Here is a 72,089-nt window from a genome sequence, read left to right on the forward strand (position 1 = left end):
ACACATAAATGGTTTCAGGATGCTTTACAGTTGGTATGAGACAAGACTGGTGGTAGCGCTTACCTCTTCTTCTCCGAATAAGCTGTTTTCCAGATGTCCCAAACAATCGAAAAGGGGATTCATCAGAGAAAATGACTTTGCCCCAGTCCTCAGCAGTCCACTCCCTGTACCTTTTGCAGAATATCAGTCGGTCCCTGATGTTTTTTCTGGAGAGAAGTGGCTTCTTTGCTGCCCTCCTTGAAACCAGACCTTGCTCAAAGAGTCTCCGCCTCACAGTGCGTGCAGAAGCACTCACACCAGCCTGCTGCCATTCCTGAGCAAGCTCGGCACTGCTGGTAGTCCGATCCCGCAGCTGAAACCGTTTTAAGATACGGTCCTGGCGCTTGCTGGTCTTTCTTGGACGCCCTGGAGCCTTTTTGACAACAATGGAAGCTCTCTCCTTGAAGTTCTTGATGATGCGATAGATTGTTGACTGAGGTGCAATCTTTGTAGCTGCGATACTCTTCCCTGTTAGGCCATTTTTGTGCAGTGTAATGATGGCTGCACGTGTTTCTTTAGAGATAACCATGGTTAACTGAAGAGAAACAATGATACCAAGAACCAGCCTCCTTTTAAAGTGTCCAGTGATGTCATTCTTACTTAATCATGACTGATTGATCGCCAGCCTTGTCCTCATCAACACCCACACCTGTGTTAATGGATCAATCACTAAAACAATGTTAGCTGCTCCTTTTAAGGCAGGACTGCAATGATGTTGAAATGTGTTTTGGGGGTTAAAGTTCATTTTCTGGGCAAATATTGACTTTGCAAGTACAGTAATTGCTGTTAAGCTGATCACTCTTTGACATTCAGGAGTATATGCAAATTGCCATTACAAAAAATGAAGCAGTAAACTTTGGAAAAATTACTATTTGTCTCATTCTCAATACTTTTGGCCATGACTGTACAGTGGCAAAAAAAAAGATAAATCAAAAGGCAGAGAAGACATAATCACCCTGCGGGCCAGTGTTTGACATGTCCGCTTTAGACATTCCCTTCTGTGGTGACCTCACTTTCATGAACTGTTTGGATGAAGTCTTTACAGGTCCATAGTGATATGCCATCACTGGAGGCTAGGACAGAGACCAGGACGACACCAAGGAAGCAGTAGCAATGAACTGGCAGGCATTGGTAAAGGGAGTACTACTAAAGTGTTTTTTTTTTGTTTATATCAAGTAATGTGCAAAGATTTTAGGCAGGTATCGAACAAATGCTGCAAAGTAAGAATAGAAGTGTTAGTAGTTTATTTTTATCAAAATACCAAAATGCAAAGTGAATAAAGGGAAACTCAAATCAATATTTGGTGTGACTGCCCTTTTCCTTCAAAACAGCATCAATTCTTCTGGGTACACCTGCAGTTTTTTTTAAAGCCCTCAGCAGAGAGATTACTCCAAACATCTTGGAGAACTAACCACAGATCTTCTGTAGATGTAAGCTTGTACAAATCATTGTCTCTTCTTGTAATCCCTAAAAGATTCAATATAGTGATCGAGACAGAGTCATCGCTTACAGATGCCTCCCTAATATCGCATGATGGATAAGTATCTGCCTGTATTTCTCAGCATTGAGGATACCTTTAACCTTCACCAAATACCTAACTGAGATGGTGGAAATGCAGCCCCAAACATGCAAGGAACCACCACCATGCTTCACTGTTACCTGCAAACAATCATTATTGTACTGCTTTCTACTCCTTCAGCAAACAAACTGCCTTCTGTTACAGTCAAATATTTCAAATTTGAACTTAGGCTACTTTCACATTAGCGTTTCGATACGCTGCGTATCATGCCATCGAATGCTTACGCATGCCAAAACACACGCTTACGCAGCGGTTTATCCGCATCAGCGTACGCATGACAGCAAAAAACGCAGCGCATGCATGCGTCCAATATTTCCAGGATTGTTTTCTTGAATTTTCCCGACAAGCCACGCCCATTGGGTGTGTTTTAAGTGAAATCTATACATAGACCCTGCACAGAGGAAATCCTCTTTTGCTGCTGTATCCAGATGCAAGATGGATCTCGACATGCAAAGCTACTATCGTAACCTGGATTTATCGTTGAAAATGGCATTTTCCTTTGCTGTGGCATGTGAAGAAGAAAGGAGAAGAGCAAGACAGAGATCCAGTGTCTTGGACTTCCTTTTCTCCACACATTTATACAGCTGGTATTTGGGATGGATTTGAGAGGGCCTGAAAATCGCTTCCTGGGCATGCTCAGTGTGACATCCGCATCAAACGCAGCCATGCGCAAGCCATTGCGCACCAATGGTTATCCATAGACAATCATGCGCTGTTTCTACGCACGCGTGCGCAGGGCTGCGCATTTTCCAAGCATCAAAAAAATGCAACATGTTGCGTTCGCCGGGCACCGCGAAACCACGCACCGGGCCGCATACGCAGGCATACTGACGCCAACGCTTGTCTCTGCGTACACCATATTAAAGATAGGTGCGCAATACGCTTGCGAATTTTAGAAAATAAGTACTCAGCCCACGCTGCACTCAAAAACGCTAATGTGAAACCGGCCTTAGTCCAGAACACCTTCTCCCCAGTTCCTGTTTGTCTGCAAGGTTGAGTTGTTTAGCCTTGTACAAAAAGGTCGAAGGTATGGCTTTTTGGCCACAATTCTTCCACTTCTGGGCAGATTCTCTAAAACAGTAAATAGGTTGAGCTGGCTCCCACTTGTTGCTGCCAGATCACAGCTGATGACACTGCTGGGCATCTACCGACTTAGAGGGGAAATGAGCATGATGTTTCTCATCTGCAGCACTAAGTTTTCTTGGTTGACCACTGTGTCTATGGTCCTCAATGTTGTCCATTTCTTGGTGCTTCTTCAAAAGAGCTAGAGCAGCACATCTTGAATCCCCTTTCTGCTTTGAAACATTTGTTAAAGAATGGGTGGTCCTAATGAGTTCCATTTTAAATGTAATATAGTAATAGGAGGTCACCAATGTAATGTCAGGTCATGAAATTTCTTCCTTTCTAAATATTCTATGATCAATTTTGAGTCGCATTATTGACCAAAGGTACCTCAGCCACAATGTAGCAGATCACATAAAATGACGTAGGGAGAGTTGGGGGAGCTCACCAAGTGCAGAGGGGCATAGGGCTTAAATGTCACCAACACTTTGCTGACTCAATAACTGCAGCAGGGTTACAAAACTCCTGTTATCAACACAAAAACAGTTAGTCATTGCATGGGCTTCCATGGCCAACTAGCTGCATACAAGCTTAGATCACCAAGCACAATGCCAAGTGTAGAATGGAGTGGACTTTGGAGCTGTCGAAACGTGTTCTATGCTGTGAAAAATTACACTCATCTTTCAGGAGAAGATTACCTGCTTGTCTGCATTGTGCCAACTGTAAAGTTTGGTAGAGGAATAAAGCTGTGTGTTTGTTTTGTTTAGGTGCTGGCCTGGGCCCTGTAGGATCGGTGAAGGAAAATCTTAATGCCACAGCATACCAAATCCTTTTGGACAATAGTATGTTGCAGACTATGTGGGAATAGTTTGGAGACTGCTCTTTTCTGTTCCAGCATGACTGTACCCCACTGCACAAAGCAAGCTGTATAAGTGCATGGTTAGGCGAGTGTGCTGTAGAACTTGAAAGGGGTTATCCACTACTAAAGACACCACTTCTCATTCATGGTTCACCCCATTAAAATAAAACACCTGTATTCCCCTCCTGTGGCATTACAGCAGTGTCGGCGCTCACGTTTCAGGGCTCAATGAGATTGCTACGTCACATCAGCCCTGTGCCCAACCAGCGCCGGCTTCACTGTCTCCTTCGGACAAATAGAGTGTCAAAAGAAAGTGAAAGAGCACCCACAGCCCTGACTTGATGTTGATAATAAATCTTTATTTTTATATAGCGCCAACATATTCCGCAGCGCTTTACATACATTATCATCGCTGTCCCCAATTGGGCTCACAATCTAAATTCCTTATCAGTAGGTCTTTAGAGTGTGGGAGGAAACCTGAGAACCCGGAGTGTTCGATTTGTTCAAAGGCAGGGACAGTGAAGCTGGCATTGGTTGGGCGTAGGGCTCGCGTCACACAACAACCTCATGTGAGCCCCGAGAACGCGAGTGCAGACACTACTGGAGCGGAGCTGGCACGAAAGGAGAGTATGTGTTTTTATTTTAATGCAGGCAAACATTCAGATTGAGAAGGGGTTGCCCTAGTAGTGGACAATCCCTTTAACTGGTCCACGCAGAGCTCTGACCTCAACCCCCTCAAACACATATGGTATTAACTAAATCAGATAAGAAAGGCTCTCTCCAGCAATCCACTAGTAAATGTGAAAATGGTGTAGTGTGTCAATGAAGGTGCTCATGACTATGGATCTTAATGAATTTGTGGCAACCTTTTGGAGAACACTAGTAGTGAAAAACATTTTTCCCAAACCCCATTCGTTCACATTCCAAAGAAAAAAACAAAAACTGTAGGGTCATTATTTTCCAGATCTCTATTTAGTTAAAATTCCTTTTCCCTCCTCCCCCATCCCACTCCCAAACAGTAAGTAATAAAGTATACCCAGTAATGCCTGATAACATCCAAATTACAGGAAACTGTAATCTTCAATTAATGGAAGGAACAAACGAAAACTAAAAATGTTCCTGTGGTGGAAGAAGAATCAGTGTGGACGATTACTCAATTTTCAAGTAACAGCAGAAAAATATTAAAGTACTGCCTGTAATTCAGGGAAACCGTTATAATCCGGAGACCAAAATAAAAGAGATACCAAAGGTTTCATCTTTTGTTTGTGAAATTTTATTTTCATTTTTTTTCTAAATTTTCATTTTTTTTTTTGAACAACCAACAAGAAACAATGATATTAAATAAACACTTGAAATATTCTACACATTTTCTCATTTGCACCTACTAAGACAAACTTAAATTATACACAGTATTTGGAATTCAAATATTCTGCTTGTGATACTCTCAGGAGTGCTGAAAGCAAAAAATTGCCAACATAAAACAAAAGCTTTAACTGTGTGCTTCAGGGAAGTTTTTTATTTTTACCTCCATAAAGCAAATGTACGAGAAGTGCAAAATATCACGGTTATTCCTAGAAAACATAAAAAACACCCTCGAAGTCTGTCCAGCCTTCATTCTGTATATACACTGCATACACTAATAAATTTCCAGATCGTACAGTGTATGGGTTGGGCTTAGCAGCGTAATGGATGGCATCAACCAAACTTCAGAAACATTTTAAAAAAAAAGTACAAAATATATAACAAAAAATAATGAAACATTTCATGAACAGCTCATGTGGGTCACAACTAGACTGGCTTTGCAATGTGCTGTGTCATCAGGGAATCACATCCCTGATTCATGTAAAGAAAGCGAACATGCAACAAAAGCCTCACCCCACCTAATAAAAAGTGATGCCCTTCAAACCAAAAATTATGATGTCATAAGGCAAAAGATTAAGCTGGCTAGAATGGTCTTGGCGAAAGACTATTTTTTAGAAATACAAACATTTGGGCAAATATATACTATATAATATATATAGGTCCAATAAGGGAAAGGCAAGTGTCCAGATAAAATATTAGGAAAGGTAATTATTGCTTTTATAAATGGGCATGTTCCTTCAGATATACTGTACTTAGATGTAATAAAAAGGCGAAAGGTAGCAAGAACAAGACCGTTTCACTAGCCAGTGTATTGATAACATGGAGTGAGATGGGGGTGACATAAGACATATGTACGTATATTATAGGCTTATGCATTTCCAGTTCACTTCTTTTGAGAGCATATACAGAACCAATATATGCCCAGTTCACCACAGCTATACAGGAGAGATCAGACATAACAGCTGGAAACACCAAGTACAAACAGTAGCAAGAAATATACAGCATGCATTTACATCTATTCACAGTGTTACAAAAGCGTAGCTTAAAAAAAATTCCAACTGTATAAAGCAGGCAACCCAGCAGTAGACATGTTTGATAACTAATAAATTAAGACTCATCGGTTACAGCAAATCCATCCTCACTTTTTTTGTACACATTTAAATATATATATTTACAATATTTACTGAGATTTTCATTTTGAATATTATACATGCATTAAAAAGATACTAAATACAGGTCACAAAATGACTTTTTTAGCAATTTTATGTGGAGTAAGAAAATAGTTTAAATGTGTGAACTACTAAACTGCATTTCATTGTATGTATAAAGAGAAACGAGCAAAACAGATCAGAAACGATAAAAAAAGAGGATTAAAAGAAAAGCTCAAAGCAACAAAGAAAAAAAAAAAGTAGTCCCCTCACCAGGAGGAAGTTTGGCTTTAAAGGCGCTAAGGCTAGTTACAGCATTGAGATTAGCAAAGGTTCCCAAATGGGAAAAATATTTAGTAATGGCCTTTAAGAGCATGGTGAGCCATATGGAGTAATCAAACAGTCTACTTTTGGTTAAGTGCAGTACCAGCTAGGAAGACAATCCAACTTCTCTTAAGGATGGGAACACACTGGAATTGTGGTGTTGTTTTGGGAGGGACAAGGTGTAGACGCCCAAAATAGAAGTATAAAAGGTAGACTTAAAAAGGAGTTATCCGGCGCCTTCCAGAGAATCGGAAGTGAGTGGTGCCGATGACATTACGACCCACATACCTGCAAAAACGAGGGTACAACGAGCAGACGTCTTGCACCAAGCCTGATCATTAGAATAGGACAGGTGCCCAATGTCTGCCAATCTTGTACACGTCGTATCATCAGCATCTCTAACCTCTGATGTGGAAGTGAGCAACTGTGGACGGCGCCGGATAATCCCGATTCCTTCCACTTTTCCAGCAGTTAAGATTCACGCCGCAGTCCCAGTGTGTGATGCCAGCTTTACATTTCTAGACCTGTACAATGTATTCATCTATCAATCACAGTGTAAACAATCACTCTGTAATCAACGTCAATAGTTAGGAGAATGCAACCATCCAACCGTAGGGAAGTTAGGAGATAATCGATCATGAAGTGACTGATTCCCATTGATTTTGCATCATATATACTCAAAAAAAATGGTAGACTCCAATTGATTTCTGCTTTTTAGGTTATTCCTTCTGCTGGTTTTAGAATGGCTGTAATAGGAAGAAGTAGCCCAATAATTTGTCCAGTAACTTAGCCATGTTTCATATCAGGAGGATTGATTTGGCGCGTGGTGGTTTTGTACCTTTGAAGATATTCTTAGCATAGGGACTGTCATTTCTACCGTTTCTTGAAGAGGAAGCAAAATTTAAAAATACAAAATGTCTTTGTTTGTCCCAACATACGGAAAAGAAACCAGTCACTTTCTGCCTTCTAAGCAGTTTACTGTAAAGCACTTGGATTCAGTTTTGATTCTCCCCAAAAAAGACATGTTGCCCCTATATGGCCCAGATTATAAACATCTCATCTTCACAGATACAAGTGCCATGCAAAATAAATTAAGGATCAGATAGCAAAACGTACATGTAAAAACTATTCAAAAAGGTAGTATTTCTTTAAAAGCATTCGTATAAACATAAGTTATAATACTTTTTTTTTTTTGCTTTTCTTTTTTTTTTTGTTTTATATACAATTAAAGGTCCAAAACTATACATCTAGGATTTCTTCTGCAGTGCCTCCACACCGTAATCTATATTTTCCGGTCCTCCAGCTGATGGTAGGATCCCACAGGGCAGATAAAAAGATGTATATCGTCATAGACTCTCTGATGAACCATGCGACTGCATAGTCCAGTTTTGAAAAAGGAAGAGACCCTCCCTGATAAAGACAAAAAACAAAACACATTATAACTCGAGTAAGGGCAAGGTCACTTTCCAAACCATTATTAATTCATGCTTCACGTAAACAATAATGCAAGGTAACATCTGATAACCGTAAGGAATACTGGAACCTTGAGGGATGAGTAATATGAAGTACTCACTTCCTGACACCTCATCTGTCTGCCATACTAACTAAAACATGATCAATGTGCAACATGGCAAAAAAGCTAAAAATCAGACACACCATAAAGACATGGCTATAATGGAGCTGTAATGCAGATTAAATCGATACCTTTTAGAAGAAATCAGTGATCACCCATTGAAGTTATAAAGTTATATGCTAATGAGGCGCAAGAACAGCAGGGCTTGACACGACACTTGGCCTTCTGCAGCAGGTCTGGGTACTCGCCGGTCCCTCCGGTCTCACAGGTGACTGATTTTTCAGTGACATGTGTCCTCTGGCCAAAATGTCATGCAAGCACTGTCAGTGCCATGGGTGGCGATTGCACAGATCGAATTCTCAACTCAAATACATCATGTAACGCAATGGACTTAAAGCATAACTGTTGGTTTAATTTTTATTAAATAATGTAGAGCAAGTGATTTTAAGAATCTTTTAAATATACTTTATAAATTAAATCTGAAAGAAAACCTTTCAAAACCTGTCTCCCTATGCAGTTTCTGAAGCAAATCTGTATTCCTCTCAACAGATACTGAATACTGCTTTCTTAGGGTGGGGGCAGAGCCTACACAGCGTGCACCCTCCTGGCTGATTCCCATGCACTGTAAGTCAGTGCAGCGGCAGGTTACTTCAGTCACACAGTGCACAAGCTCTGTCAGCCTTAGTTGTCCGCACACAGCTTCTCTGCCTGCCAGCAGGTTCCTGTGTGCTCAGTGACATCAGCACTTCCTCTCCATGTTTAGCACACTGCTCCTCCTGCCCAATCAGCTGATTCCAATGTACTCAGTGACATCGGCACTTCTCAGAATATAGCACAGACACACAAGACAATCAGCTGACAGAAGCAGCTCAGTATAGCAATAGCAATTCCCCTCAGTGTTTATCACACTTCTGCCCTGTCAGCTGGTTCCTGTGTGTCTGTGCTATACATTGAGGAAAGCTGCCACATCACTGAACACACAGGAACCTGATGAGGGGAGGAGCTGTGTGCCCACAATTATCAGCTGACAGAGCTTGTACACTGTGTGACTGAGGTAACCTGCCGCTGCACTGACATGCAGTGCAAGGAATTCAGCCAGGAGAGTGCGTGCTGTGTAAGCTCCGTCTCCATCCCTAAAGGGGTTTTCCCACGAATGAAAGTTAAAGGGGTATTCCCATCTCCAAGATCCTATCCCAATATGTAGTAGGTGTAGTAATAATAATATTACCAAATACTTCCAATTAGAAATGAAGTATAGTTTTTATGATTTGCTATGTCTCTTTCCTCATGTGCATGCATTGCAGGACCTAAGGTATCAATGGTTATGGCCACTAGCAGCTAGCTAACCAAGTGTCACTATATCAGTGGTCGTAACCATGGATACGTAAGGTTCTGCACTTGAGGAAAGAGACATAGTGAATCTGAAAAACTATACTACATTTCTAATTGGAGGTATTTGCTAATATTATTACTACACTTCCTACATATTGGGATAGGATCTTGGAGATGGTAATACCCTTTAATTTTAATCAATAGATCTTGGAATAATAATTTTCACAATTTGATGCATTTAAATAAAATGTCCCTGTACTGAGATAATCATATAAATGTACACCAGAGAAGGAGATGGATATTATTGGTATGAAATAACTCCTAATGGACAAATGTCTCACAGGAATTTAGCACTGAGCTCTTAGTAATGAGTCTTCAGCAATTTCATTCATACTGACTCTTGATTTTATATAACCAGTACATAAGGTTAGTAATATAAGTAATCTGATCAGATAATACCTGGCTTCCCCTATTTTGTGGCTCACTCCGATTATAGTATCACAAAGCACTCAGTAATTGGTGTGGCAGTGGACTAAAACCTCATTGATTAGTATGGACCAACTCTCAAACATTGCCTCCCCAACTAGTTTCGCCATCACTGGCTTCATCAGGGGGTTGAGGCTACAAATTACTGAGTGCAGAGTGAGCCACAAAAAAGGGGAAGCCAGTTGTTAACTGATCAGATTAATAACCTTATGTACAGTTATAGAAGATCAAAAGTCAGTATGAATGAGATTGATGCTGAAGGAGAGATTCATTACTAGAAAGAGCTCAGTGTTAAATTCCTGTGAGACATTTGTCCATTAGGAGTTATTTCATACCAATAATATCCATCTTCTCTGGTCGAGAGTTTCTCCAATTGATCGGTTAATAGTAGTATTAACTAAAAGTTTTCTCCCACTATTTGAAAATTGCTTCAAGGAAGGACCAATACAAACTTGTGTTTTTAAACTGCACAAACTGATAAGGTGATAAATAGATAATACAGATTACCTTTTTAGTAATCACAGAACCTTTAGTTAGGGCTTATTTGCCTTATGGCAATTTGTAAATAAATATACAGACATTACAGCAGGGGATCACAGTTGATTCTTTTTGTGAGGTAAAACATTTCCCTGCCTGTTTTTAAACAATGTTTTACCTCAAAGAAAGAATGAGCTGTGATCCGGTGCGGTCCTGTCTGTATACTCTTTTGCGTCCTCCCCTGCCCAGGAGATGTGGTATGTTCAGATTATGTTCCGGTCACAGCCATTACACAGTACACAGCAGGGACACATTGATAAGATTATCTCAGCACAGGAACATTTTATTTAAACACATCCAATCGTGGAAATTATTATTATTCCAACATCTATTGATTAAAAATGAACTTTTGTTCGTGGGAAAACCCCTTTAAAGCCGTAGTCCGTATCTGGAGCTGAATATGGATTTGCTTCAGAAACAGAGGGGACATCTAGAAACTTTTTGAAATGTTTCCTTTGGATTTCATTAATAAGGCATATTTGAAAGATTATTAAAATTACATGCCCTACATTATTAAATAAAGTGTAACTGTCTGTTTCATTTTTAAGTCTACCTTCAACCTTAAAAACTATGAAACCAGGTGGAAATTACATTCTTCGGCAATGAACATGCATGTGAGCGATTTAGGCAGGCGCTGTGAATGTGGAGGGAGGCGCATGTGCAGTAACTTCCACATGACGTAACTGAGCACTGAAACTGACTGCGCATGAGCCGCTCGCAGCATTGATGGCGCCTGTGAGATTTTGGTCAAAGGAGCAAGTCACTGAAAAAGCAATTATCTTTCAGTCAGAAACCAGAGGAAGGCGGAGAGGCCAGTGGATAACTATACTGGCAGAAGAAGACCAAGTGCAGCATCGAGCCCCGATGCACTTATGCCTCATTAACAGATAACTTTAACGGGTGATTACTGAACTATTAGGACATGGATTTCCTCCAAAAAAGGTTCTATTACGGCCATGTTTTAACTTCACAATCCAAAATAATTCTAACAAGTCCTCTTTAAAAGGGTATTCTCAAGTTTGAAAAGTTATTCCCTAGCTGAGGGGTAGGGGATAACTTCCTGATCACTAGGGGGTAGCAACCGCTAGGATCCCCAAGCAAACCCAAGAACCAGGGCTCTTCCCATGTGAATGGAGCGATGGTCGATCATGTGCACCGCCCCTCCATTCATTCTTACAGGGGTACTGAAGGACCAAGTGAGTGCAGCACTTGGCAATCTCCAGCAGTCCTATCAGAAATTAAAGGAGAGGCAGTGCGATTTACCACTGATCCATTCAAATGGGGATCTTCACAGTCCAGGTTCTCCGGATCATTGGGAGTCCGAGTAGTCAAACCCCAATAATTGAGAAGTTATCCTCTAGGATAGGGGATTACTTTCAAACTTGAGAATACACCTTTAAAAAAGGTCAAAAGATATGACACATATTGATGTAATATTTATTACAGCAAGTTAAAAACTCACTGAAAAAAATGTAACAAAATAAAATAATAGGACATACCTGAACACCCCGGAGCTGAATATAATCAAATATAAACCAAGCTAAACAGTGGCACATAAAAAACACCATGATATCCCATCGGAAGATGTGGTGTGCAGCCCAGCCGATTATTAAACTGGAAACAAAACATTCAGAGATGGGTTCACACACAATCGTGGCAGGTACCATATTGATCCTGAGCTTAGTCCATCTGCAAGGCATAAAAAAAAACAATAAATTGCCTTTTGATTTTTTATTTTTTTATTTATTTTTTTTTTTTTTACTTTGGATCATAGAAAAAGTGCTGTGATATATTGCTTGGGAGAATGCAGCCACCAAGTATGGCCAATATATTGAAAAACAAAAATCTGCAACTACCGCCTTCAAAACGTTTGCAAGAAGACTTACCTGATCATCCTAGACTGAAACTGAGATATGGAGTAACAGCCAGAATTTTGCATTGCAACTTGTGTAGCCATAGAAAATTTCCAGCCCCTAAACAAAAGGGATAAGAAAATACACTATTAATGTGCATCAGTAAGGTATGTTAAAAAGGGGTCGTCTGCTTTGGACATGCTTTAGAGAACTATCAGCTAGCCCTTTGCTTGTGACCCCCTATATTAGCTAAGGCTACATTTTGAGTCCAAGGGTCAGCGGACCAGAGAATGCACATTCACTTCAACCATCATTGTAGAATGAGCATTGTAGAATGAGCAGTGCAGCAGTCCACAGAGGAGGCTGAATTCACACGTCATCTAAAGGGCACAGTCAGCGTATATGCCAAGTAAATTGCCCAAATGCGTGCCAACATGTCCTAGAAGCTTAAAATGCTCAAAAGTGTCATTTCGGCATATTTCAACATTTTTTGAATATGCATAGACTCCACAGTGATCTCTTAGGCCAGGGGTCGACAAAGTTGTTCAGAATCTAGGAGCCAGCCAAAAAATTTAGGAGCCAGAATTTTTTTTGTTGACAAACTGTACATATAGACCCCCTCACACACGGCGTCTCCCCGGGGAGCACGGCCTTTGTATGTACTTACACAGGTAGCGGGAGATGAGAACGGGCCCCCGGCCACAGCGATCCTTCCCCCCAGGGCCGGCTCCAGGTTTTTCTGGGCCCCAGACGAAAGAGTCTCAGTGGGCCCTTTTAACACATACATGATTCATGATGCACAGATACGGCGGAGAAATATATATATATTTTATTTATTACACATGGCCCAGCCTGCCCCCTCATCCTTCACATACGCAGACATATGCGCGCGCACACACGGTACGCAGACATATGCGCGCGCACACACGGTACGCAGACATATGCGCGCGCACACACGGTACGCAGACATATGCGCGCGCACACACACAGACATACACATAGATAAAACAGACAAATATATATACACAGTCATATACACTGACATTCACATACATGCACTCACACAGACCCATTACTAATATTTTTAATATGGGGATTGGGGAAGCCTTACTCACCTGTCCCCGGTCCAGTGTCCTGTCCAGCAGCTCCTCGGGTATGGGGCAGTGCAGGGCCCCCGGCGTGTCACAGACTTCATGGCCCTGGAACATCAGAGGGGCCCACTTGCGGTCGGGTCCGGGCCCCTCCCGCCCATCTGTGCAGGACCTCCGCTCCGACGGTGTTTGATTGCCGGCACTCCCCCAGACATGGCCGCGCGCTGTGCGGCTGTGTCTGCTAGTAATGACGCGGCAGGAGCGACACACAAGCACAATTAAAGGTGCAGTGCCGTCGACCCTGCCGTGTCATTACTAGCAGACACAGCCGGACAGCGCGCGGCCATGTCTGGGGGAAGTGCCGGCAATCAAGCAGCGCCTGCGTCCCTGAACAGGTGCCGAGGAAGCGGCCAGGGCCCCAACAGTGAGTGGGTGGGTGGGTGTGTGGGCCCGGGCCCCGACAGTGAGTGGGCGGGTGGGCCCGGGCCCCGACAGTGAGTGGGCCCCTCTGCACTTGCCCGGGTACGCCGGGTGCTGACGCCGGCCCTGCTTCCCCCGTAACCCAACTCTCCCTGTCCAGTCCCGGAGCATAAGGGGGGCGGAGCAAAGTGGAGAAGGCGGCCTGAGCGATACTGTCCCTGCTTCCTCCGATTGGATGACTCCGTGCAGGAGGTGGGATTGGATTGAGAGTATTTTTTTTTCTTCTCAACTCCTCAAGCACCAGGCAACATTTTGTAGGCGCCAGACAACATTTTCTAGGCGCCACTGGCGACCAGGCGCCTGGGTTTGTCGAGCCCTGTCTTAGGCAATCCTATCTTCATACTTTTATCTTAGTCTCCTAAATTAAGAAGTTTACGACGTGTTGCTTACACAGGGTATAAGTATTATACAATTCTAAGTATTAGGATTATCCTACAAACTGCACATTTCACACCTTGGACTTTGATATTTAGCAAAAATATTCAGTAATACTGGTAAAAATCATTTATTCCCGAGATAAGCACACTGCAAGAAAAACCTACACATATGCCTATTTTTTCTTTTTTAATTAAAAAATTCAAGGCCTAAAAATAAATGGTAGAAAAGTAAAATAAATTACTTTATCTACTCCTTTTCTTCGATCATAACCAATCTCATGTTTGTTAAAATTGTGAGATTTAAAAAAAAAAATTCAGCAGTTTCAGGAGGCCAAACATTTCCCCCTCGCACAACCCTGTCAGAGACTAACAGATGATGGCAAGAGTTACTAAGAAAGATTGTTTGTTCCCAGTCACTCATTTATACAACGGGACAGAATAATTTATACGGCCACATAAAAGATACGATTGACAAATGAGCATTTTCTAGTATGCTGCTTGATCGTACGGAAAAGTTCAGGCATGAGTGATCGTTCTACCAATTATTGCCATCATTGTGAACCCTGTAGAATTTCTGCAAGACCATACAATTCAGGAACATGTAGAAAATGCTGTTGACTGATCAGCAGTGTGTCCGCAGTTAAGTTAATGCAAGTTTACGGTGCCTTTAAAATTTAAATTGCCCAACCACTGCACACGGCTTACCGGTCTGCTATTGCCTTGGCCATAAAATAATCTTCAGCTATGTACTGTGCAAATGCAATAAGTCCACCAGCCTGGTCCAGAATCTCTTTTCTCATCAGACATGACATCCCCGTTACACACTTGAAGCCAGTAACATTGGCAGAAATGTATGATCTTGGATGGGAAGTCCCAAAATAGACCTAAACCATAAAAAAGGGGAGACAATACATACATTAGAAAGCGGCAATTGTAGAGCTGTCATGATTAATAACAAATCTTACAATCTACCCAAACTGCATTGCATACAATTTACTATTTATGTTTAGTGAACGTTGGTTTAAGCAGGTCTACAGTCTGTTCCCTATAACCAGCCATAAAAAGTCAGAAAAATGGACTTCTAAACATTGTATGCAGATTATCTGTGACGGGGGGTTTCTGAGGCTGTAAGACACAGTATAACCGTGCATGTGCGTGTGTCACACAACATAACGTAGGATCCGATCCTCAGCCAGGTGGCGCGTGTCACACAAAGTAAGGAGGGATAAGATCGTCAGCCAGGTTACATTACATATGTGTGTATATGGTGTGTCACACAAAGTAAGGAGGGATCAGACCCTCAGCCAGGTTACATTTCACAATTCTTACAAAACAGATAAAAATAATACTTTTATATCACACTCAGGTGAAACCAATAAAACTAACTATATATTTTCTAAAAGTGGTTACTCAACATCCATTAAATAGAAAATGGATTTATATGTATACTTTTAAGTGAAATTACGCTTTTACAGTTTGGAGTAATTCAGTAAAAAGTATGCAAAGAATCCACTGATATTAATGTTAGACGCTATAAAGAAAAGTTGTGGAAACTTTCAGTATCCCAAGCTTTTTGCATTCTTTATTCAAAGTATTGCTTCTGGATGTAAGAGGGGCACATTCATTAAAGTGGTTGTCCACTACTTTTAAAGATGTAGAAAATGGATCCACGATTGTAGACGCCGCACTGTGTCATAACACTATTAAACTGCAGATTAATCCTATATCAGCAAGTTAATTTTACATGACAGGTTCCCTTGAACTCTAAATCCATGAAACACTAAAAGAAAAAAATTCACTTGCAAGGTAAAGATGACAAATGTAACATGAGACAAATGTGGTTAGACAGGCTATGGTCAGGTCACCACAAAGGTATTTTTTTTAAAAAAATGCTTCCTGTAGTACTAGGTTACCAAGCCTTCTGCACAAAGTTGTACATCCAGGAGCAAGACTGTTCAGCTGGATTCCAGGGTGCCTGACAACTTAGGAGCTCTGCACAGAATGAGTGTCGAATCAAAGCACGAGCAGATCGTTTTTACTCGGCTTGTCCCAGTATAAATATATATCAAAACCGCTTTGTACCAAATATGTGGCCAGCCGGTGACCGTGCCCGATCAGGCATGGTCACTCACATTATGTAAATGAGCTTGACCATATTATGCATTTCTTTCATTTTTATTCAGCACTTTAACAGGGCCCTTAAATGGAGTATATCAGTACTAAATAACTGTTCAAACCAAGCACCGGCGCCGAATGCACCCTCGGTTGGGCCAAACCATTGCAATGATGTAATGTATGCAAACATGGCTATGTGTTGGCATTAAGAAATTTCTATAAATCCGTGACTATATTAGAAACGGATTTTTCTTACCATTTTATTGAGTACATCCCTAGTATTGATTCAGCTCTATTATATATAGAAATGTTCAGGTGTAGCAAAGTCCCTCTTAGGGGGGACGTTCAGACGAGTGTATTATATGGATGTGTGCTGTCCAAGTAATGATCAAAAAGGAAAAGTGATCAATGTAACTCAATAGGGTTGTCCAGATGACTGTCCGTATAAGACAAAAAAACCACATGTACTATCTTCTTCCAAGTATCAGAAGAGAATCACCTATATAAAAGTCTATGAGTGTTCAAAAAAATAAATTAATAACAGGATCCCTTATGGATCATCTGTTTAGCATCCGATTTTTAAGGTTGCATTGCCATTATGAACCTGGGAATCTGTATTTGATCATGTACTTTGGAAAATGTTGAAGTATAAAACTTTTCTGGATGAAATTTGGTACTATTTATTTGCTCATCTGACTCTGGCCTTAACGAGTTTGTCATCACAAAATTTATGTTCAAACCAAGCCCCCTCTGACATGGCTGAGTAGTTCAGCGCATTTTATTTTACTCACTTATATAGAGCCATTAATTCCAGACATTATCGGCACTGTCCCCATTGGGGCTCACAATCTAGATTCCCTATCAGTATGTCTTTGGAGTGTGAGAGGAAATCGGAGAACCCGGAGGAAACTCATGCAAACATGGGGAGAACATACAAACTCCTTGCAGATGTTGTCCTTGGTGGGATTTGAACCCAGAACCCCGCGCTGCAAGGCTGCAGTGCTAACCACTGAGCCACTATGCTGCCCACCTACTTGTCTTTCTATCTCTGCCATTCTCTTCCCTGATTAACAGCTCTGGCTTTACAGAAAAAGGCAGAGAGATGGAAAAACAAGTGGGAAGATGCATGGGATTGCACTGACTGCCATGCCAAGAGGAGCCTGGTTTGAACAGTCGTTTTGTGAAGACACTCCCAATATGAGGGACCGCCATGGACTTTGTGTCTGCATCCTGAAGTGTCTATATACTGTACAGCTGAATCAATATGAAGATTTTGTCACCAATATGGTAAGAAAAATCAGTTTCTGAGATAACAAGCCACAGATAAATAGAAGCTTCTTACTGACAGCACATAGCCATGTTTGCATATATTACATAATTGTTTAAAGAAAAGGAAAAAAAATCCTTGTCTGCCATGGAATGTGACACACACCCACATATGGCAGCTACCTCACATAACTCGTTCTGCGCCCCGCCTCGGTCAACTTTAGCCCAGTGATCATCATATGCAGCTTACCTGTTCTAGCGTAGCAGCAAACCCTTGCCTGTCCGCCACATAAGGAAGCCCATGGACTAGGCCAACTTTTTCTGTCATTTGATTGGCCATGTCTGTGAGGGTGTCTGGTTTCACTGAAATAATGAAGAAAAAGAAAAAAATTAAAAACAATGCTAGTAGGAAAAGCTTTGACAACAGGAGAATTAAAGGGGGGAGTCCCAAGAACAAAAGTTCTTTTTAATCAACAGATCTTGGAATAATAATAAGTACCACAATTGGACGTGTTTAAATAAAATGTTCCTGTGCTGAGATAATCTTATAAATGTGCCCCTGCTGTGTACTGTATGTGACCGGAACATAGTCTGATCAATACCACATCTCCTGGGCAGGAGAGGATGCAAAAGAGTATACAGACAGGACCGCACCGGATCACAGCTGATTCTTTCTTTGAAGTAAAACATTGATTAAAAACAGGCAGGGAAATGTTTTACCCGCCTGTTTTTAATCAATGTTTTACTTCAAAGAAAGAATCAGCTGTGACCCCCTGCTGTCTTGTCTATATACTCTTTTGCGTCCTCCCCTGCCCAGGAGATGTGGTATGATCAGACCATGTCCCTGTACGGTCAGACACAGCCATTACACAGTACATAGCAGGGGCACATTTATAAGATTATCTCAGCACAGGAACATTTTATTTAATCACATCCAATTGTGGAATTTATTATTCTAAAATATCTATTGATTAAAATGTACTTTTGTTTGTGGGAAACCCCCTTTAAGCGAATTAGCATATCAGAAAAATGGCAGCCCTGACAGCTACCTACCACATACAACTGAGCACCAAGGTTTCCATTTCCAGGAGCAGCTACATTCTTTGGATGTCTTACTGCGTCTTTAAAATATATTACCAGCTCTGTCCGAAAAGGTTTTACAAACATAAAGCTAGGAAGAGGAGTTACATTGCCGGCCAAGAATTACACAGCCTACTAACTTCCTTGACAGAAGATCGCCTTGAAGTCTATGAAGTAAAAGGCTTACAATTCTACATGCAAGAACAAAAGGAAGTAGAACAACCAAGTCTGTTATCTGATAGGGAAGTGGAAAGGGAGAGGGTACCATAAAACATGTCTTGGGACTTTTTGTAGGCAAATTTCCCACAAAAGTCAAACAAAAGTTCTGTGGCTTGGAATACACAGAAATGTACAAGCGACGGTCCTAAAATCAAATAAAAACAAAACAAGTGCCAACCCATAATGTGTTCTTTATGGGGAGAAAAAAAAAAGTGTCAACTGGTGTCCAAAAGAGGGTGAAGGTTGCAGTTTTCCCATATGAAATGAGGGGCTTGCTTTGCATTTTTAATACAACTATTGCGCACGGGTGTTATTGGTAGCCCTCTTATTTCTCGCAGCGTTTCGTCCATTCTAACAAGCCCCCGACTGTTGAGGTCGTTGTTTGACACAGACGTGCGGCTGGGATTGTAGTTTTGCTTTCACAGAGGAAAACAAGAGAAACATTATGCACTAGGAGGATATGGAAGGATAAACAGATCTTATCAAGTCCCGCTGGTCTAATAAAGCTCATGAAAGCAAAGTAGAGCCAGAATTTGTTCTACAGGGACCTCCAGTGAATACATAAAAATAGAAAGATAAGCAGTACTGGCAGCTACTGCAGCCATTCTGGGCCCCCTCTGGAGAAAGCGCATATTCTGAGACCTGGAGATTGCCCAGACATTAATGAAGTGATCATTCCACACAAATAAATAAAGGGAATCCCTGGAAATTATAGGATTCCTACAAAACATTTTCCAACATACCTTTAATCCCACTGTCGCAAATCCAGATCAGATCATACTTGGCAAGTTCATATCCAGGCATTAGATTGTTTATTTTTGGGTTAATGCCAACCTTTTTACCACCTAGACAAACAAACAAACAAACAAACAAAAAAAAAAAAAAAAAATTAAAAATCAGACTTTCTTCACCCCCAACATCCTGGTAAATTTATGGAAATTTAAAGGGTCCGTGCATGTCAGTTAACTTTTAGCCAAATGCTAGTATTGCAGAGCCATCTCAATCAATCACCCAATATATATTGCATACTCAGTTTGGCATATGATCTGTACATGGAGAGCAGAGAAAATGCCCTCTTTTTCAGTCATTTGAACCTGTTAATATGAGCCAACAGTAATGTGTATGGGGGCCTCCTGAATCTCGCCGACAGATGAGGTCAGGGAAGAGGAGGATCTGAACTGCTTAACTTCTACAGCCCATCCTTTTGTTCCACCTGAAGATAACCTGCAGACCTCCCCCATACACAGGAATGCTCAGTTGGGAAACAGATGTCGGCTGAAAGATCACTTGGACGACAGCTATCTAAGATGTATGGGAGGCCGAAGATGTTCCAACACCTCTCTGTGGCACTTTTATATCTCCAGGAAGGACACAGATTCACAATGTTGATTATTCTCTCCCCAACACTATCTCTCGGGGATGAATGGAGGGAAGAGGCGCCCCATACACACTGAATGGTCAAATGGTCTTGCCAAAAAAAAAAAAAATGGCAAGTTCCGACAATTGTGCTCCAAAATACACATAACTAGAGTCTACATTTTGACAAAATATACGGTCTGCAGAAAAAAAAAAAAAAGAGTAACTTCATTAGCTTAGTTCTAGGTTAGTTTAGATTTTACAGATAACGTTTTCCTCCCATAGCACCAAATTAAGAACAGCACATATGGGTCCGTACATTCATTTTACAAACCTAATTTGCAACAGTGAAATATTTTTGCATGTCTCAGTCCGTTTATATCAAGAAGACTGACAGGAAATAATGGCAGAGTGCAGCGGGTGCTATTAAATATTCATTGCTGGCAGGAAAAGGCAGGCGGATTCAGGCTAAGCAGTTTTTTTTTTTAGAGCTCAGCTGTTAGTGTGAGTCTTATAAGTCAGATTTCCTGTGAACGCAGACACTGCTGTGGGATACGACGAGAAGGACCAGGGAGTTTTGCTGTCATCAGCAACACCTTCCGGGGGTTAATAGCAGCTAAGAAAGGTGGGGGTAAAGTTTATGAGAACACACACACACACACACACACACACACACACACACACACACACACACACACGGCAGCTGTTAACCCTGGGAAGTAATAGCGATATTTTCTTGCAAAAGGTAATTTTTTCAGAATAAACATAAATTTGCAAATTCACCAGATGAGTCATCCCTGGATTCATAGTTGAAATGCACACCCCGAGGTGGGGCTCCTGGAAAGCCAGATAAGGAGATCCTGGAATACAGATATTGTGCACTAACAGCATTGCAGCAATTGCTATTATAGTGCTGCAGCTTCTTGTGGATTCGATTACAGGACACAGGAGAGTGATTTATGAACAAAGCTCCTCTGTTACACATCCTGCCCATTCCGGCTTAGAAGTATAGAATATCTGGAGAAGAGGCTTCTTCTTGCCGCTGTCAATGAGACGGTTAACCGAGAAATTTTAAACTAGGGTTTCCTAGACATTGCGCTGAACTGCAAGTTAAACAGAAGCGCCAAACAGACAATCCTCAAATATTAATGCCTAGAGAAATATCTAGCCTGAGGCAAGAGAAAAACCCTTAAATAATTTGGCAAAAGAAAAAAAAAAAAATTATACATTGCATCTGAAAGTGAATCGCCATAAATATAACAAAAAATAAATAAAAAATGTCCAACTAGTCTCCCATGCAGCTCAGTCCCTGCACTTTTTAAAGTATGCTTTTGTCTGAAACAACAGCATTTTGCAGGCAAACATACCCAATGCCTGATACATGCTGCCAGTAGAGCGAGCGGCAGTATCCGCTGTCAAGTTCCCTTTAAAAATATCTAATCCCAATAAAAGCAAACATTGGAAACTAATGGCACAACGTACCTATAAATAAGTTGGCATCCACATTGGGGTATTTTCCGAGTAGTTTTTTACATACGTCCACAGCCGGATCATCAACATCTTGAACACAAAGAAGGATTTCAAACTGGAAAAAAAAAAGAAAAAAGGAATTGTATTACTCAACGTGGCCCTGGCAACTGATCCTCATGTGGCTCAACTGGCAGTACCTACCAGCAGGATCACATCCCCAACAGTTACTGGAAAACGTTCCTGCCGAATATGGCAAATGCCACCGTGGAGGGTGAACCACAGGCTAAAAAAATCACACAGAGGACCATTTCAGTAGCATCTAGAATGATTAAGGCTATGTTCACACATCTTGGTTTTTTCATCAATTTTTGATGCTTTTTTTATGCAAATTTTCAGATGTGTTTTACAGTACCAGCAAAGTCCATGAGATTCCAGAAATCTCATGCACACTTTTTTTTTTTAAATCAGGATTTTGTGTTTTGCATGGTTTTTTTTGCAAAATAGAGCAAATCACTTTTTTCAGAGCTTTTTTTCAGTGTTTTTCATCCATTGGAAGTAATGGGCAGTGAAAAAACACCTAGTGAACATCTCTAAGGTTTTACTGCGTTTTTAGTGAAAATAATCAAGTAAAGCAGTATGTGAAACTCACTTTTGTGATTTTACCATATTGTATTGGTCACCGAGATGGTAGTTAGTATTAGGAGAGTTTAAATTAAAATTAGTGATGTGTAGAGTCTAAACATTGGCTGAGCTACATGCGAGATTGAACAATACCTGTGGCCCAGGGAGGTGTGAAATTTAACAATGCCTGAGCAACTGAATGGCAGACCATAGTGTGAAAGTAAATGTGTCATACAAACTCAATGCACTGCCAGTGTCTTATGTCAACTATTCCTGAATAATTCACCTCACTGTACATTTGAAATTCTCCTTAATATGGTTTTACATATGTCTTGCATTGGTGACCTGTGTTCATACTTCTGTGGTGGAAGCAAAGCTGAACTTTGGAATCCTGAAAACCGCACCAAAACCTGCGTTTTTGACACAGCTTCTTTCCTGCCAAGAGATCAGGTTTTGCTGCAGAAAAAAAAAAAAAACGCTGAAAAAACGCAATACGTGAACAGAGCCTTAGGCTGTGTGCTCAAGATGTGTTTAAGCATTTCCGTAGCGGCAAAAACGCTTAAAAAAACCGATGGTAGAAGGCCTGCCATGTTCCCCAATGATAATCCGCTGCGGACCCGGGTACCAAAGAACCTGAAATAAAAAAATAATAAAATAAAAAATAAATATCATATTTACCTTCTGACGGCCCCCGCTGCGCTTGTGCTCCCTTGCCGGCAGCTCGCGGTGGACGGAAGGACCTGCGCTGACGTTATAGTCAAGTGACGGCAGGTCCTTCAGTGTACCATGAGCTGCCAGCAAGCCAGGACAGAGCGAAGCAAGACTCCGGGGGCCATCAGAAGGTAAATATAGATTTTTTTATTTTTAAACATTCTTTAAGGTCACAGTATTATAAATTCATGCAAACAGCATGGATTTATATAGTGTGACCAAGTTGACAAGCACTTTCCAATTGATGCTAAAATCACTTGGAAAGCGCTTGTCAACCCGCATGCGGAAATGCATGTGAAGAACGCTTCACATCCGCATGTCCCTGGTAGGAAAAACGCATGTACAATCCGCATGCGTTTTTTTTTCGGCCAGGGAGATGCAGAAACGCTCAGGAAAAATCCGGAGCATTTCTGCATCGTGGGCACATAGCCTTATTGTGAGCAGCCGTAAACTTGAGCTAGCATCGATGCTGGCGTTTTACTAAATTGCTATATTGTATTGCAGTAATGTGCTGGATTAAACGTTTCCTGGTTTCACAAAACCCCTGTCCTTTACTCAATCTCCCAAGGTACAGGGGCAAGTCTCTACTGCTGCTCCATGTGCCTATTGTCTGCAGCACGGACGTCACATTGACAGCGCTGCAGCTAATCAGCGAGCTCAACGACTTGTGCAGTTTACTCGAGGAGAGCCACTGATCTCAATAATAGTTATTGTCTGGGGCGCTGCTCTGCCCAAGTAGACGGCACAAGCCACTGAATAGTGTACTCAACGTGACATCAGCATTGCAGACACAGCAGCAGCGGACACTGAGAAGAGAGAAGAAAGGCGAGTAGGAGTGTTTATTTTTTTTAATGTGCAGCCTGACGGGGATGAGGAGTGCCATGCATACCAGGACAGGGATGAGGGGTGCCATGCATACCAGGACAGGGATGAGGGGTGCCATGCATACCAGGACAGGGATGAGGGGTGCCATGCATACCAGGATGGAGGGATGCCAGGCATACCAGGAAGGGGATGGGGACCACATAAAAAGGAAGGGGGGCGGCATATATACCAGGATGGGGGGTATTGTCAGAATTGGGGGACATTACCCCTATACCAGTGTCAGCAGAAGACCCCCTCCCCCTTAAAAGTGCATCATGACAACATTTTTTACTTAAAGTTTGATTTTTTTATCTTCCTCCTCTAAAACCTAGGTGCGTCTTATGGTCCGGTGCGTCTTATGGTCCAAAAAAATACGGTAGCTCGTTCGTCGGGTGATCTGCAGTCTGTTCTACAATAATTATCTAACCGGGCAGAGTAAACAGACCTTTAAAAAGGGTTGTCCAGGCTTCAGACTTAAGACTGCAGTCACTGTATGTGACTGCAGACTTGTGAATCCTCACAGCACGCAGTAGGAGCATGGTCAGGATTCTCGGGCACCAGCAGTGGGCAGGCGCGTGACTGCAAGCATGCGGTCATGTGCCGACTAGACGTGTGCAAGCTCCCTCTATACAAGTGAATAGAGTGAGGCTGGACAAGTCTAGTTAGAATGTGGCTAAAAGTATGCAAATTGCATACTGCCAGCATCCAGCAAATTTTGACAGTGTGCGCCATGCTATTACACAAGTTTGCAGTCACAGAGTGCAGACTTGAGACCAAGCCTGGACAACCCCTTTAAGTAAAAAACAAATGAAGCATAGGACAATTTGAATGAGCAATTGTCAGTCATCAAGGGCGTGTACTACGTTTTCATACATGGAGTCAATGATCTATAATAACCTGCCAGGGCAAAATATTCCGTAACCTGAGATATGTAACTACATATGAGAAATATCAGCTATAATTTACAGTCTAAACGTGTAGAATAGTTACAAAGTCTACAGAGGACAAGGTGCATTTTATATCATGTAGTCAGTAAAAAAGTACCATCTGCACTAGGTGACTACCATACACTCACCGTCATATTCAGGCTTTAGTAATCTTGCAATACAATTGCATATATCACAATTTCATAGAAATCTAATGGAATGCTATGAAATACAGCAGCACTATACCACACCAAATCTCCAGTTAACTGCACGCTATGGAGTGACCTTGTGCCAAGTCTAGACAAGCGGCTGCCCCACACTACGGATTTATCTTGTATCTCTCCACTTCCAGGAAGATTATGACATTTCCTCACACGAATACACGAGAGTCACATCAGAAGAACTCACAAACTCATTAAGGGGGCCGTGCACCCAAGTTCCTTAGCAATTCTACATAAGGGTTATAAAACCACCTTGGTTATGGTGATTAACCCATTAAAGATAATTTTTCACACTGGTTTTTATTGCGCTTTCACATTTAAAGGGATTGTTCAATTTTGGGGATCATTTTTTTTCTTACTTAAATACATGCAATTGGGGCTAGAAGTCATTTTTTTCAATTGGGTTACATTAAAAAATGATACAGTTTGCCTCTTCTATCCGAGGTATTACCCTGACTAGTGCTGGCTGCAGAATGAGTTACCGGGGTCGGCCATATTATCTTTATTATAGCAGATGAGTGGGGACATGAGGTGGCACTATTATATAGGTATGGCAGGTTCTCCTCCAGCTCTTGTTACTGCAGCTTTCCTCAAACTGCACAGCTCTCCTGTCCATACAATGGCTGCTGGTGGAGGAGCAGTTACCAGACCTGTCCATCAGCCTCCTCCAATAGGAAACCTCACATGAGAAAACTGCTTTTCTATTGGTGCAGGCTGATTGACAGGTGTGGTCACATGCTCCTCCACAAGCAGCCATTTTATAAACAGGAATCTGTGAGGAAAGCTGCACTAACAAGAGTAGGAGGATAACCGGTCATACATACAGTGGGGGAAAAAAAAGTATTTAGTCAGCCACCAATTGTGCAAGTTCTCCCACTTAAAAATATGAGACAGGCCTGTAATTGACATCATAGGTAGACCTCAACTATGAGAGACCAAATGAGAAAACAAATCCTGAAAATCACATGGTCTGATTTGGAAAGATTATTTTCCACCAAAATTTGAAAAAAAAAAAAAAAAAGAGTAGTTACTTACCGGTAACGAAATTTCTCGGAACCCATGACGGCACCACGGAGAGAGGGGATCCGCCCTTCAAGGACAGGAAACCTACAGATAAAAAGGGCGGCACCTCGCTCCCGCATCAGTTGGTTTACAGAGCACCGAGAGGACCGCCAGGTTAGTAACACCAAATATGGCATTTTTATTATATATACACTATATATGTATATATATATATATATATTTTTTTTTTTTTCAGACACACCCTGTGACTAAACAACAGGTAGTAACGATTGTGCACAGCCATGTGTAAGAAAAAAGGGGAGGGAATGTACGGGTGCCGTCATGGGTTCCGAGAAATTTCGTTACCGGTAAGTAACTACTCTTTCTCTTTCCCCATGACGGCACCACGGAGAGATTGCAGAGCAGTGAAGATTAGGGAGGGACCACCGCTTCCAGAACCCTTCTGCCAAAGGTAAGATCTGAAGATGATGTTAGATCCAGCCGGTAGTGTTTAAAGAACGTGGAGGGAGAAGACCAGGTCGCCGCTCTACATATCTGTTCTCCGCCCAGGAGGCTGCCACTGCCCTTGTCGAGTGCGCCCTTAAGCCCACCGGCGCTGTTTCCCCGCTTGAGGAATAAGCCAGGGAAATGGCTTCCCTTATCCACCTTGCCAGGGTTCCTTTGGAAGCTTTCTGTCCCTTCCGAGATCCCTGGAAGCACACAAAAAGAGCCCTGTCCTTCCTACACTCCCGTGTGGCCTCTAAATATTGCATAATGCACCTCCTGACGTCCAAGGTGTGAAGGGCCTCTTCCCCCTTGTTTTTTGGGGCTGCGCAGAAGGAAGGGAGGGTAACCTCCTGTGACCTGTGAAAAAGGGATCCCACCTTAGGAAGGTACGCAGGGTCGGTCCTAAGCGTCACTCTGTCGTCTAGTATTTGTGTAAAAGGGGGTCCTGCGGATAGTGCTTGGATATCACTAATGCGGCGAGCCGAGGTGAGGGCTACCAGAAGGGACAAGATTTTAAGGGATGCTTCCCCTAGAGGTTCAAAGGGGCCTCTGGTCAGGGCTGAAAGAACAAGATTTAAATCCCATGGAGGAGCCTTCCGGGAGGGGATGGGCCTGGATCTATGAGATGCTCTGATGAACCTGGAGACCCATCTATCCCTTGCCAGGTTGCAGTTATACAGGGCTCCCAGAGCTGCCACCTGAACCTTCAGCGTGCTCGTGGCCAACCCCAGTTCCAACCCCTTCTGAAGGAACTCCAGAATGGTAACCACGGGGGCCTCCCCTACTATATCCGTACCTGCAAAGGAAAGGAATTTCTTCCAAGTTTTCCCGTAGAGCCTAGTAGTTACAGGTTTCCTACTCTGCAGCAAGGTAGAGATTAGATTGGGGGAAAACCCTTTATCCCTCAAGAGTGACCTCTCAAATTCCAAGCTGTCAAGTGCAGGTTTGTTACCTGCGGGTGTAGTACTGGACCCTGAGACAGCAGGTCCGGAACTTCCGGAAGGACCCAGGGGTCGGAGACTGACATGATCCTCAGCCAGGAAAACCAAGGCCTTCTTGGCCAGAAAGGGGCGATCAGGATCGCATTCGCCTCGTCTTCCCTGATCTTCCTCAGAACTGCCGGAATGAGAGCAATCGGAGGAAAGGCATATACTAGCTGGTGGCCCCATGGAATCAAAAAAGCGTCTAGTGCTACTGGGTTCCCCCTGGGGTCGATCGAGCAAAACGTGTCCACCTTTTTGTTTTTCCAGTTGGCGAATAGGTCTATACATGGGATTCCCCAAGCCCTCGTGATTTTTTTGAACAATAGCTGGTTCAACTCCCATTCGCCCTGTCTCAACTGGGTACGGCTTAGGAAGTCCGCCGTGACGTTCATTGACCCTTTTATGTGCAGAGCTGATAAGGACTCTAGATTCCTCTCTGCTACGTGGAGAATGGAGCTTGACGCCTGAAGAATGGAGATGGACCGGGTACCCCCCTGGTGATTTAGATATGCCACCACTACTCGGTTGTCCGAGAACACTCTCACGTGGTAACCCTTTAACACGTTTAGAAATTCCAAGAGGCCATACTTCACCGCCAGAAGTTCTTTCATGTTGGAGGAAGAACCTTCCACCCCCTTTGCCCAGACTCCCTGAGCCACTCGGTCGTCTAGATGAGCCCCCCACCCCCTGGGGCTTGCATCTGTCGTCAGAATCTGGGGTGACGGTATTGTCCATGGGACGCCCCTGCCTAGATTTTCTTTGTCCACCATGTTAGGGAAAGTAAAGTTTTTGAGGATAAGGTCAGTCGCCCTTCTAAGTGCCCTCTTAGAGATTTTTCCGCCCTCAAAATCTCCCATTGTAAGACCCTGGTGTGCAACTGAGCCCAGCGGACACCCGGGATGCAGGCAGTCATAGAACCGAGGAGGGACATTGCTCCCCTTAGTGTCATAACCGGATGCTTCCTCACATAGGACACACGGGCTATCATATTTTGGACTTTCTCTTCCGGAAGACGGCATTCCTGACTTCTTGAATCTAACAGGATACCTAAGTATTCCTGTAGCTGCACTGGCTCCACTCTGGATTTTTTTAGATTTAGAAGCCATCCCAAACTTGTCAAAGAATCCATGACTACTGCTAGCTGGTCTTTGCAGTGGCTGAACGAGTTGCCTATAACCAGTAGATCGTCCAGGTATGGGACTATCAGGATGTTCCTCTCCCTCAGATGAGCCATGACTTCCGACATCACTTTCGTGAAGACTCTGGGGGCTATTGCTAACCCGAAGGGAAGGGCCCCATACTGGAAGTGTCTGATTGTGCCCCTTATTGGTATGGCTACCCTCAGGAATTTCTGGTAGTCCCTGTGAATGGGGACATGGTAGTAGGCGTCTTTTAGGTCTAAGACCGTCATGAAACAGCCTGGAAACAGTAATTTCACACAAGTTTTTATTGACTCCATCTTGAAAGGTTGTATATTTAGAAACTTGTTTAATTTCTTCAGGTTCACGATAGTCCTGAGTGTACCATCCAGTTTTCTCCTGAGGAATAGTGGGGAGTAAAACCCCTCGCCTGCTTCCTGAGCTGGGACCTCCTGCAGGACTGCTCTGTCCACTAGGTCTAGGACTTCCTGTTCTAGAGCCAACTGTTCTACCGCTGAGGACCTTACGGGGGTTACTGTGAAATTTCCTCGGGGAGTGGAGAGGAACTGGAGTTTTAGCCCAGATCTTATCAGGCCCAAAATCCAGCCCACATTTGAAATCTTTTCCCAGGCTGGGAGGAAATGGAGCAGCCTTCCCCCCACCTGGGGCTGCGTTTCATTGGGCGGGCTTCTTGCTGTCACTAAGGGGCCTGTTGAACATAAACCCCTTGGCTTTCTTCTGTCTCCTATCTTCCCACCTGTCCTGATCTTTGGGGGGCCTCTTTCGCATGAATTTTTTGCTCCGAAAACCCTTCCTGAATGATGAACCGGAGAGGACCGGGAATCGTTTTTTGTCATCCCCGGCTTTATCCAGGATGTCATCCAGGGGAGGTCCGAACAAAAATTCTCCTTCACACGGGATGGAGCACAGTTTGGATTTCGTTTGGAGGTCGCCTGGCCAGTATTTGAGCCATAGGGCCCGTCTAGCTGCATTTGAAAAACTCCCTGCTCTGGCTGCCAGTCTGACGGAGTCGGCTGAGGCGTCTGCCAGAAAAGCCGCTGCGCCTTTCATCACAGGGATGGTCCCTATAATATCCTCCCTTGAAGCCTTGTCTTTTAGCTGAGATTCCAGCTGGTCCAGCCAAACTATCAAGGATCTGGCTGTGCAAGTGGCTGCCACTGCCGGTTTTAACCCCCCCCCTGCCGCTTCCCAGGCTCCTTTCAGAAAGGAGTCCGCTTTTTTGTCCATAGGGTCTTTAAGTACCCCCATGTCTTCAAACGGCAGGGAATATTTTTTAGAGGCTTTGGCTACCGCCCCGTCAATTTTTGGCGCTTTATTCCAGAAAGAGCATACAGGGTCCTCAAAGGGGTATTTCCTTTTTGGGGTCAACAACCCTTTTCTCTCTGGCTTCTTCCATTCTCTCTTAATCAGGTCGTGAACCTGATCATTAAGAGGGAAGGATCTCTTTCTTTTCTGACCTAAGCCACTGAACATTATGTCTTGGATGGACTTTTTGGGATGAGGGTCTACAAACCCCATGGTGGCCCTAACTGCTTTGATTAAGCTATCTGTTCCGTCTATAGGGAAACAGTTACGACCACCGTCCTCTGAAGATGAGGAAGCAGATGATGAACAGGATGATTCAGACCCCGCAACTTCCTCATCTGATTTACTAGACTGACTCCAGGGAAAGGTGCCTAGTTTTTTTATGCTTCTTCCCCCCCTTTTGGAGGGATTTGAAGGTATCTTCGACTTGTGATTTTATCATCAGGGATCTGAGCTCGGTAGCAAACTTAGGGGTCTCCTCACAGATGGTTTGCTCGATGCATGAGCTACATAGTCTCTTTTGCCATGTGGTGGGTAGATCTGCTGCGCAAAGTGCGCAGGCCCTGTTTTTAAACTTCCCCGTGCTCTTCCTTCCCTAAGAAGAAAAGAGAGGGGGGAGGGTCCAAATTACAAGTGAACTTTCACGAAGATCACTTACCGCCTATACGAAAGAGAGCGAGGGAATACCGCATTCGAAGAAGAACCTGCTCTGGTAGCTGGGTCTTTCGCCGAGGCTGATGCCGTGCCGGAATCTTTGCCACGCTGAGAAGACCTGCCGGACCGACCGCTTCCTCAGTCACCTTGATTATGTTGACGCGGAGGGCCGTTGGAAGGTCCTTTCGTACGTTTCCTCTGAGGCGATGGTGATAGAGATGGTGAGTGGGGGCGCAGGGACTGCACCTCCTGGGGCTCCTGGTCACTCATACTGCTGATTTTCACGTATGCCAGGAAGCATTTTCCCTTTGCTTCCCTAGCAATTTAAGCTATGCAGGTGACCGCCCCCTCCCCCTCCAACACCGCTGTGGGGAGCACCCCCCTCTGGCCAGGACACCGCTGTGTCCTCCATGTTAGGCCTTTCCCGCGCGCGTTTGAATTCGCCGTTCCTGCGGCCGCGTCACTTCCGGGCGCCTCCCGCGTCACTTCCGGCGCGAGGGGGAGCGTCGGTGAGCGCGCGCACCCGCCCAAACGCCGAATCGCTATCCGGCAAGCATGCGGGGCGCGCGCTGCACAAGGCCCAGACCCTGACCCAGGGCTCAGGCCAACCCGAGCCCTGAGCCTTCTATACTTACCGCCTGGGCCCGACGCCACAGGAGACCGCGGCTTGCTTCGCGTCTCCCTGCCACCCTAGAGGCCCGCTGACCCCAGCTGTGGCGCTTCAGGACACCGCACCAGCCGAGGCAGGGAACCCCCGCTGCCTGAGCCGGACTGGTCGGGCCTGGTAAGTAAAATCTTCTTTCTTCAGGATTTCATCCGTAGGTCCCTGTCAAGGACAGGAAACCAACTGATGCAGGAGAGAGGTGCCGCCCTTTTTATCTGTAGGTTTCCTGTCCTTGAAGGGCGGATCCCCTCTCTCCGTGGTGCCGTCATGGGGAAAGAGAAAAAGTATCGGGTCAATTACAAAAGTTCATCTCAATACTTTGTTATATATCCTTTGTTGGCAATGACAGAGGTCAAACGTTTTCTGTAAGTCTTCACAGGGTTGGCACACACTGTTGCTGGTATGTTTGCCCATTCCCCATGCAGATCTCCTCTAGAGCAGTGATGTTTTGGGGCTGTCGCAGGGTAACAGGGACTTTCAACTCCCTCCAAAGGTTTTCTATAGGGTTTAGATCTGGCTAGGCCACTCCAGGACCTTGAAATGCTTCTTACTAAGCCACGCCTTTGCTGCCCTGGCGGTGTGCTTGGGTTCATTGTCATGCTGAAAGACCCAGCCACGTTTCATCTTCAATGCCCTTGCTGATGGAAGGAGGCTTGCACTCAAAATCTCATGATACATGGCCCCATTCATTCTTTCATGTACACGGATCAGTCGTCCTGGTCCCTTGGCAAAGAAACAGCCCCAAAGCAAGATGTTGCCACCACCATGCTTCACAGTAGGTATGGTATTCTTGGGAAGCAACTGAGCATTCTTTCTCCTCTAAACACGACGAGTTGTGTTTCTACCAAACAGTTCTACTTTGGTTTTATCTGACCATATGACATTCTCCCAATACTCTTCTGGATCATCCAAATGCTCTGTAGCAAACTTCAGACGGGCCCAGACATGTAATGGCTTAAGCAGGGGACACGTCTGGCACTGCAGGATCCGAGTCCCTGGCTGCGTAGTGTGTTACTGATGATAGCCTGTGTAACGTTGATCCCAGCTCTCTGCAGGTCATTCACTAGGTCCCCCCCGTGTGGTTCTGGGATTTTTGCTCACCGTTCTTGAGATCATTTTGCCCCACAGGGTGAGATCTTGTGTGGAGCCCCAGATCGAGGGAGATTATCAGTGGTCTTGTAGGTCTTCCATTTTCTAATTATTGCTCCCACAGTTGATTTCTTCACACCAAGCTGCTTGCCTATTGCAGATTCAGTCTTCACAGCCTTGTGCAGGGCTATAATTTTGTTTCTGGTGTCCTTCCACAGCTCTTTGGTCTTTACCATAGTGGAGTTTGGAGTGTGACTCTGAGGTTGCGGACAGGTGTCTTTTTTTACTGATCACAAGTTCAAACAGGTGCCAGTAATACATGTAATGAGTGGAGGACAGAAGAAGACGTTACAGGTCTGTGAGCCAGAATTCTTGGTTGTTTGTAATTGTCCAAATACTTATTTTCTAACAAAATTTGAAAAAAATGTCTTTCCAAATCAGACAATGTGATTTTCAGGATTTGTTTTCTCATTTTGTCTCTCATAGTTGAGGTCTACCTATGATGTCAATTACAGGCCTCTCTCATCTTTTTAAGTGGGAGAACTTGCACAATTGGTGGCTGACTAAATACTTTTTTTTCCCCACTGTACATACATACATTATAATATGTACTATACATATATGTGCCACGAGATCAGGTCCCCACACATATGACCAAGTAAATATAAAGTGGCCAACCCCTTTAAAGTACCTTGGCAGAAGTGAGAGTTTGGTACTGGGACACAGATAGCAGTATCCCACGTGTGTAATATGGACCTTGTAATGCTCTCAGTGCCAGACACTGGACTAGGTATTGTATTACTGTAACCTTAACGTTTCAATATTGAAGCAAAAAATGCCTGGTAGAACTTTGACATGGTTGTCAGCTTTGAGCACTTGCCTAATCAATAGCATACTTTAAGCAGATCATTAGAGATATGCAACATAACTCTTCAGTAATGCAAATTTCAAACGAAACAATATAAGGTGTAGGACCGGGTTTGACTTCGAGACAAACCCTTAAATACAAGGTTACACACTACAAGGGTAGGTCCGCAGTGGTTGGATTAGCTGTGGAGAATTCTGGAGCAAACAATATGCAAGTCAAACCCAAACCAAACTGTATGAATTTTGGGGCAGACAAATTAAAAGTTTGATCATGCTAAATAGCACTATACTTACCAATCCTGTGCCAAGGCTTCTTTCAGATCATTTATGACTAGGGTTGAGCGAGTATGTTCTGTCCGAGTATGCTCGGGTCGAGATCAGAGTATTTACAGCTGCTCGGTGATATGGTTGAATCGCTCCCGTGTGCATGATTTGCAACTGTTTGACAGCTTTATTACATGTGAGGAATGTCTATTTCTTACACATTCCTCACATATAATAAAGCTGTCAAACAGTTGCAAATCATGCTCACGGGAGCGATTCAACCATATCACCGAGCAGCTATAAATACTCGGAGCTCGGCCCGAGCATACTCGGCAAAAGGGTTAATAGAACATACTCGCTCAACACTATTTATGACCATGATCATTACTAGCTGCTAGCAGGAAACTAAAGAAGCCTCGGCATGGGATTATTCTGGTATACTGTTTTTTTTTTATAGGATTTTAAAACATTTTATTGCATATTTTTTACTTCTCTACTGTCAATGGGGAAAACTAGCAATATACTGGTCCATTGAGATTTGGCAAACTAATCCATTTTTCTTACACAGTAGTTCCTTGTGCAAATCCACAGTATTCTCGTCCTGGGTGAATCTACCCTAAAAGAGAGGAATCCTGGTAGAATATCATATGGGAAGTACAGTGGACGGTAAACGGATCATGATGAGCCTTGTGTAGAGGCGGCCTATTTATGAAATATTAAGGCTATGTGCCCACGTTGCATTTATGAAGCAGAAAATTTCTGCTGCATAAATGCAAGTCCTCTCCCGGAAAAACGCATGCGGAATTCCGCACGCGTTTATCGCGCTTTTTTCGCGCGTTTATCACGCGTTTTCCACATGCGGAATTGCCTTGCGTTTTTTATGCATTGAACAAAGGCAATTCTGCTTGCGGAAACGCAAAATTAAATGACATGCTGCGGATTTTTGAACGCAGCATAAACGCTGCGGAAAAATCCGCAGCATGTGCATAGAACTTGCGGAATCCCATTGGGGACCATGGGGTGCGTGTTACCAAGCGTTTTACAAGCGTTTCCGCTGCGGAAATTCCGCATCAAAAACGCTTGAAAAATGCTACGTGGGCACACAGCCTAAGAAACGACAAGTAAGAGCTTCAAAACACAACTGGGAGCAGTGTTGTAATAAATGTTGCAAAAGTAGCTATAAAACATTCATATAGGAGTTAGAAAATAGCAACACTATACAAGGGAGCAAATCCAAAGTGCTCGCATATAATCTCCTTGTTATCCTCCCTTCCTGCTGCAGTCTATAAATATTCCATATAAGAATGATGTGTGAAAATTACAGCTGATGTCAAGGTAAGTCATTACCTCGGTGCTAAGGAAACTCATGTGGGGCCTAACCAGAGAGCCGGTGAGCTCATCCCTATTACATAGTGTGCGACAACCTCCGTAACCTGTCCAACCTGTTACCTCCACAAAGAGCAGGTGAAACAGAGACCAATGTATGTGTTATACTCCGTGCATGGCAACACTTCCCTGTGCTAGCCAATATAATAATGGTCTACAAACCCTGGGGATGTGGCAGCCCTTTTTCAGAATGACCCCTTGCTGTACAAGACCATTTCTTTGAAAAAGCAACCTTAAAAAGGGGATTATCCCACGAACAAAGTTCAATTTAACCAATACATCTTGGAATAATTTCCACAATTGGATATGTTTAAATATAATGTTCCTGTGCTGAGATAATCTTATAAATGTGCCCCTGCTGTGTACTGTGTAATGGTTGTGTCTGACCCACACAGCTCCTGGACGGGGGGGGGAGCAAAAGACTACAGACATTACAGCAGGGGATCACAGCCGATTCTTTTTGTGAGGTAAAATATTTCCCTGCCCGTTTTTAAAATAGGTTTTGCCTCACAGAAAGAATCATCTGTGATGCTGTCCTGTCTGTATACTCTTTTGCTTCCTCCCCTGCCCAGGAGATGTGGCATGGTCAGACAATGTTCCTGCATAGTCAGACACAGCCACTGGAGTATACTTACCAGTCGCTGTCTTCAGCTCTTCCCAGCACCACTCCTGTCAGTCTCCAGCAGATTGTGACCTGCCACTCCAATGTTGCTGGGCAAGCCGGAGGTCACAAATTAAAGAGGCTCTCAGACTTATATTGAGAGATAGCGACCATTACAGAAGTTGTGATCACAAAACGGCAGCGCAGAACCAGAGTGGCACCGGGAAGAGCTGAAGACGGCTGCTGGTAAATATAATACTAAAGTCAGGGAACTTGGATTAGTAGCACCACTCTGGCACTGAAATAAAAAACTCTGGAGTGTGGCTTTAAATGAGAAGGGTCATTAATTGTCATTAAACAAAAATAAGCTCATAAACCAAGATCCACAACTATTTATTCTGTATCCGAAATATCTATATTTACCAAAAAAACACCAATGGAGAAGCTATGGCCTTTATATTATCCTGTGCAGAGGAATTCCTAAAACCACAGTGAGAGCGAGAAGACTTATAAAACAGGGAGGGAAGAAATCACCTTTCTGCCACCCTCTGCTAGAGATCAATAAACCTGATTTATTGTGCCACAGCATTTATACATGAATATGGATTTCATGTCAAAAACAAGGTTGAGCTGTAAAATACATCTTCACACACTGACACTGCCCGCTGACATACATGCTGAGGCTTAAGCAAGAGAACGTTAGAAAAAGCATCAACTGTGCAATTTTAGAAATCTTTTCCAATTTAATGCATTCATCAGTATACAAAATAATAATTAACAACCCTTGATCTGAAATAAACAAGCTTAAAAAAATGCATTAACGACCGATCTACATGCCGATATAGAACGTGGCCTTACTATCACTATGGGCATCTAATGCTTTGTTCTCTGCACATGATTATGGGTTAGCAGCATTATTAGCTGCTTAGCAGCAGAGCATGGCAACGAGCAATAATGCCAGCTAGGAGGTGTGAAACCAGAAAATCAGATAATCTTTCAATGAATGAATGCATGGGTGGCCACATAGAATAGCAGTTGCAATTGAAATACAATCAGACGAGATTATATCATATGGCTGACAGACTTATGACGGGAAATAACAGGCACAGTCAACAGCTCGGCGTATGAAACAGCATTTTACATAGCTAAGGCTATGGTCATATCCAAGTTGGTGGCTCCATAGTTAAACCAAGTTCACAAGACCACTGTCCATAAAAAAAAAACACAACAACAACAAAAAAAAAAAAAAAAAAAAAATTCCATACACATAGCATCCAGTTTTTATGGATAATTTGCAATTCTGTAACATATTAATCTGTAAATGGTCTTGTAAATTATTAATAGCTGCCGAGTAAGAAAACGGACTGCACACAGATAAAAAAAATTGGCAGAGTTTTCTGGATAAAACTCTAGTGATTTTTTTATATTGTTGTGCAATCCTGGCCTTAATGTAATGAATGTCACAGCATGGGGAGATACTCTTCCCATCAGAAAAGATGGACCCCCCCCCCAAGCAGAACCTGACAGACTTAAAAGGATTATTCGGGACTATTTTAGAACAAGCATGTAGCTGGAAACTACCTGCCTGCTGCAGATCTCTGCTAGATCAGAGCAGTCACAAACCGCTCCTTCTGGCAATTCTGAGGCTTCTGCCGACATCATGCAGCCGATTCTCTTCTGCTCTGTTCACGGATTGTTACAGCAGATGTCATACTGACTGACAGCCAGCTCCCCGGTGCCTAACTGTGGGAAGCTGGCTGTCAGGATGACGCTGGTTGTCACATCTGATAGAGCAGCTCGGAAGTAGAGTAGCTGCTCTGTCGACGTGAAGCAGAATTGCCAGCAGGAGCGGTCTGTGACTGCTAAGCCAGCGCAAGGTAGAAGAGTTAGGTAGTTAGCAACTACCTGCCTGTTAGTTCTTAGGCCCATAGCAAAAAAAATATAAGCTAGTCCAGGATGACCCCTTAAAGGGAACCGGTCACCTGAAAAAAGAACACTATCTGCTGGTTAATAGAGTTGTGAACCTGCCTGGCGCCTGCACTTAGTCCTACGCTGCCAGGAGGAAATGAGCTTTATTCCCCTGACCAGCATTCGGGTTCCAGTTTTAGGGGAGAGGCCGGCGCGGGTTCAATCAGTGCAATATGAGAGTGGCAGCTGTAACAGCGCACCCCGCACTGTCTGACAGCCAACCCTAATGCTATATACAGAGTGGCGACTGAACCCGCGCTGGCACTTCCCCTATGACTGGAATCCAAACACGGCCAGGAGGAATAGAAGATCATTTCCTCCTGGCAGTGTGGGTCTAAGTGCCAGCGCCAGGCAGGCTCACAACACTATTAACCCGCAGATTAACCCCATATCTGCATGTTAATGTTTTTTTTTTTTGTTTGTTTGTTTTTTCCCCCCACTTGACAGGTTCTCTCTAAATTCTATGGCAATTGGGTTTTCAGTCGCCAGATCGAGCGCTGGATTGTGGTTTCCATATGACAGAAACCAAAGCAGTCATTTAGAAAGTGATGTCTGGTGTTATCTGTCAGCTGTCAGTTTGCAGGCTCTCCTTATGGGGTATCCATGGAACAGTAAAAGTCTTCTATCTTCCAGTTTGTTTCTTCTGGAATTAATCTGTTCCCTAAAAGAAACATAGCCCGAGGCTGCACACTCAGATTGTCTAGCTCATGATATTGGATCACTCTTACTGGGATTTTGTTTTTCTTTATGTACTCATTTTAACCTTCACTGCAGAATGCATAAGTTCCGCTGGTGCTGAAATGTATTTTCTTCCCGGCGGTTCCTAGCCTTGTTGCCCTACATATACCATACAAGTAGGATCGGCTTCTACAGTAGGCACCTTTTATTTTCATTATTCAGCAGACAGACAAGACATGCCGTCTCAGCAAAGCAATACTTCTTAAGTACTTAGTGGAGGTTTAGTAACGCAGGAGAATCAAGGTAACGTAAAGTGCTGCAATGTATGCAGAGACGGGCAAACGACCCAAGGATGGCAGGGAGAGAACATTTCATTTGTGGGATCTAAAACTTCTAGAGATGACTTTAGATTAGGTCTTCACATGTGAAAAGGTCTACTAACTATGGCCATTTCCTGCATAGATATAATAGGTCAATCATGATCAGCTCATAGGACCGTATACTGTAAATGGAAAGCAAAAAAACCTTCCAACGCCGGAAACAAATTGCTCCCAATGCATAAAGACTAACTCAGACAGAAACTAGAATGGCTGCCCACAACACCATCACACCACATCCCTAATGCTCCAACACACACGGTAAAAATGGAAGGTGCTATCTGACTGGCCGCACTAGATTTTATATGCGAGGCTTACAGTCTGTGATGGTCCCATAGGTTTGTTTGTAAATAGAAAAACTTACAGACGTGTTCTTTATAGTGACCAATTAATGTCTATAAAAAAACATAACGCTGAGGCTCATTGTATGACTGTACAATAAGGCTCTGATCAATTCTCTGTCCTGTCACCTCTACAAAGGATAAAGAAATGTAACCTTATCTTCACTATTGATTTCAGAAGCCAGCCAAAGTCAATCAGTGCAATATTAGAATGTTAAAATAGTTAATAGCAAATGTGTTGATTGTAAATTATAGCTACTCTGACTTTTGGCAGAACAGAAAACTAGAACTCTAATGAAAGTATATTGGCTTCTAGATACAGAAGAAGTATTGCTAGAGTAAGGTGCGGTTAGAATATTTACCTGCTCGATGGCTCAAAGGGAATCAGTCACCAGCTTTATGCTTTACAAGCAGAGGGAACCATGAAATAAGGACAGAGACCCTGATTCAAGTGGTGTGACACTTAGGCCATGTTCACACATAATGGTTGTTTTTACGTTCATTTTCTGCAGCAAAACCTGATCTCTTGCCAGGAGGTTGTTCGGGATTTTTGTTGCATTTTTTCACTGTCCTTTTATCTCTTATGCATGTACATAAAGTTCAGTAGAAAAAAAACCTCATTCTGGTTAATGCACCAAATACCTGCGTTTGTTTTTTTCAGGTTTTTTTTTTTTTTTTTTTTTTTTAACCACCCATTACTTCCTATGGGTGAAAAAACGTTGGAAAAAAAAGCACCAAAAACACTGAAAAGTGCTCTATTTTCCAAAAAAACATGAAAGGACCAAAATCCTGAAAAAAAAAAAAAACGTGTGAACTAAGAATTCTGGAATCTCAGACTTTGCCGGTACTGCAAAACGCAGCTGAAAATGTGCATAAAAATCTGCAGAAAAAAATCCATGATGTGTGAACATAGCCTTACTGGGCTCCTTGCTGTAGCTTTGATAATATAACTGCTTTATACAGACCATTGATTGCTTTCTGTCTGCACTGTACATTGGTAGATTAGATTTCTGCCTATGCAGAGTGTAGACAGTGATGGACTTGTCAGATTCAGAGCTTATGAACATTGTGGACTACATAACAGAAGCTCATCACCAAGAGGACTAGCAGTGCTGCAAGAGATAAATGATTTTATCAAAACTACAGCACAAAAACGCAGAAAGTGATCGAGTACGGGAAACAGGGTCTCTACAAGAAATGTTGGAAAACTGACCAATACTACAGTTTTTTAGATATATTTACTATTAGAGGTAAAAAGTGCTTTCTTATATTTAAAGTTAAAAGGCAAAAAAGCTACATTTTATGGAAGTAAGCAGGTAAAAGGAAAGAAAACGTGACAGTTAAGTGAATTAGACAACTTCTACAAAACCTTAGTCTATTAGGAAATGACTGCATACGTACCTTTGGATAGTCCAATTCAAAGAAAGTTTCTAGGTTGTTGATGAGATTGGGGTCAACACCCTTTAGTGGTTTAAGAAGGGAAACGCCAGGAAGCTTGCTGTAAGGCTGCTTGTCAGATGCCTTCTTGTTGAGGTGTAGCCGCCTGAAATAAAAAGAGGTTTGTGAATTATTTATGGACATGATCAAGTTGTACCCATTCCATCAGGACCAAAGTACAGGTGTTCAGCTGCACGTGTGATGCTTAATACACATTACATGTCTAGCAGTGTATAGACACTGCAGGCACATTCCTACAACTACAGGGTCATGATAAAGATACTGATAATTAGTTCCATATCAAAGTGCACCAACAGGGTCCAACAAGTGCATTTTTCACAATATAAAAATTTACAGCACTTTTACATGCAACGCATGTCAGCAGGTTATCATGACATCCATATCGTTTTTGACATGTCAGGTTGCAATAATTGTGAAACATATGAACATTGTGGATAAGGTTACCCCCGTAGTCACTGTTCCACTGTACGGAGCCTTTGAGGCTTTTTTGCAGTACAATGGACCATGTCACATTACTCAGTATAAACACTAAGCAGAGAAAATCCACCACAGATTTTGCTGCAAAACTACAGCAATCGCCACTACAAATCTGCATCAAAAATCACATAAGTTATACGTGCAGAACGGTCATGGATTTTACTGCACAGTTTGTATGCATTGCAAAGAGTGAAGATCTGAAGCACAAATTAAATGGATTTAAAAATTGCACCACAGATCAAGAGATTTTTTTCTGGATTGTGTGGATGGGATTTGATCCATAAACCTGGGTGTGCATTACACTGCAGATATTTCACCTAGAAATATCTAACAGCGCATCTGTCCCGCGTGAAGGTACTCTCATAAAATCAGTGACAGAGGTACATTATGATCCCATTGCAGTCTAAAGGCAATTTATTATGGATTCATTCAACACAGACATTGAGAGACCTTAAAGGGGTTCTCCAGGAACAAAAAAAAGGTAAAAATAAAAAAAATGTTATAATAAATATCCTTAAGTAGCAAAGAGAAGTCATTTTACTTCCCTAATCATCAGTCCAAGAAAATGGCTGTTCACACTGCTGTCTACCGTCCTCCTGATCTAATACTGGAGATGCTAGGGGTGTAAGGTAAGAAGAGGCTGCAAACACTGCTGTCCTCCCCCTCTCTATATGATCTAATACTCAAAATACCAGGGAAGAGAAGGTTGTAAGAGGCTACTCACAAGGTAGTCTACTGTGTCTTTCTAATCTAATACTGGATGTACCAGGGGCATTGTGTAAGAAGAGGCTGTTCACATTGCTGTCCACCCTGTATTTCTGATCTAATGCTGGAGGTAACAGAGGAGCAGAGGTAAAGAGGACGCTCACACTGCTGTCCTCCCTGTATTTCTGATATAACACTGGAGATACCAGGGGTGTTCGGTAAAAAGAGGCTGTGTACACTGATGTCCACCCAGTATTTCTGATCTAATACCATGGGTGTGAGGTAAGAGGAGACAGCTAAGGGTATGCGAACACGGTCCGGATTTGCTGTGGGTTTGATGCTGTGGACTTATGCAGCGTCAAACCCGCAGCAGCCAGACGTTACAGCACAGTGGATGGGATTTCTAGAAATCTCATGCCCACTATGCGTATCAGACACCCTACAAAAACACTTGACCATGCAAGCATTGACTCTCCCCTTGAGCAGGTGCTAAACGCTCGTCGGGGTTGTCCTTTCCGGTGGTGGTCAGCATTCACACGTGTCCAGATGGGCCAGTCCTTGCTGGCACACTGTATATTCTCCTGGACTTAGGGAGTTTCTCTACTTGCATGGTCAAGTGTTTGTAGGGTGTCAGATTCTGCAGGGTCTCATGATGAGAATTCCTGTATGGGACTTAATACGGTTGGACACCAACATATTGTCACTTTTTTGGATCTAGTATAATCTGATATTACCAATTCTGACAGATACTTATAGGGGCATGAGTGCAATAGACAGCGTGTATTATGGGTGCATTTATAGTCCCTCCTTTGTCCTTCTATGAACTAGAATATGTGTGTCCTATTTTGGAGCTGTATGGACACTATTTTTTGGACCACTTAATTCTAATTGTCACATTAATTTATATCTTCATCCACTGCACATTGTTCTATAATCTTTTAAAGAGTAGTTTACTAAAATGATTTTTTGGTTTTATAAGACCTACATGTGGTGCATCAGGGGCTTTTGCAATTGAATATAGGGTTAAATACAGAGCTGTTAACTGCAGATATTCACAGGATCCCTCATATTGACATTCTAGGACAAGCTTCTGTCAAGTGAAATAAGGTTGTGACCATTCAAATTTACTTTAGGAAAATACCTCCCTAACCAATGGGAGTGTGATTTATTTTTATGATGATTATTTTTTTATCATTTTAAAATGTATATATTACAGTTTTAAAAAGGAAAAGTAACAGCTTCACATTGCCAACTGGTCAAGAACATATGTTACTCCCTTCTTTAAGGCCTCATTCACGCGTCAGTATTTTGCATCAGTATTTATATGCCAAAACCAGGTGTGGAACTCAGAGAAAACTTATAAATTAAAACAGTGACACCAAATCTGTTTTTTAGGAGACACTATTGGTTTTGGCATACAAATACTGACGAAATACAGATCAAAAACAAGGATGTGTAACTAAACACTTAGACGATAAGGCCGTCCATACTTCATCACTGAAATCTATGTTCAGTAACCCAACAGCTCTGAAGGAAGCAATCTGATGTATGCATTACCACTTGGGACCTATATTCCAGTGTATATGAGAGCATGCTGCTGTGCAAGCAAAACTTGTCAGGAAGTGAGCGGCTTCAGCAAAAGTGTGACTATGCAACATAATTGTACGTTAAACACATAAAACTGAAATGCATTATTGTAAGTGCATGGGTCATTAATATTGGATATTCTGTTACAAGTGCATGGGTCATTAACATACAGCACTGAGTGGGTAGACCATCACAATCATACAGAGATCAATCTGGAAGCTACACTCAGTCTAATAGCATTCATCCAGACACCAGAACTGACAGTTCTTCATCACCTTCCAACCATCTAAGGACTTATTATGAGCCCTTCTAGGCTCCTGCCTAAGGTAGCACACAAATAATTAATCGCGGCGCTGGGACTTTAAAGGAACACTCAAATTAAAAGCAAGAAAGAATACAGCCCGCAGGTGAAAATGCCACATCTGAATGTACTTGTGCTGATATGCAGTATGTGAATACTCCCTAAGGGCATGCGAAAGATTTTGATTTCTTTTTGCAGCTTTTGGGTGTGGGTTCCGTACTAAAGATCTGCAAGTGAACGGTGTTATGCAAAATCTCCACTGCATAAAAGGTGATCTTTCACCATAGTTTTAACTTCTGTTCTCGTAAATACTGAATATTCCAAACGAAATTCCATCTGTAACACAAGTGCCAGAGAACCGGCAAGCTACGTCCAGACCTATAGGGTATCTTCATATGTAGAATTTGCATCAAACTTTGGGGGGGGGGGAAAAAAAAAAAAAAAAAAAGAGCGATCAAGCAGGTCACAGAAGACGACCAGAAAAGCGCTGAGAACAGAAGACCACGACTGATATGTATTTTACTATGGCCAGGGAACTTTGTCACAATGGTAAAACAATCCTACAGTGCACCCGCTGCTGTATTTCATGTGTCTTTCCTCTTGGAAAAAAAAAAAACAGCAACAATTTGTGTGTGTGATCTGCAGTTCCTCTCAAAATATGACTACTGAATCAATTGAAGCAGAAAAAAAAAAATTTATAAAGCTACAACATCAGGGTGAACATAACCTTAGCATTGTTCATCCTGAGAATTTCTACATTCCTTCATAAATGTCTTCCAGTTGGAATCTTTGTAAGGAGCTTTTCTCAGTGCACCCAATTGGTTACACAAAACGTCTAAAGATGTCACAAGGACAGAAAATAAAAGGACTTGTTTTCTACTTAAATATCTGTAACCAATCTCTAGCATGCGACTTCTGTTCTTACAAGCAGGAAGTATTCCCATAACCGCATCTACCCTTCTCTTGTTAATTGGGTATCTTCTGATTGCGTGTGGGGGTCAATTTATATAGAGAAGCGCTTCTCTAGAAAAGTTCTATACAAACTGTAGAAATGTAAGAAGTGTATATCCTTTTGGAATCCTTGGAGACAGCCATTTTTCTGTTGGCTTTTGTTTTTTCCTTGCCTTTCATGAGCCATAACCCATTTTATTTTCCTTCTACAGACATATGAAGGATTTTTTTTGCAGGACGTGTTATACTTTTGAATAACTCTTTAAAAAAAAAAAAAAAAAAAAAAGCAATGGGTCTCCTTCGCTGTACTCTTTCTGCCATATCGTTTTGATTTTTGGATGACAGGCTGGTAACGTGTTTTTTGCGGGCGAGCAGTAATTTTTATTATTGGTACCATTTTGGGTCCATACGACATTTTCTCTCTTTTTACTCAATTTTTTTTTTTAGACAACGCAGCTCAAAGACAGGGCTACATGGGAGTATTCACCAGCTGCCATGACAACCCATCAGCACTTTATAATGGCTTTTGTCTGTTCCCCATTCAAAACGGGATTTGGACGTATGTGCTGATGGGGCCATAGATTATAATGGTGCCAGCAGAGCAAACATGCACTCTGACGTGCATCATTTTCAGGCGTACACACCTACTGGAAGCGGACACTCAGATGTAGTAGACTGCAGTAAGCGTACACGCCGAAAATGATGCACGACAAATTATGGTGCCGACAGATTGAATACGTGCTATGGCCCCCTTCTGCTCATACGCTTGGATCCCGTTATGCAAGGCTTCAACCGTAAGCCCCAACGGGACCAAAAAAAGGGTGCCAAAGCAGTGTGAAAGCACCTTTAAAGGCTGCTGTAACAATTGAAGCTATCTCCAATCATAAGACTTAAGCCACATTCACACCTTCAGTATTTGGTAAGTTTTTTACCTTAGTATTTGTAAGTCAAAACCAGGGGAGGGTGATAAATACAGAAATGGTGACGTGTTTCTATTATACTTTTCCTCTGATCGTTCCACTCCTGGTTTTGGCTTACAAATAATGAGGTAAAACGCCGAGGTAAAACGCCGAGGTAAAACGCGGCCTTACTCTTGGGTGCCAGCACATACACCATAAAATGTACACTGGATGCCACCAAAAGGATTAAAAAAATACTTCCTTTGAAAATCCACGTCAGAATGGCTGTGTAATGCTTTTTGAAACTTTTCCTAACTGATGGTAGAACGAGTCCAGCTCTATCTAACAGGTGGAAACCAGACCTGATATTTATGTCATTTAAAGCATGTTCCCACCTACTAACAGGCATGCCATTCTTTGTTCCAGCACGCAAAACATTTGTTTCGGCATGTAGGAGGAATGTCTTCTTGTCCAGTAGAAGAAGCCTCATTACAAAGTGCGCCCCAGTGGGTGGATGTGAACAAGCCGCTCAATAAGTCAGGTCACTACAAATCCATCAGGATCCAATCATCAAATGTCATACAAAAGCCTAATCTTAGGATACGCATGACACAAATATAGATTTTGACTCCATCTTGGACACGTTTGTTTCCTTTAGCAGATAAGGTTCTTTCAACGAAAATAAAGGACTGAGCACCCTGAAAACCAATGTGGCTGGTCATATTTGGGCAATGGTCAGGTGAATCACTCACATGTGATCCATTGTGTCCTCATCTCCCATCAGGTGACCCTCATACATAATCAGACTATTGCAGGGCTCGACAAACCCAGGCGCCTGGTCGCCAGTGGCGCCTAGAAAATGTTGCCTGGTGCTTGAGGAGTTGAGAAGAAAAAAAAATACTCTCAATCCAATCCCACCTCCTGCACGGAGTCATCCAATCGGAGGAAGCAGGGACAGTATCGCTCAGGCCGCCTTCTCCACTTTGCTCCGCCCCCCTTATGCTCCAGAACTGGACAGGGAGAGTTGGGTTACGGGGGAAGCAGGGCCGGCGTCAGCACCCGGCGTACCCGGGCAAGTGCAGAGGGGCCCAGCCGCCCACTCACTGTCGGGGCCGGGCCCACACACCCACCCGCCCACTCACTCACTGTCGGGGCCGGGCCCACACACCCACCCGCCCACTCACTGTCGGGGCCCTGGCCGCTTCCTCGGCACCTGTTCAGGGACGCAGGCGCTGCTTGATTGCCGGCACTTCCCCCAGACATGGCCGCGCGCTGTCCGGCTGTGTCTGCTAGTAATGACACGGCAGGGTCGACGGCACTGCACCTTTAATTGTGCTTGTGTGTCGCTCCTGCCGCGTCATTACTAGCAGACACAGCCGCACAGCGCGCGGCCATGTCTGGGGGAGTGCCGGCAATCAAACACCGTCGGAGCGGAGGTCCTGCACAGATGGAGGGGGAGGGGCCCGGACCCGACCGCAAGTGGGCCCCTCTGATGTTCCAGGGCCATGAAGTCTGTGACACGCCGGGGGCCCTGCACTGCCCCATACCCGAGGAGCTGCTGGACAGGACACTGGACCGGGGACAGGTGAGTGAGGCTTCCCCAATCCCCATATTAAAAATATTAGTAATGGGTCTGTGTGAGTGCATGTATGTGAATGTCAGTGTATATGACTGTGTATATATATTTGTCTGTTTTATCTATGTGTATGTCTGTATGTGCGCATATGTCTGCGTACCGTGTGCGCGACGGGCATATGTCTGCGTACCGTGTGCGCGACGGGCATATGTCTGCGTACCGTGTGCGCGACGGGCATATGTCTGCGTACCGTGTGCGCGACGGGCATATGTCTGCGTACCGTGTGCGCGACGGGCATATGTCTGCGTACCGTGTGCGCGACGGGCATATGTCTGCGTACCGTGTGCGCGACGGGCATATGTCTGCGTACCGTGTGCGCGACGGGCATATGTCTGCGTACCGTGTGCGCGACGGGCATATGTCTGCGTACCGTGTGCGCGACGGGCATATGTCTGCGTATGTGAAGGATGAGGGGGCAGGCTGGGCCATGTGTAATATATATTATATATATATATATTTCTCCGCCGTATCTGTGCATCATGAATCGTGTATGTGTTAAAAGGGCCCAGAAAAACCTGGAGCCGGCCCTGGAGGGGGAAGGATCGCTGTGGCCGGGGGCCCGTTCTCATCTCCCGCTACCTGTGTAAGTACATACAAAGGCCGTGCTCCCCGGGGAGACGCCGTGTGTGAGGGGGTCTATATGTACAGTTTGTCAACAAAAAAAATTCTGGCTCCTAAATTTTTTGGCTGGCTCCTAGATTCTGAACAACTTTGTCGACCCCTGGACTATTGGTCGATTTAACTTGTATGGTTTTGTTCACACAAGTCACCTTTTAATGTGTTTTTCCTTTCAGAATACACCTGTCTTATGGCTCTGTTTTAAACAGTAATCATGAAGCACAGCTGGATCCATTGCACAAACGCCCCTGGCAGGTTCAATAGGTCCCAACCACTAGTATTGGCAGTCGTTGGAAAGAAATAGCGCTGCCTCTGAAGAGCATGGAGAAAGTAAGTCATCATCTTGCCCATACCACCCAATCAGGGATCAGCTTTCATTCTGTAAACTGCTCTGGTAAAATGAAAGCTGCCCAGTAATTGGTTGCCCAGAGGGTCCACATTTTAGATAAGAGGTAAAAAGCCATGTATATGAATGGAGCATGTCATTTTATGATAATTTAAGTGCATTTTCAAGTGTATTTGGACAATTCTGTGTAAATTTCTTCCAAGTGTGTGTTTTTAGCTTCTTACAGCCCTTAAAAGGGAACCTGTCACATCCTAGTTGCTATGTACACTGCCTCCATTGCGTTGTTAGTGATGCAATGTGCATCACTAACAAGCTGTTTTCATGAAAATCGGTGGTAGTATAATGATTTATAACATTTTATATACTTTGTCGTACCTGTTCGTATTCAGTCATAGGGGTGTGATTCTCTCATTCAATCATGGGCGGGCGCCGCATTCAGCTAGCGCCGCTCATGACATTTGAATACCGCTGCTGGCAAGCGCTAGGTTTGTGGGGCGCATTTGCACACGTCGGGCCGCTGGTCCGGCGCGTGCGCAGTGAGGCTGTGTGATTACCGGCTTCAGTGCGCACGTGCTGTGACCTGTGGCAGTCACTGTTGCAGTGTTACTGCGCATGCGGTGACCACAAGATACAATGACTGTGCGGGAGCCACTGGTCACAGCGCGTGCGCACTGAAGCCGGTCATCACACAGCCTCACTGCGCACCCGCCGGACCAGCAGCCCGATGTGTGCAAATGAGCCCCACAAACCTAGCGCTTGCCAGCAGCAGTATTCAAATGTCATGGGTGGCGCTAGCTGAATGCTGCACCACCCATAACTGAATCTGAGAATCTCACCCCTATGACTGAATACAGCAGGTAAGACAAAGTATATAAAACGTTATAACATCATTATACTACTACAGATTTTCCTGAAAACAGCTTGTTAGTGATGCACATTGCATCACTAACAATGCTATGGGGGCAGTGTACATAGCAACTAGGATGTGACAGGTTCCCTTTTAAGGGAACCAATCACCATGAAAATGCAGTCCAATCTGCAGGCACCATGTTATAGAGCTGGAGGAGCTGAGTAGACTGATATAGTTTTATGAGAAAATGTTCAGTATAACCTGAGTTTTAATCATTTAAAACTATGCTCTTTCTGGCTTTTTGGTCAAGTGGATGGTCCCATCAGTGACCTCTGTATGCACACTATGGCCAAGTTCAGACAGTCGTACTAAAACTCGAGCCAGTTATGTCCAAAAATTGTAGATGTGACTAACTCCTAGCACTCTTCTACATAGCGGTGGCACATTAACAATAATGGGTGAATTTACTCCCAATGTGCAGTCTGTGGCGCACACATGCGTATATTACGCTCGTCTGAACAAGCCCTTATACAAGGAAAGCTGTCAGTCACTAATAGGACTGACAATCCTAGAGGAAAAAAAAATAATCACAGGTTATACTGAATGTTTCCTCCCAAAACTATATATCAGTCGACTTCGCTCACCCTGTTCTAACATGGTGCCTGCAGAATGGACTGCATTTTTATGGTGACTGGTTTATTACAAAAAAAAATAATAATAATACAGCATTTAAAAAAATGCTATTATCATTTACCTAAAATATAGCCAAGATCTCTTATCAGAATGAGGGGGAGAAAAACTCTTTAGCAAATATTTTCCCACGTATACAGAAGATTTCTACGGCCAGTGGGCACCGCCATGTGTACACTACAAACCTCATGTGTATTGGTGCATGCAAGATGCTGATTAATCAGACAGCCGATACCGAGGGAAAACCAATGAGCTGGAACAAAACACTTTAACGACAAGGTAGAAGTTGCATGTAGGTTTAAGAGCAGAGGGCAAATACCTTCAACTGTCTGGACTATTTCCGAAATCTTAACTGCAGCTGAAAGCCAATGGTTAATCAGTTCTGCAATCCTACACCTACAGACGGGCAGAGGAAACCCATCTAAAAAGCTGACGGTGATAGGAAAAGCATTTCAAGGAAATGATGCCGAGCCCAAGTGAATAAGAATGAAGCAACAGTTTTCATAACCCTTCTCAGCCAAAATAGCAAAGTGACATGGATAATCCCATTATCTGTGCCGCTGATCCCTTGAGATGCCAACAAGTCATGGGTGACCAGAACAGCTGTGGCTTACGCACCCCCAGCTACAGGTGCCATCCCTGAATACTGCTGACAATACCACAAGAGTCACCCTTCTTAATTACATTAGGTGGAAGACTCCATGGTGACCAGGCCCTGCCCCGATTCTGTGCCATGACAATACACCTGAGTACTGAACATAGTAAGTGTATATCAGGAAGCCCACTGTCACTACACGATCCACTGTACATGTTAGATCTTGGCAACGGGAGGATGGAGCATTCACCAAGGAAATCATCCCGCCTTATGCCTCAAAATCCACATAAATAAAACTGAGTGAGCAGATCTGTAGCTGCTAAACAATTCTGCTCCATTTCTTTGTTAATTTCACTAGATGGATCATTGCTTGCAAGGACTTTCTGCATGGTCACCCAGTCATACATCCCTTACCCTCATCTTGTTGCACATCTAGTAATATCGTAAAGGCACAGATAAACCCTCCAAGTACTGGTGACAGTTTGATTTGAAGGATTAATGCACATTATAGGACTGGCGGCATCATAGTGATGCCAGGTCTCCTGGCACTTTTTAATATTATAGAATGTCAGTGGTTCTTTCTGTTTTTTTCTGCAAGTTCCACTTTCTACAAAAACTTCTCACTATAAGGGCGTCCGTGCAACATGGTTCAAGAACGGACCACAAAGCACAGACTGGCAGTGGGACTTCTTACCAGCCCATGACAGCATCATACAATTCTATGAGGATGGGTCAGGAGACCCGCAGCCAGTCCTTGCTCAGACATCTGCATGAGCCCTTACTGCCCCATGCAGACAAGTGTATAAATCAGACAGCACACTGACAACCCATGTTATTTAATAGTGCTGTACAGAGGAAGGATTTCTCTCTCAATCCAAGTATCGGTGAAAAAAAAAATGGGAGTATGTACTACTTTCTTAAAAATCTTGGATGTGGCCCCCCATTCAAGTCTATGAAGCGTAAAAAGAAATACTCAGATCCCACACAGATCATCAGGTGGGCATTCGACGTTTGCGGACAGATTTCTATTATATAGAAATCCAAATTGGATCATGTACATATTGTAATGTAGTTGTATGAAATGATGGTGATCACACCGAGCCGCCACATGGAGGTAAAAAACAAACAAAAATTAGACAAGTTTTTCTGGATGAATTGCGGACAATTTTTCATATGCTCATCTGCAGCCGACCTTTGACAGATTTCTAGACACGTCAAGTGAATGGCAGTCGCCCAGAAGGTAACCAAACAGGGAATGACTGGGACAAGTATGACATGGTCGCGGCGAGGGGATCCAACTCACACATGAACAATACTAGTGTGCCAAGGATCCCAAAACTTGGAGAAAAGATGTGATGCTGACAAAGCAAGATGAGGAATACCACCCTACGAGGCTGAAAGGACATTGCTAAACTGATCCAAAAACCATAACAGCACAAGAGGAAGATCCACGGCTCTAAACATAAGAAGCACAAGAGGAGAGGTCTGTAGAGGACACACAGCCATTACCTGGGTCAGATCACACAGGGACTAAAGAGATGGGTACGTGTGCCATGTCAGTACCAGCCTCTGCCAACCCACATCAAATGATCTGTGGATGCAGCACAAAGGTTAATGATCTTATTGTAGCAACAATCACCGATTCAGGGCACAAAGGCTAAAAGTTAATGGTACATTATCTCAGAAGACGATAATGAGCAAAACTGGAGCAGTCCGCAGTTTAGCCGGCATCACATCCGAGATTCACCAATGAGGGGCCTCATCTATTCTGCACCAAATATACACAGCACATGGGGGTAGCATATGCCCAAAGCCGAGGCTGGAGGACGCTATTCATGGCTAGTCTGGGTGAGAAACTAGGTGAGCGCCACTAGCACCTGCCAACCCCACTCAGGAAGGGAAAGTATAGGCAGCATATGAAAGGGGTAGCTACCTAGTGATTAGGGCTAGGCAGAATATTAGGAGAGTGGCATCAGGTGCATGTCTGGGGTGACAACAGCCTCTCTTAGAGAATATCTAGGGCTATAAATGGAAGTACAAAGCTGGGAAAAAAAAACAAAAAACAGGCCTAGATCTTCTGCTTGTAGAGTACTTGAGCAGACACTTGAAATGTCAATAGCAGCAGCATGACAGAAAGAAGATGCCCCCTCCCCCTTCCGGAAGCTGCCTCTTCCTCCGGCTATGCTAAAATAATCCATACCATGCAGAGGAGCCCACCTTCCAATGTCCACACGGCATACATACATACAAATACCCATACATATATGACACGTACATATATGTAGCTGGGACGAGCACATATGTGGCCCATAGCGAACATATATGCACACACACTCATATATACACAAATGTATGTTGCTCAGATGTGCACATATATGTAGCCAATAGCACAAATACACAAATGTAGCCCATAGTGAACCTATATACAGCCTATAACACACGTGCCATAGAGTGCACACATAGATCTCCTACAGCTCAGGCCACCTGTCCACACACACACATGTGCAGCCCCTAATAACACATACATTGACCTACAGCCCAGCCCCATCGCCCTGTGCACACACACACACACACACACACATGTGCAGCCCCTAATAACACATACATTGACCTCCTACAGCCCAGCCCCATCGCTCCGGCCACCTGTGCGCACACACATGTGCAGCCCCTAATAACACATACATTGACCTCCTACAGCCCAGCCCCATCGCTCCGGCCACCTGTGCGCACACACATGTGCAGCCCCTAATAACACATACATTGACCTCCTACAGCCCAGCCCCATCGCTCCGGCCACCTGTGCGCACACACACATGTGCAGCCCCTAATAACACATACATTGACCTCCTACAGCCCAGCCCCATCGCTCCGGCCACCTGTGCGCACACACATGTGCAGCCCCTAATAACACATACATTGACCTCCTACAGCCCAGCCCCATCGCTCAGGCCACCTGTGCGCACACACATGTGCAGCCCCTAATAACACATACATTGACCTCCTACAGCTCAGCCCCATCGCTCCGGCCACCTAAGCGCACACACATGTGCAGCCCCTAATAACACATACATTGACCTCCTACAGCTCAGCCCCATCGCTCCGGCCACCTAAGCGCACACACATGTGCAGCCCCTAATAACACATACATTGACCTCCTACAGCTCAGCCCCATCGCTCCGGCCACCTAAGCGCACACACATGTGCAGCCCCTAATAACACATACATTGACCTCCTACAGCCCAGCCCCATCGCCCTGTGCACACACACATGTGCAGCCCCTAATAACACATAGATTGACCTCCTACAGCCCAGCCCCATCGCTCCGGCCACCTGTGCGCACACACATGTGCAGCCCCTAATAACACATACATTGACCTCCTACAGCCCAGCCCCATCGCTCCGGCCACCTAAGCGCACACACATGTGCAGCCCCTAATAACACATACATTGACCTCCTACAGCCCAGCCCCATCGCCCTGTGCACACACACATGTGCAGCCCCTAATAACACATAGATTGACCTCCTACAGCCCAGCCCCATCGCTCCGGCCACCTGTGCGCACACACATGTGCAGCCCCTAATAACACATACATTGACCTCCTACAGCCCAGCCCCATCGCCCTGTGCACACACACATGTGCAGCCCCTAATAACACATACATTGACCTCCTACAGCCCAGCCCCATCGCTCCGGCCACCTGTGCGCACACACATGTGCAGCCCCTAATAACACATACATTGACCTCCTACAGCCCAGCCCCATCGCCCTGTGCACACACACATGTGCAGCCCCTAATAACACATACATTGACCTCCTACAGCCCAGCCCCATCGCTCCGGCCACCTGTGCACACACACATGTGCAGCCCCTAATAACACATACATTGACCTCCTACAGCTCAGCCCCATCGCTCCGGCCACCTAAGCGCACAATGCATTCATACAGCGCACTCCAGGAGCTGAGAGGCTGGGCGGCCGGATCCCCACGGCGCCAGCACTGCTCCCCACCTGGGAGCCCTTGTCTCCGGTGACGGCAAGGCCGGACCGCAGCTCTCACCCCCGCCTGGCATGTGACTACCTGAGCCCGTGTGAGCAGAGGCCAGGCAGACCCCGGCACACATACCCCGGAGCAGGGTACTTACGTGTATATGATAGATAAGAAATGCATGAACCATAGCACGAAGAAAAGGATGACGCCGAAGATAGCGAGACCTTGTAGGGCCAGATCCAGGACGGCCATAACGGGGCGAGCACTCCGAGTGTATCCTCCTGTGTATAACGGGCGCGGGGCAGTGAGGGCAGCAGTCCGCGGCGAGTGTCAGTACTGTGTCACCCCACACGACATGGACGCGGCAGAGCTGGTGACTAATCGCGGTGTTAAAGGGTCCAGCCGAGAGGCGCGTGCAGCTTCAGTGCATTGAGTGGCCTCTACCGGCGATCTGTCCAGTGCTCCGCTGCTCAATGTGATGATCCAGAGATGACTGACACCGGCACCAGAGGAGCACTCCAGTTCTACCACCCTTCTCAGCCAAACGCATAGCCACGCCCCCTCTGTTACCACGCCCACCCATGTCCGGCTCGTTCGCTCACAGAACGCCACCGTCGTGCTAAACACTCCATAGTGTCCTGCTCCAAGGACACGCCCCGCACCGCACTGTGACCACGCCCCTCCGCAGGCCCTCCTTCTAGGTAGCAGGTAGGCGGGGCGGGACCACAACCTTGCTGAAACTGCCGGGTGCAGTGACGTCATGAGAGAGAGAGAGAGAAAGAGGCGGTGCCGGAAAGTGTGTAACTGTGGAACGTGTACGGCGAGCGTGTCGTCATCCTCCTAGGGAGATGCTGAGCGCTGCTGCTGTCAGTGGTCACAAGACTGGAAATTCTACTTCAGGAGAATGGCGCTTTGTGTCTATGCAGTGACATTCTGAGGAGGGTTAGTGTCGCGTGCTCATGCACGTCCCAGGGGTCCTGTTATTACAGGGGGACGACACGTCCCAGGGTCCTGTTATTACAGGGGGACGGGCACGTCCCAGGGTCCTGTTATTACAGGGAGACGGCACGTCCCAGGGGTCCTGTTATTACAGGGAGACGGCACGTCCCAGGGTCCTGTTATTACAGGGGGACGGGCACGTCCCAGGGTCCTGTTATTACAGGGGGATGGGCACGTCCCAGGGTCCTGTTATTACAGGGAGACGGCACGTCCTAGTGGTCCTGTTATTACAGGGGGACGGCACGTCCCAGGGTCCTGTTATTACAGGGGGACGGCACGTCCCAGGGTCCTGTTATTACAGGGGGACGGGCACGTCCCAGGGTCCTGTTATTACAGGGAGACGGCACGTCCCAGTGTCCTGTTATTACAGGGGGACGGGCACGTCCCAGGGGTCCTGTTATTACAGGGGGACGGGCACGTCCCAGGGGTCCTGTTATTACAGGGGGACGGCACGTCCTAGTGGTCCTGTTATTACTGTGGGACTGCACGTCCTAGTGGTCCTGTTATTACAGGGGGACGGCACGTCCCAGGGTCCTGTTATTACAGGGGGACGGCACGTCCCAGGGTCCTGTTATTACAGGGGGACGGGCACGTCCCAGGGTCCTGTTATTACAGGGAGACGGCACGTCCTAGTGGTCCTGTTATTACAGGGGGACGGGCACGTCCCAGGGGTCCTGTTATTACAGGGGGATGGCACGTCCTAGTGGTCCTGTTATTACTGTGGGACTGCACGTCCTAGTGGTCACCTGCCAATAATAGTGGGACTGCACATCCTAGTGGTTCTTTCACTAATAGTGAGACTGCACATCCCAGTGGTCCCCCCAGTAATAGTGAGACTGCACATCCCAGTGGTCCCCCCAGTAATAGTGGGACTGCACATCCTAGTGGTGACCCCTTCGTAATAGTGGGATGGAATGTCTTTGCAGTCCAATTATTATAGTGGGACTGCACATCCTATTGGTCATATTATAACAATGGGACTGCACATTCTAGTGCTCCCCTAATTACAGTGGGACTGCACATCCTCTTGATGCCCCCCCAGTAGTAGTGGGACTGCACGTCCTAGTGGTCCCCTAAGTACAGTGGGACTGCACGTCCTAGTGGTCCCCCCAGTAATAATAGGACTGCACATCCTCATTGCTCCCTAATTACAGTGGGACTGCACATCCTAGTGGTCTCCAAATTATAGTGTGCACCAACTATATAGTGATACAACAGTGCTTAAGTGCCACCTCTAGGCTGAGTTTCTGCAGTTTCCCTGCCAGAGCAGCCACAGGATCCATAATGGATCAAAAAAGGTATGGGCCAGTGTTAAGGTCATGATGGAGTTGGGACTATGGGCACTAACCAGGTCCCTAAAACTAGGGGCACCGTAATATATCCCTGTCCCCCGGATAACTCCTGCAGGTGGAGACGCCGGAGTCACGTGCCTTGATATGCTCCTATATCAACCCTGATCTGTCCCCTTCCCCACCCAGGGTAGTGGGAAGGTGAAGTGTATAGGAACACACTAACCAGAAAAACAAGGGAAGACAAGACAGGGATAAATGAAAATACCAACCATACAAATTACACACACCAAACAACAGAGTGGGACACGGGAGTTTAAGGAAGGATAAACCAAATAGGAGAGGATTAGGATGTGCACACAGACAAAACTCCAAGCAACAATCTCCTGAAAAAAATCTCCAACTCTAACCACAAACTACACCTCCAACTCCAAACCAGGCAGTAAGAACTAACACTGGCAATCCCAAAGTGCCAGAGGGGGGTCAACACTGAACTATTGAGCCAATCCAAGTAAGAAAGCTCCAGGAGCTTCAACTGAACAGATTAACCTTTGTACTGCTAGCAAGGAAAAAAATCTGCCCTTTTAATAAGATGGTGAAGTACTAACCAGTGCAGGAGTTTGTGAAACCAGACACCGCAGTCTTCAGTCTCCTCTCTATCATGATATCCCCGTGACACCCCTCCAGTAATAGTGGCAATGCACTATAAACAAAATTTATCTTAAGCACCTATACCAAATAATTCTTTTTATTAATAAATGACCTAAAAACATCTACTGTTCCCACTGAATATAAGGAAAATATACTCTGTGCTCAGGGTCGGCTCTAGGTTTATGCAAGCCCTTGGGCTACAAATTTACTTTTTAATTGACAGAGTTGTGCCATGGTCTGTTTTGTACGGTAGTTTTTATCATTCCTGTTTTGCGGTCCATTTGACCTTCTAATATTTTTTCCAGAGGTGAAGTGAACAAAAAAGCAGTTCTGCCATTCGTATTTTATTTTTGTTCCGCTGTTCAGTGTATTTGATAAATATGATAATTTATTATCAAGTTACAGGGGGACGAAACGGGTAAGTGTGCAACGGAAGGGAAACCTTTCCCCATATCAAACCTTTTAAATGCCACTGTCACAACTGATGAAGAGGTTAAACAGTGATCAGAACCACCTAAGTTCTCAGCTGTTAGACTCTTGTGACGATTGTATAATACAGCCCACACTCATGCCGTATACAGCGGGCTCAGCTACTGAGCCGCTCAATACATGTAGTTAACACATCCGCCGTACATGTACACAAGTTGAAACCTGGACAGAGTGGACCCTGGCACCTGCTGAGCTTTACCGGATTTGTGTGCTGGCCCTGACTAAAAAACAGCATACTGTGCTGCCGGATTATAAAAAAAAAAAATTCCAAAGGCACGCTCATTTGGAAAACGCTGGTATGTAGTGTGTCCCTAATTCCTCTTCCTTTGAGGCTGTTTGTCTTCGATGAGTCTCAAAGTATAGTCAAAATGGTCTTAAAGGGGTTCTTTAACTTCTCAGTTGTAAATATTCCCCTGCATAAATTCAAAACAGCTTATACTCACCTCCAGCGCCTTTCCAGTGGGCTCACGTGATGTTATGCCACATGAGCCCTTCAGCCACTCAGTGCTCGCTTGACTCTCTGACTGTCAGTTACGTCCGAATGAAGTGAGAGTGAAGCATCTGCTGATTGGCTGCAGGGCTCACGTGACAAAACAACGTTGTTCAAGACCCAGGAAACCCGGCATTTCTGGAAAAGCAGCGGAAGTGAGTATAGGCTGTTTTCTTTTTATACAGGGTAATAAAGTAATTCAGAAGGGGTTGTTCGAGAAGAAGACAATCCCTTTAAATACCTTTCACAACCACATAAATTGTACTACAGATTACAAGATGCTCGCATCCCCTATTGGCAACATAACTTAAGGAGTAGGTGAATAAAAAATTAGATATCGTGAATCTCATGATCAAGATAATTAAGCCAGCTATGAGCCGACAGTCTCAGAAAGACCAAATATCTTCTCGGTGGTGCTTCATCACTATCAAAGAGATGCTAATAAGCAGGTGAAGATGATTGCACCCAACATAGACTGACCGTCTCCAACTCAGACCAAGGATATCAGGAGGTCACTGTGAAAATACAATATTTCAATGCAATCTCTATAATTTATGTCAAAACAATTCATGCATATATCTGTGATCTGGGAACCTAATTGCTTCTGTGGTATCAAGTGCCAGGATTTTCAGCATTGGGAAGCCACAGAATTGTGAATTCAATCCGTTAAGTGTGTCTAGGATGGTAAATATATGCAAGGAGACATGGTAGTCATTATTTTGCTAGGTGAATTGTATGAGAAAATATTAAATTGCTGACCGTGGTGGGATGATTTTTTTTTATTAGATAAGTAAGTATATGAATTATCTGTTAAACTATTGCACTTAAGGACTGGTAGAATCCTTGTAAGGTGCACTCCAGTCTCAAAGGACAAATTCTGTGCCTAATTTTGTTTATTAAGACATACCTGCAAAACAGTCTCTCCTCATTTTTTTTTTTTCCATCTTTTATTTGGCAAGTAACTACTAATATGGAAGCTACTTATAAGAAGCAGGAGAAAGTGGTTTTGTGAGGGAGTGGTATCGTTGGGACGGATAAAACCAATTAAATATTAATTTGTGCCTTGATAGAGTATGATGCCAAGCATCAAAACAATGTACTACCGGAACCAGGGTTCAATATCAGTCAGGATGTCAAGTTATGGATTTGGTTCCAGAACTGTCTGACCTAGAGAATACCAGCAGCAACCACGGCTCCCACAGTGGAATGGACTCTTGCTTGCCCCTGATTCTTCAGCAAATGGAAGAATGGGACCTCCAAATGCGTATTCAACTTGATGATATACAAAAATGCTAAGCAGAGTTTGCAGTATGCAAGGTGGAGGCTGCAGTGCGACAAGCCCAAGGACAAACCGCAGTGTTAGAGGCTGCAGTGCAACGGGCTGAGCAAGAGGCTGCAGGGCCACAGGCCGGGCAAAAGGCTGCAGTCCATCAAGCAGAGCAAGAGTACCAGCTGGAGTTAAAACGACTCCAAATGCTATGTAATATCACACAGAACAGCGAGTCCAGTGACCCAACACATTTACACTGACAAGCGAAAGGGTAACAATGTTTTGAACTTTTCATTTTCAGGCTCCATATTTCACCATCCACTACTGTGAGACTACCATCATTTTATAGACTATCATCTTGGCTATCTCATACATAAATTTAACTTGCAACTCTTTAGCATATGATTAGTTATACAGATTTGCTAGTCAGTGTTCTTGTTATGGAAAAAGATGGGGACCTGGACACTTTGCTAGAGGATTTGAAAAGACCTGCAGACAGTACCAGCTACCCAGTAAGCAATGGGCTAGGTACCTAACACCAGGGTGGCAAAGCCCTGGATGTGCTTGCAGCTTTCCCCCAAAAACAAGAATAGAAATTATGAAGTCATTAAACAGGCCATGATATGCTAACTTAATCTCACTCCAAAAACAGCTACTCTGATATGGAAGATGAGCTAAAAAACAAGTTTCATCAATGTATCTTAAGGATTGCACATTTGTACCTTTGACGACTTGAAGGTTTAAAATAAGTTTTTGCACATTTGCCCCATGGAAGTGCAACAGTTTGTTATGGCGCACAAGACCAAGTGTACAGCAGAGATTGCAGATGTCTATGTAGCTAATCGTACACTTAAGGTGGGGAAACCTACAGTCGTCCGCTAGAAAGGGGGTGAGCGAATACCCAACATCCATACCCTGCTAAACATCCTTAAGAGCGTTCTGCCCCACCACCAGGCCTGCATTTGATTCCCGCAGATGTTTTGTGTCCAACAAATGGGGCATGTCAGCATTACTTGTCCTGACAAAAAGAAGAATACCTGTTTCCACTCCAGCTGTTTTGTTTGAGGATGGCATAGAGTAAAAACCCAGAGATAATTTACAGTCCATTACTGTCAGCAATACTGTCTCTTTAGGACTTTGGGACACTGATCTCGAGATAGTCTTGGTCTGTCTGGAACTTGTTTTACCCAACGATATAATCCCAGGAAAAAAAACAGTTGCTGGAATTAGGGGAATCAAACCTGCTCTACATATGGCACATGTTTACCTTGACTGGGGTCCTAGAAGGGGATTAAAGAGAACCTGTCAGCATGATTTAATAATGTAAAGTAAACACTGTAAGGTTGATTAAATTGATAGCTTTAGTGAAGAAATCCGCTTTGTGTTTTTTTGTGTTGCTGCGACCCCCTCAAATACTTCAAACATTTTTCCTCTAAAATGTTGCTTTAGCCCCAATTTTTTTGCCCAAACACAATACTACCCCATATATTTTCAAAAACTGCTGTCTGGGCAGATGGAAGGGCTCAGATAGGAAAGAACGCTATTTGATTTTTAGAGCATAAATTTGTCTGGAATAGATTGTGAATGCCATGTCGCATTTGCAAAGCCCTTGACATGCCAAAATAGCAGAAACTCCCCTCAACTAACCCCATTTTGGATACTGGACTCCTCATGGAAATCATCTAGGTGTGTACTGAGCATTTTTCACCTACAGGTGATTCATAAAACATAGTATTAGGTGTGAAAACAATTAAATTTTTCCACTAAAATACTGTTTTAGCACCAAATTTATAATTTATACGAGGGGTAATAGGAGAAAATTGACCCCATAATTTGTTATGCGATTTCTAGCGAATACAGTAGTACCCCAAATACATTCAAAACTAATGCTTGGGCACATGACAAAACTCGGAAAGCAAAGAGCGCTATTTAATTTTTGGATCGCAAATTTGGATACCGTGTTGCATTTGCAGAGCACCTGAGGTGCCAAAAAAGCAGAAACACCCACAAGTGATTCTATTTTGCAAATTAAACCCCATAAGGAGTTGATCTAGGCGTGTGGGTTTTAACCCACAAACTTCATTATAGAATTTTATAAAATTAGGCCATGAAAACAAAAAACTTAGGGGGCTTTGCTAAAATATTACTTTAGCCTCAAATAAGGGGTAATAGGAGAAAATGTACAGTAAAATGTATTATGCAATTTTTACAGAATGTGGCAGTACCCCATATGTGATTGTACACTACTGTTTGAGCACACGGCAAGTATCGGATGGGAAGGAGCTCTACTTGGCTTTTAGAATGCAGATTCCCTTTGAACAGATTGTGGGCTCCATTGGCCGAGCCCGAAACCCCCACAAGTGACCCCATATTGGAAACTTCACTGCTTAAGGATTTCATCTGGGGGTGTAGTGGGTATTTAGAACCCACAGGTGGCTCACAGAATTTTGTATCATTGGAATGTGGAAATATAAAATTTTCATGGTAAAAATGTAACTGCTTACAGCAGTGTCTAACAGGCCACCGTGCCCTGGAGTCATCAGGTGACCACATAGTACCATAGCAACCATCGGCACTTCTGATTACTATCGCGGAGGGGCGATAGTGTCAAAAGGGGTCTTTTAACCCACTTTTAACCACTTAGATGCCTTTGTTGTAATTGACAGTGGTATTTAAGGGGTTAATCGGCCCTGATCAGTTGCACAATCAGTCGGGGGTGATGCCACCTGGTGGCAGCTGTCATAAACAGCCGTCACCTGTGGGAATTTTGCCCGTGGGGGCGCTATTTACCGTATTTTTCGGACTATAAGATGCACTTTTCTCCTCCAAAATTTTGGAGGAAAATGGGGGGTGCGTCTTATAGTCCGAATGTTGGGGGGGGTGTATATTTATGTGTGGTGTGGGGGGAGCGGTATCGGTGGAGGAGCGGGGCACAGGAGGCAGCAGCCGCCTACTGCAGCCTACACTGTCCCCGCTGCTAAAGAAAATGAATATTCATGCTCCTTAATAGCGGTATACAGTGTAGCCGCGCTGCGGCTCCTGCTGCTGCCGGCTATCTCCTGTGCCAGATGTTAAAGGACATGAATATTCAACCTCTCTCCACGCCCATGGGCGTGGGGAGGGGCTGAATATTCATGCCCTTTAATGAGTGGGCACAGGAGATAGCAGCAGCAGCCGCAGCGCGGCTCCGCTGTGTTCCGGCTATGAAGGAGAGTGAAGTCACTGCTGGAGGAGAGAGAAGAAAGGTGAGTAGGAGTGTTTTTTTTTTTTAATGTGCAGCATGATGGGGATTAGGGGGATCATGCATACTAGGACAGGGATTAGGGGTGCCATGCATACCAGGACAGGGCTTAGGGGTGCCATGCATACCAGGACACGGATTAGGGGTGCCAAGCATACCAGGACAGGGATTTGGGGTGCCATGCATACCAGGATAGGGATTAGGGGTGCCATGCATACCAGGACAGGGATGTGGGGTGCCATGCATACCAGGACAGGGATGATGGGTGCCATGCATATCAGGATAGCTATGAGGGGTGCCATGCATACCAGGATAAGGATGAGGGGTGCCATGCATACCAGGATGGAGGGATGCCAGGCATACCAGGATGGGGATGGGGACCATGTATAAAAGGAAGGGGGGGGCATATATACCAGGATGGGGGATATTGTCAGAATTGGGGGACATTACCCCTATACCAGTGTCAGCAGAAGACCCCCACCCCCTTAAAAGTGCATCATGACCACATTTTTTGCTTACATTTTTATTTTTTTATTTTCCTCCTCTAAAACCTAGGTGCGTCTTATGGTCCGGTGCGTCTTATAGTCCGAAAAATACGGTACTTATTACTGATTGCCATTTTAAAGCGGCTTTGAAGGAATAAGACCCCTTAACGGACACCCTTTTAATGCGTATCAGTGGTCATTAAGGGTTTAAGTTAGTGATATTGAGTGGTGAATCTTGATTACTGCTAAATATTTGGCACAGGCAGTCCATTGGTGAACACAGACACAGATGAGAAGTACATATTTAATATCTCCGCATTCTCTTTATCACCTACAATTATATTACTATGATCATCTTAAGCAGAGTAGTGCAGGGACTCTGAAGCTGGCTGGAGCCAGTGATCTGACCAGCTTCAAGGCAGCAATTGCAAGCTTTAAAGCTTCACTCTAGCATTTTTTTTATTATTATTATTGCAGCGCTGGAGTGATGCAATTCCCTGCACCTAGAATTATCCTTACCAGCTGCCATCTTTATCTTTTATCAGGGCCGCTCCGGTAGATCTTCTGCAGATTGTGACCTGCCGGATTGCTCCAGTGTTTTCTGGGCAAGCTAGAAGTCACAACTCAATGTAAGTCTATAAGACCCAGAAGAGGCTTCCATGGCTACGGCTACATGTTCAAGTCATTGACTGGTCGTCCGACTAGATCGCCCAGTGGGGATCAACTTGTTTTCATAACTCCTTCAAAATTCTCCCTCAACCACCTTCTCAGAAACTCTGGTCTGCATCTGCTGCCTCTAATATTTCTGCCTCCTATCAGGATTCTGCAGATGTCTTTGACGCGCCCCCTGGGCCTGTGTTGTGCAGGGAATACCCGGAGCCGGATCGCTGGGGGTTGTAGTCTCCGTGGCGCTGACCCGGTCCGTGCCCAGGGTGGTCAATTCAGTGGCAGTCTTATTGTAATAACAAGTGTCCGACTACGCCACCCGTGGATTGCGGTCAGTGGGGACCGCCGCTGCGCTGCAGACCGCTGAGGCTGATGTTGTATGCACAGCCAAGTATGGGATAACTCCCCACGGGAGAAGTATTGCCTCAGGGCAGCTAGTGTGGATGATGAGAGTGATGGTGTGAGCGTCCCTGTACTGATGGTGCTGGTGCGGCGATGAAACACAGAGACGTGTGGTTGCAGTTTCCAATGCTTTACTCACAGTTCTTTACTGGTCCTAGTCACCTCGGTACCGGCGGTGACTGCCCAAGCCGTGCTGCGTGCACCAGGCAAGGGGCTCGACCAACTCCCAGGCAATTCCAGAGCGTGGCACAGGGCTCCCTTCTCTTCCTTTCTCAGGCCGTCCCCACCAGTGACCCACCTTTGTCCAGCTTCCTCGGGCCTTCTCTTGGCGAAACCTATCTCCGGTTTCCCTGACCCTATGTGGTATGCCTTCCTGGTGGATGTAGTGAGGGGTCGCACCAAGTTGTGGTCACAACCTCCGGTCTTTGGCTGAGGAATGTATTGCCTCCACCAATTTGGGTTCCGGTACCCTGTTCTGCCAACCCGTCACCCGCAATCTCCTGGGCCTATGGGGTTCCTTTTGTCCTCGTGTCTCTGGGCCTTTCTCCGTGTTCCTGTTCCTTTCTTACTTTCCTTTCTGTTCTTGTTCTCTCTCTCTGCTGTCTCTGGCCTCCACTCCAGGCCTGTCTCGTGGAGCTGGGCCCAGACTGAGCCACAGCTCCCAGTCAGCCCTCTCTGGCTGAACTCCTCTCTGAACAGACTCCCCGGACTGAACACTGTTCTAAGATGGTGCCCACCTTATATACCTCCCTCTATGTGTGTGAGCCCAGGTGACTTGCAACCAATGGGCTCCTACCTATGCCCAGAAACCGTCCCCTATCTGCTCCTACATCACTGGGTTTTCCTCCCCCCTCCCCACTCCAGCCAGGGACAGATGCTGTCGTGCCTGCACTTCTGTCTAGTGGGAGCACCGTTGAGCTGTCCCTCGGAAATGGGGTGTGTGTGATGCATGCAGCTTACTGAGTCCTGGTCCACACTCCATCCTTACCCAGGAGTGGAATATCACACCTCTGGTTTGAGGTGCAATACCCCTGTAGCAGCCAAGCCCTCGGGGTGCTACATTCCCCCCTGGTAAATCACAGCACGTCCTCGGGCTGGAAAGAATAAAAACAATTTAAACATACAAAATTTTTAGAATGCATTCGCATATAAGACATTAACTATTTACTCAGCCCTTTATGGGAGTTACTCTTCTCTTTTTAACCTTACTGGTATAAAACATTATAAAGCATCTTACTAATGCCACCGGAACTATTTTATAAAACACTATATAAACTTTGGCATTTCTATTTTAGCAGCATATCAAACTTTTTCAGTAGAAAGATTGTCAAGCAAAACATTCTTCCACAAACACATTCTTGAGTTCTGGCCGCTGTGCAACTTGCGACCAGGTGTTCACTTTCTCTTAAAGGTGCAACAGTCCATTTAATTCGTCCTGAGGTAGACGTTGCAGTTCTTTTATAAAACCAGTAGGGGGCGCTTTAAGAAGCGCAACTATTTACAAGGAATTGGCCGTTCCCAGTCCTCGGCCGGTTAGAAAGGGGGAGTGGCTGCTCACAGTCCTCAGCCTGGTAGGGGATGTAGGGGAGGTAACGTTCACACTGTCAACAGTTTCACAACAGTTCTTGTACCCTGATGGGTAACTATATACAGTTCAATTTACCGTTCATTGGTAACGGTGTCCTCCTGACGCTCCTTGCTCTTCTGGGTAATCTTCAGGTCCGTCCGGACCCTCAGGGTACTCAGTGTCTGGGCGGTACTGCAGTTCCTCCTCCGTGACCCGGTGAACGTGGAGGGCGTACGGTCCCTTGGCACCCTTGTGCCGGGTGAAGGTGACCACATCACCCGGGTAGAGATCGCGTCCGCGGTGTCCCTCCGGCAGGTGGCTCTCGACGTCCCTGCGGGTGACAAAGACGTCGCCGGGGGTTCTATGGTCTCTGATAAAGCCCCAGCCATGCTCCAGCTGGAACTTTATTACGGTCCCGTTGACTCGGGGACCGCGGGCGGCTCGGGGGTCTTGTCGGGCCCTGCGCTTCTGCTCCGCGCTCCGGGCCTGCAGCTGTTCCTCTCGGATCCCCCTCTCCCACCGTTCCCTCTCAAATACCTCCAGCTGTTGACGGCAGCTCTCCTCGCGCCGGGCTGCGTCCGCCCGGGTCTCCTGGGTGAACCCCATGAGAGTCTCACCTTTGGGATCCCATGCAAGTTGAGCGTCCTCCATCAGGAGCGGAGCGATTTTGGCGGCCTCCGGAGCCGGGATCAGAGGCTCACGCAGGGGTTGTTCTCTCCGGAGAATGGGGTTGACATACTCCGGTGGCCACACGAAGGGCAGCCCGTCCGTGCTGGTATGTTGCGCAAAGAGGTCTGCGCCCAGGGGTGGCACCACGGGCCTCGGTCGGGGAGCAGCACCCGGGGGCACTCGGCCTTGCGACCAGGCCGGGGAATTTCCGGTTGGGCCTGGGGGTGGCACTGTTGAGGAAGAGGGCGCTGGAGGGGCAGCGGCGCCCGGGTTCACCAGGCCATGCGACCAGGCCGGTGGTACTTCCTCTTTTGCCGCGCACGGGGTCGAGGGGCGTGGCGCGGAACGGGGCGTGACCGCGGCTCCTGCCGCTTGAGGCCTAGTTGGGAGCAGTGGCGGCGCGGCAACGGGTGTGGTGAGTAGGGCTTCGGGCTCTGCGACGGGAGGCTGGGGCAGGCTTGCAGCTGCTGGGCTCGGGGTGGTGACGTCCCCATTACCTGCCTCAGTTCTCGCGGCTCCCTCCGCGGCGTCGTCTCCGGCCTTCGTCCCTCCTGCACCATCCTCAGAGGCAGGCGTGCTCCAGGTTGCGGGTGGCGCCTCCTGCTGGCGGGTTCCAGCCTGCCGGGCCATCTCTCTTCTCCACTCGGCCAGCGCATTCTGCTGCGCCCGGACCATCCTCCGGTCCAAGTCCTCCAGCGCAGCCTGCGCACGCTCCCTGTCTCTGGGGAGCTGCGCCAGGATCTCCACCAGGCTGTATGGCGGTGCGGCCTGCAGCAGGCTCCGGACCAAGGTGTTGGTACTGCTGGGCGCTTCCTCCATTCCCGGGTGCGGTCTGTCTAGACTGATCCAGACCGCGCCCTGCCCCACAGTTTTCTTCACTTCCCGCCCCCATTGGGGGTGGTCCTGGGGCAACTTGGTGACAGTCAGTTTCAGGGGCAGCCCTCCCACACTGATGGACATTTCCACAGCCGCATTCATGGCCGGTGGGGACGGGCTCCTTCTTTGGCGCCATTCTGGGACCTGGCCCACGATGGGAGGTGGCCTCCTGTTGTCTTTTGGCGCGCACATTATGGTGCTTGTTCTTCTGGGGCGGGTGCCATCTTTAACACAATAAAACAGTCTCTTTTCAGGCGCGCAATACCCACTTGTGGCGGGTTGGTAACGATCCTGCCGACTACGCCAAAGTTGACGCGCCCCCTGGGCCTGTGTTGTGCAGGGAATACCCGGAGCCGATCGCTGGGGGTTGTAGTCTCCGTGGCGCTGACCCGGTCCGTGCCCTGGGTGGTCAATTCAGTGGCAGTCTTATTGTAATAACATGTGTCCGACTTCGCCACCCGTGGATTGTGGTCAGTGGGGACCGCCGCTGCGCTGCAGACCGCTGAGGCTGATGCTCTATGCGCAGCCAAGTATGGGATAACTCCCCACGGGAGAAGTATTGCCTCAGGGCAGCTAGTGTGGATGATGAGAGTGATGGTGTGAGCGTCCCAGTACTGATGGTGCCGGTGCGGCGATGAAACACAGAGACGTGTGGTTGCAGTTTCCAATGCTTTACTCACAGTTCTTTACTGGTCCTAGTCACCTCGGTACCGGTGGTGACTGCCCAAGCCGTGCTGCGTGCACCAGGCAAGGGGCTCGACCAACTCCCAGGCAATTCCAGAGCGTGGCACAGGGCTCCCTTCTCTTCCTTTCTCAGGCCGTCCCCACCAGTGACCCACCTTTGTCCAGCTTCCTCGGGCCTTCTCTTGGCGAAACCTATCTCCGGTTTCCCTGACCCTATGTGGTATGCCTTCCTGGTGGATGTAGTGAGGGGTCGCACCAAGTTGTGGTCACAACCTCCGGTCTTTGGCTGAGGAATTTATTGCCTCCACCAATTTGGGTTCCGGTACCCTGTTCAGCCAACCCGTCACCGGCAATCTCCTGGGCCTATGGGGTTCCTTCTGTCCTCGTGTCTCTGGGCCTTTCTCCGTGTTCCTGTTCCTTTCTTACTTTCCTTTCTGTTCTTGTTCTCTCTCTCTGCTGTCTCTGGCCTCCACTCCAGGCCTGTCTCGTGGAGCTGGGCCCAGACTGAGCCACAGCTCCCTGTCAGCCCTCTCTGGCTGAACTCCTCTCTGAACAGACTCCCCGGACTGAACACTGTTCTAAGATGGTGCCCACCTTATATACCTCCCTCTATGTGTGTGAGCCCAGGTGACTTCCAACCAATGGGCTCCTACCTATGCCCAGAAACCGTCCCCTATCTGCTCCTACATCACTGGGTTTTCCTCCCCCCTCCCCACTCCAGCCAGGGACAGATGCTGTCGTGCCTGCACTTCTGTCTAGTGGGAGCACCGTTGAGCTGTCCCTCGGAAATGGGGTGTGTGTGATGCAGGGCCGGCTCCAGGTTTTTCTGGGCCCCGGGCGAAAGAGTCTCAGTGGGCCCCTTTAACACATACCACGCTTCATGATGCAGAGATACGGCGGAGAAATATATATATATATTTATATATATATATATATATATATATATATATATATAGTACAATGCAAAGATTTCACTTCTTACATTACATGAGTGATATCTATTGTAAATTCCACAATAGCTCAGAAACCTGTGAATCGCTCCACACAGAATACTGGCCCCCATATAAGGCTCCATACGGAATACTGGCCCCCATATAACGCTTCATACGAAATACTGGCCCCCATATAAGGCCCCATACGGAATACTGGCCCCCATATAAGGCCCCATAAGGAATACTGGCCCCCATATAAGGCCCCATACGGAATACTGGCCCCCATATAAGGCTCCATGCGGAATACTGACCCCCATATAAGGCTCCATGCGGAATACTGGCCCCCATATAAGGCTCCATACGGAATACTGGCCCCCATATAAGGCTCTATACGGAATACTGGCCCCCATATAAGGCTCCATACGGAATACTGGCCCCCATATAAGGCCCCATACGGAATACTGGCCCCCATATAAGGCTCCATAGGGAATACTGGCCCCCATATAAGGCTCCATACGGAATACTGGCCCCCTTATAAGGCTCCATACGGAATACTGGCCCCCATATAAGGCTCCATACGGAATACTGGCCCCCATATAAGGCTCCATACAGAATACTGGCCCCCATATAACGCTCCATACAGGATACTGGTCCCCTTATAAAGCTCCATACAGGATACTGGCCCCCATATAACGCTCCATACAGGATACTGGTCCCCTTATAAAACTCCATACAGGATACTAGCCCCCATATAACGCGCCATACAGGATACCGGTCCCCTTATAACGCTCCATACAGGATACCGGTCCCCTTATAACGCTCCATACAGGATACTGGCCCCCAAAAAATGCTGCATGCAGGCTGTTACCCCCCACATAGTGCCCCATACAGGCTGTCCCCCCCTTATAATGCTCCATGCAGGCTGTTACCCCCCACATAATGCCCCATACAGCCCCCCCCTTTTAATGCTCCATGCAGGCTGTTACCCCCCACATAATGCCCCATACAGGCTGTCCCCCCCTTATAATGCTCCATGCAGGCTGTTCCCCCCCACATAATGCACTATGCAGGCTGCCCCCCCTTTATAATGCCGCATGCAGGATGTCACCCCCCCCTCTTTATAATGCCCCATGCAGGATGCCCCCCCCTCTTTATAATGCCCCATGCATTTGCCCGGGTACTCCGGGTGCTGACGCCGGCCCTGGTGTGATGCATGCAGCTTACTGAGTCCTGGTCCACACTCCATCCTTACCCGGGAGTGGAATATCACACCTCTGGTTTGAGGTGCAATACCCCTGTAGCAGCCGAGCCCTCGGGGTGCTACATCTTCTCCAAGCATGGGGCCAAAAAGAACTGCAGGGAAGACATAACTAAATCTAAATGTATTTTTGCTTCTACCTCTCCATTTTCCATATCATGCTAACATTCTCTCTCTGCTATAACTGACTCATTTGAGGAGCCCTAAGTAAGAAGGGGGTACTGTTACAAACCTGTCCCGGGTATCCGGGCTTTGCTCCCTTCTTTTGTGTCAACTGCCCTCTGTTATGCTCCACGTCAGGTTTTGCAGGTTGCCCAGCTTGGATCAATGACATAATCTCCCTAGACTTATTTAAGGCCTATTGACACACACACCTGTCTTATGGAGTCTCTAGACTTTAGTTTGGCATACCCCACCTTCTGTACACACTGTGCTTTAACTTGCTTTATTCCTTGTTTGGTTCCACTTCATCCGTCCTGCTGCTCCTGAGTTTTCTGAGTGTATCTCATGCCCACATGCCTTCCAGCTTGCTACAGTAACGCCCAACCAGACCTGGGGCTTAAAGGATCCACATCACCTAGAGAGCCCTTACAGGACTATATAAAGAGAAAACTGGAGGAGACCAAGGACTGAATTCTAAGTAACCCAGACATCAAGAGGAAGAAGAACAGAAGAGTCAACAAATGAGCGACGGAAAGAGCAGTTAGATAAGTAGAACTAAAAGAGCAAAGTACTGTAATATGCATGCATCGGGAAAGGCCTTGAAACGTGTCAACTATCATGAACTAAGGGGACATTTCTCACTTCAAATCTTTTTTTGGCATACCATCCTATATTACCTTTTTTTAAATATTGGAAATAAAGTGTAATATTTTTTAGAGATGCTGGATCTCTTTTCTGGACTTCCTTAAGGCTTCAGGATGTATCAGAAATTACCTCATACAGAAAGTTACAAAAGTTACTAAGGAGTGATTTCCTCTTTGAGGCTGAAGAGGCCTGAGCATTGAAAAGATAACTTTAAATATAAAAACAGCTTCAAAAGTTATAACAAGTTATGAAAAATGTTATATTTTAAACTTCTAAACATTAAAAGATTATTTAAAAAAAAAACCCGCAAGCAATGCCAAAAAAACACTAAAAATAACTTCAATAATGTTAAATAAATATTACAGCCATTTCACCAGTGCATGAAATCCCCCAATAATGGCATGATATTGGGCAGCATGGTGGATCAGTGGTTAGCACTGCAGCCTTGCTGCGTTGGTGTCCTGGGTTCAAATCCCACTAAGGACAACATCTGCAAGGAGTTTGTTTGCATGGGTTTCCTCCGGGTTCTCCGGTTTCCTCCCACACTCCAAAGAGATACTGATAGGGGATGCAGATTGTGAGCCCCAATGGGGGCAGTGCCAATAATGTCTGTAAATTGTCTGAATTGTAAAGCGCTGCGGAATGTGTTGGCGCTATATAAATAAAAAGATTATTATTATGATCGGCTGATCCCTCACCCCCAACTGATGATGCAAGGAGAGACAAGGATTCGGCATGTGCGATTTCAGACTGCAAATCCCTATGTTCTCCCAGAGACAAGCCACTGCCAGAAAAGTCTGGCAGCAACTCACTCATAGAGAATAAAGAGTCAAGTGCTCATGCGTGTGGGGGATTCAGATAGATAGCTGTTTTATTAGTTTTGGCATTGTTCAAATCAACAGCAATCCTTTGTGTAGGGGGGGGCTTAAGCTCTGCAGTAGAGTAAATGCTACTAAAAAGAGAATGAGCAACTGTGAGGAAAAAAGAGATGAGCTCCTATAGGGAGGGGAGGCTCTACTTCTTTGGTGGTGGGTGAATAATACTGATAGTATTAATGTGCTTTTGGGTGAGCAAATTGTGTGCTACATTAAATACAATTGTTTTACTTGTTATATATGCTATAAAGAAGATAATATAATAATGTGTTGCTGAGAAGGTAATGGAAGGATATGTTGCCAAGGACCATGTAGACCAGAAAAGGCAGATTAGGCAAAGGGAAAAAGTGCGGTCAGGGACGAAAATAAGAGACTGCTGAATATGGGATTGATTTCTTACTGGAAATGCCACCTCAGATGATTTGTTTGCAATTTTACATACAAAGAAATGTAGATAAGATATATTACAGAGTTGCTTATTAATCGAGAAATTTGCTTCTTTCTCTGCCAGAATTGATCAGTCATTATCAAAATTCTCAA

The 72,089-nt window shown here is 45.1% G+C and overlaps 1 protein-coding gene across 1 annotated transcript; it reads right to left on the reverse strand.

Annotated features, from left to right (window-relative positions):
- Positions 1-7,329: 7,329 nt before the first annotated feature.
- Positions 7,330-54,515, reverse strand: UGCG (UDP-glucose ceramide glucosyltransferase). Its single transcript, XM_073663803.1, has 9 exons — positions 54,054-54,515; positions 40,199-40,340; positions 21,621-21,723; positions 19,526-19,627; positions 17,734-17,846; positions 14,808-14,986; positions 12,188-12,274; positions 11,801-11,990; positions 7,330-7,783 (listed from the first exon to the last, which is right to left on the reverse strand). The coding sequence occupies exons 1-9, from the start codon at positions 54,149-54,151 to the stop codon at positions 7,613-7,615; spliced, it is 1,185 nt and encodes a 394-aa protein (XP_073519904.1). The 5' UTR covers positions 54,152-54,515; the 3' UTR covers positions 7,330-7,612.
- Positions 54,516-72,089: the final 17,574 nt, after the last annotated feature.

The sequence above is a fragment of the Phyllobates terribilis genome, unplaced genomic scaffold, assembly GCF_046119375.1.
Source record: "Phyllobates terribilis strain yellow unplaced genomic scaffold, ASM4611937v1 Scaffold_1__5_contigs__length_1240528914, whole genome shotgun sequence".
NCBI classification, from domain to species: domain Eukaryota; kingdom Metazoa; phylum Chordata; class Amphibia; order Anura; family Dendrobatidae; genus Phyllobates; species Phyllobates terribilis.

What these genes read in the sequence shown, in the direction of transcription:
- UGCG (XM_073663803.1), bottom strand. Translation starts at nt 54,151, where the DNA reads ATGGCCGTCCTGGATCTGGCCCTACAAGGTCTCGCTATCTTCGGCGTC. An exon ending in GGATGCCAACTTATTTATAG is followed by an intron (nt 19,628 to 21,620) that starts GTACGTTGTGCC and finishes TTGTTTGTCTAG; the next exon opens with GTGGTAAAAAGGTTGGCATT. An exon ending in TTCAGCTCCGGGGTGTTCAG is followed by an intron (nt 7,784 to 11,800) that starts GTATGTCCTATT and finishes TGTCTTTATCAG; the next exon opens with GGAGGGTCTCTTCCTTTTTC.